Below are 72,089 nucleotides of genomic sequence, written 5' to 3'. Positions count from 1 at the left end.
ACTAAATGGTGGGTAGATTGTATGCAGGTCCTCTGCACACAGGTGAATTTCACTTATAATGAGACATGAACTACAAAAGTTTTTCTTCTCCTTTTGTAAGAATCTGGGAGAGATGAATAGTGAAAAAAAAAGTGAAAGAAGTAATTATGCAGGATACTTCTACTAGGCACGCTACAATGGCATGATTTTACAGCCTGATATGAAAGCACACTGAAGTCAACAGAAGTCAGTCTTCCCATTGACTTCACTGGGCTTTGGATCAGACCTGTAATGCGGAAAAAGACAGACCAGAAAAGTAGCACATTTTAACATATTGTAGATGCCAGATATTGTGCCCCATTTTAACAAACTTTTATTTAAAAAGTGAAACAAACCTTTAGAAGCTTTACTTTTTATTTGAGACTAGGAACTGTTTTACGTAACCAGTCTTTCTTCAGAAATACAGAAATTCTGCAGTTAGTCAATATCTTTTCTTTCTGTAACATAGTTGTATGCTTATCCTGTGAAAATTACAGAAGACTTACTTGAGTCTTTTTATAATACCTGTCCTCCTATAGCCACCTGATAGATCACTTAACCATAACCCTTCCCACGCATGTAATACAATGGCAGTGCGAGAGGTCATATATGGCTGTTGGAAATGTCAGCACATAATTCCTAGAATTCATATTTATTGTTTTGTCAAAAGCAAGGAGCTTTTTGTGGTGGATCTCTAACAGTTGTTTCACATGAAGAAAAAAGTCGTGATTCTGAACTCACTTACACTAGTTTTATCCCACTGTAAGTCCCTAGTGACTTAAATATAATTCTGATTTACACTGGTATGAGATCTGAATCAGGCTAAAAGACACTAGTCTACTTATTCATCTTCACAGATACAGTACTTCAACTATATTTGTTTTCATAATGCTATAATTAGAGTTGCAAAATTCAGATCTGGATTTAATTTTCCCCAAAGCTTTTTGAGTGGGGAGAAGGAGTTGAAACCTAGTCTTGATTTGAGCTCATCTATAATTTGAAATATTTCTTTTTGCTCTTGCCTCGTATAACATTAAATATGTATCTCTTTTATAAAGTACATCTTATTTATAGATATTAAAGTTTTTTACAAAAAAAGGTAAGTATTATTATTCACATTTACACTTGGAGAAATGGGGGCACAAGGATTAAGTTACTTGCCTAAGGTCACACAGAAGTCAGCAGCAGAGCCAAAAAGAGACCCCAGCTCTTTTGGAATTAAAGTGGGCCCAAGCCTGGAAATTTGGATTCAGATTTTGAAAGCGTCCCCAACTTTCCAAGTGTTCCAATCTATGGTTTTGTTTCAGCCCATTACAAAATTAGAGGCTGTTTGCAGACTTTGTGTGTTTATGGTTTTGATTCAGGCACATCTCTAACCAAAATATTTTTTTATGGTTATGAAGTTATATGTACTGTACTAACCTGTTTCCCCTGACTGTGAGTTACTGTAAACTGAAAGTGCTATATTGAACCCCACATGCACTGCTCTCAGCAATTTACCCTGTTTGATGATTTTTTTTAAAAAAAGTCGTCTCCTTGGAGAGTTATCAAATTAAGGGGCATAGATGCAGTTTATATAACTCAAGCTTTCATTATGAATTCCCATCCGCAGTCTCCAAAGCTATCCTCATTTACTCTTCTAAGTGTTTCTAAATCCTCTAAAAATGATTGTTTCCCTAGTCGCTAACAATGCTCCCTGCAATGTTTCTTTGACTGCCAGTATTGCTGATTGATTTATTTTGTTTGGAAACCTTCCTTCTTGTACCAATTTTATTTCACTATAGTAATTTTGGTGAAAAATAATATTTTGTTTACTATTGGCATTTTAAGCCACCAAACACTTCAGGCTGCAGTTAGTTTTAAAGGAAAATAGATCCCTCTCTTTTTCTCTCATGCATTGAGGTTTTGCCTAGAGGAGAAATCCTCTGTGTTCTTGAGTCTTTTGTTATTATGTAAAGTACTTACCATCCTGATTTTACAGAGGTGATTCTTTTACCTTTTCTTTAATTAAAATTCTTCTTTTAAGAACCTGATTGATTTTTCATTGTTCTTAAGATGGAAAGGGTCTGTGTTCACCTGTAGCAATTGGTGAGGATGTTATTCTTAAGCCTCCCCAGGAAAGGGGGTGTAAGGGCTTGAGGGGATATTTGGGGAAGGTAGGGCTCCAAGTGGCCCTCCCTGAATGTTTGTTTAAATCACTTGGTGGTGGTAGCATACTGTTCAAGGTGGAAGTTGTGCCTTGGGAAAGTTTTTAATCTAAGCTGGTAAAAATAAGCTTAGGGGAACTTTCATGCGGGTCCCCACATCTGTACCCCAGAGTTCAGAGTGGGGAAGGAAACCCGACATGCATGCTGTCTCAAGTTTCATTTTGTTACACAAATGTGTTTTATGAACCCAAGTTGTTATAAAATCAGTTGATTTTTGTTGTATTGGGCTACACTGTTGCACGCTAAATCCTTAAGTGATCTTACAGGAAACGGTATAGTACAGGGAAGGCACTTGCAGGGGAAATAAGGGAACATGAATAAGCAAGAGATGTAAAGCAAGAACAGCACCATCATGAGACAGCTCTTTAATAAATAGCATAAAGGCATTGTCTGTGTTAGTAAAAGTGCTCCTTTACTATGCAGTCATTGTCTGGCTATGCTAAAAGAAAGACAGCGGACATATTGACATGGGTTTAATCAGGCCGCAACTTTATTATTAGATGTCTGGGACTACCCAGCAGATAACCGTTTACAACGCAGGTAACCCCTGTTTGTTTTATTCTGTAATTGCCCTGGAGGCTTTTACCGGCTCCCCCTCCTTTTTCCATTCAGGTCCCCGCAGCAAATCTATTGCCAGGACCTTACCATCCACCCCACCCCCCTCGTAGGAGGTTTAAGATGGGCTATAAGCATGTGGGTTTGGCTCTCTGCTGTACCAATCATAGGAGTCCCCAACTGCCCCCGGCCCCATTCATTCCTTTAGTGAACACCTCTTTTTAAGTCCTTTTCCAAGCCATTTATTCGGTCACTGTATACCTTCCCTATGGGGTATCTGCACTGGACATCCGCCCTACACTTAAGTAATGAGTTGCGACATTTGGCATACTGCCCATCATGCCATGCATTATCAGAGCCCTTTCTGAAACCCGCTATGGGAAGACAAAATAACCCCAACTGCCCCCAAGCCAATATGGTGATAACCGAAAAATTCCTTCCCAGCCCCGCTAAGAAAAGGGAAGCTAGCGTAATGCCCACAGCAGGTCTTGACCAAACCTGGTATATCACCACCTAAAATGGAGCGAGGGTGGGTCCTGCTCTGTGTAAAAGGAAGGCTTCAGGGGCGGAGCTGTCCCTTTTAAACCCTGCATTCCCAGGGGATGAGTCAGTGACCATGGTGACCCCTTTTTGCAGCAGTTTACATCTTCCTCCCTTCCCCCCACCAGCCATAAAGCATTGCTCCCTTCACTCGGCCAGCCAGCCAAACTCCCCTTCCCCCACCCACTTAAAGGTGCAGGGAGGTCAGTGTCCAGCTATGCCGAAAGATGGATAGGAGACATTTGACATGGGTTTATTCAGGCCACAACGTTATTATCCAGACTACCCGGAAGATAACAGTGTACAGTGCAGGTAACCCCATTTTTATTCCTTAATTACCCAGGGGGCTTTTACCAGCTCCCCCTCTTTCTCCATCCAGGGTCCCTCTAACAAATCCATTGCTGGGACCTTACCACCACCACCACCCCCCTTGTAGGGTTGAGGTGGGCTATAAGAATGGGAGGTTGGCTCTCTGCTGTACCAATAATAGGAGTCCCCAGTCACGCGCCCCCATTTGTTCCTTTAATGAACACCTCTTTTAAGTCCTTTTCCAAGCCATTTATCCGGTCACTGTATATCTTTCCTATGGGGTACCTGCACTGGACATCCGCCACAAGGAGGCACCAGCAATTAGCTTGGCTGTCTCCTCGCCACATCCAGTTGGGTTCCACCTCCCTTGCCTTGTCCACCCGGTGTGGGGTAGGGTGGGGGTTCATGGGTCCTCACCGGACCCTGTGCTGAAGCATGTTTTACCAAACAATGCTAACTCCTGGGAAAAGTTAAAGGATCTGCACTGAGTCCCTCCTTTCTCTGAGGATTAGTTCCACCCCTTTAAGCATTCCCAAATCATTTTCCCCCCAAAATGCACCACAATTGTATCTGGTGGCTGCTGGCCAGCCCACACAATATACAGCAGCGGTATTGGTTGATCCAATAACATGCCCCTCCTTGCATGCACTGCCAAAGTCCAGCCGCAAACCCTCAGGCAACCTGGACATGTGGAGCTGCCCCTTTTAAACCCTGCATTCCCAGGGGATGTCTCAGTGACCATACTGACCCTTTTTTGCAGCAATGTTACCTCTCCTACCCCCACCCCCACCAGCCATAAAGCACTGTTCCCTTCACTCGGCCAGCCAGCCTACCCCTTTCCCCACAGACACACACTTAAAGGTGTAGGGCAGTCATTAGGGGTGACAGTGTTGCTTCAAAATCTCTGTAAAAGAGGGCGGTAACGTAAATCTGTACAAAAATCTATACAGAATCTGTATAACAATTTTGCCATCTCAGTGCTGACTGAGATTAACACTAAAACCAAATGGAAAAAAAACTGAATTTCCCTCACTTGAAATATTGATGAACAATGGAGGGAGTTAAAACAATAATTTAAGATTTACAACCTTACAGCCTTTAAAATTCCTATTCTGCGGGAAAAATATATCTGTTTTTACTGGAACTCATTGTTATTTCATGGAATTGACTTTCCAGGACAGGACAGCTGGAGCTTTGAAACTCCAAGGCAATATATTAATGGGTACGTATATAGAGGAAAATCCATGGAAATTTCAATTCTCCGTTGTTCCTGAATGTATCTGGGGGGGAGGTGGGAGTGGTGCAGTACAGGAGATTTTTAAACACATTAACCATTACAAATGTTTTTGAAAAAAAATACTCTGAGGGTTTTACAGAAATGTGAGGTAATACTGTGTGTATACACGTACACACAAAGAATAACGTGTCTAGGAACAAGATGAGATAATACATCAATATTTAATGACACTTAAACTTAAGTTTGAAAAGCATCTATACATGCACTTAAAATGTACATCCAAAGCTCTCACTTGAACATGTTTGGCTAGATTCTGGTCCTGAAGTGGGTACTTTGTGCCAGTCCACTAGCACAATGCCAGTTTAGCAGGCTACCTGAAGAATCCCCAACCGAGGGTTGTGTTTAGATGATGTAGAGCTCATGTAGCTGGCCCACAGCGCCACCACCTTGGCCAGCTTGGTCTAGGGAATGTAGAGAATGTAGGGTTGATGTGTAAAATGTTATGAATAGATGACCTCGCTATTAAGACATTCATAAGAAAAAAATTAAAAGAGAAGGACTTACAGTAGTTGTAATGTGTACAGCTTGTGTGTGTGACCATCAAATATATTGCACTATGGATTCATGATTACTAGCTCTGTGTTATATACCCCCTGAAATTAGGCATCTGGACTTCCAGCTACATTATTAAACCTCAGTATTATTATTAATTGGAAAGGCAATATCTATTTGAAGCATCTAAAATGATCAGTTTAGAGCCATGGTGTGATGAAGTGGTGGATGTGGTTTACTTACTGTGTTTTCACAATGGGTCATATTTACCTGTAATTTGAAAAGATTTGCAAGTTAGACTGAAAATCAGGTTCTAGTTAAACCTTTTTCCCCATCTGTGGTTTTCAAGGTACAGAAATCATATCTAATCTTGCAACAAGCTACCTCAGGGTACATAGGGTATTGGATTTCCTGGCAGGCCAGGCAGTGTTGGTAATGAACTATCAGCAGCACCCTTCCTAGCTGATGGAGAAAGTGGCTTTGAGTCCTTACATTTGTTTCCTGCTGCAGAACCCTATATTAAGTGACACTTGTTTTTTTCATGGTCCTTAAATGATTGATAGTCTGGCATTTTAAAACACTCAGAGGAGTTCCTAACTATAGCTTTTCAAGTCTGTTTATATGTGCTACAACTTCGCTTGTAAAAAGAACTTAAAAAAAAAGTTGGGGGTATTATAAAAACTGAAATTGATATAATTGCACTCGTGACATATCAGAATATTTTGAGCCTGATGCAGCACATAATTTACTCCAATTCTATGTTGGTTATCTTTCCACTCCCACTTTGGGGACCACTGGATTGGAAGGGAGCATATTGTATCTTTGTTCCCCAATGTCTCTCTCTCACTCACCCACTTACTCAATCCTTGCAGAAAAGATAATACAGTTTTAGGCTGATTTTCCTGTCTTACCAAGCCCCTGGGTTTCAAAGCCCAAGCCAGAATGCTTACATGCCTATTTTTAGTACCATAGCATAAGACCAAGTCTTGCTGTTGTGGGTTACTTTTTTTGCTATGTAGCCATATCCTTTGTATTTGGGCAGTTGCCGATGAAACCTTTACCTGTATATAAATCCAGTGACGTTTTACCATATTTAGTGCAAAAAAATTGTTTAAAGGAGAAGTTATTGGTTTAAAGATGTTTCGTATCTAATTTCTTAATGGTAAATGTGACCCTTTTCTAAATCAAAGGCATAAAGCTCCAGGAAATTTGGAATAACCAGAGGTATCTTGATAGCAAGCAAATGAATGTGACACAGGTATTTAAAAGATAAATATTTAACAGGATTGGAGAGTACATAGAAGAATCCTTTTATGAAACTGTGCCAACATTTAATCAGTTTAATACATTTGCCATTAATTAACTGAATAGTTATTAAAATTGTTTAAAAAGTAATTCATTATTAATTTTATAATTTTTTTAGTATAACAGGTGAGAAGAAGAGACTCAGATATCAGATACTGGGTTGCATGCAAGCACCTTATGAAGGATTATCTTTAAGCCACCTTTGCATCACCTCCTGAAACTGGTCAGTTTTGCTTTGGTGTTGACCCCAGTGTAAAGTACAACACCCCTCAGGGTAGCTTTAATTTAAGATGTCCGACAATAACTGCTAAGAACTGTTTGAGCAGCTGGGAATTGCTGAGGCACAGGGATACCCTAACCCCCATCTATTTCCCCCAGCCAGGATGGGAAGGATGGTGATATGTTCCAGTTGCTATGGTGGGTCTACTATCAGGGAGAAATTTCCTACCTTAGGGGAGTCCTCAGCTGTCTGCATCCACTAGATTGAGGATCAACTTGTGCCTGTTAACTGGCACAAAGTGACTAAGAATTACTCAAGAGAAAATAATGTTCAAGATCCTGCAGTGTAGAAGCTCTGAAATGAAATGATAGTCCAAAGACTCTCATAAAGAACTGATGGTATTTTGGGCTACAATGCTTATACAGCCTGGCACTGAATATTTGGGTTCATGAAGGAGTAAGTTTATAGCTCAGTTTTCTACATGATTTATAATACACCTCTACCCCGATATAATGTGACCTGCTATAACATGGGTTCGCATACAACACAGTAAAGCTCTGACACGCTGCTCTGAGCAGCGTGTTAAGGGTGTCGGGCCAGGCCGGGGTTGAGGGGTTTGATAAGGGGCAGAGGGTCTCGAGGGTGGTCAGTGGCTCCCCCCTAGGGTCTGGGGGGCAGGAGCTGTGGGAGGGCACTTTTGGAGGCCCTGCAGTCCCAGAGTGGCCTGGGGGATTAGCAGGGGGCTGGGAGCAGCCCACTCTGCTTCTCTCGTCCCAGCCCCAGCCATGTTGCTCGGGGGTGGGGGTTTGGGGGGGAGGGATCCCCCCCACACTCACCAGCAGTGGCGGAAGCGGAGCAGCCCGATCCACTCCACCAGCTCCCAGCCGTGGCACTCTGCTTCCCGTCGCAGGTGAGTGCAAGACCTTTCTCCAGCCGCCCCCTAGCGACACGACTGGGGCTGGGGCAAGGAAAGTGGAGCAGGCTGGGGCTGCGTCGCTCCACTTCCTGCCGCAGGTGAGTGCGGGGGCATCCTTTCCCCAAGCTCCCCGCCCTCACCGGCGGTGGGAAGCGGAGCGCTGCAGCTGGGAGCTGGAGGAGTGGAGCAGACTGGGGCCAGGCTGCTCTGCTTCCCGCCGCTGCCAGTGAGTGTCTGTCAGGGGGCAGGGAGGGATGGATAGGAGTTGGAGCAGTCAGGGGGGTTGGGTAGGGGGTGGGATCCTGGGGGTGATTAGGGATGGAGGTCTCTGGAGGGGGTGGTCAGGGAACAAGGAACTGGGGGGGCAAAGCAAGTTTGATATAACACGGTGAGATTTTTTGTCTCCCGAGAACTGCATTATATCGAGGTAGAGGTGTATATGGAGATACACCTATCTCATAGAGCTGGAAGGGACCCTAAAAAGTCATCAAGTCCAGCCCCCTGCCTTCAGTAGCAGGACCAAGTACTGATTTTGCCCCAGAGCCCTCAGTGGCTCCCTCAAGGACTAAACTCACAACCCTGGGTTTAGCAGGTCAATGCTCAAACCACTGAGCTATCCCTCCCCACCTTAATGGGAGGGATAAAAAATAATAAAATGTGAAGCTCAAGACGCTTAGTCCCTAAAGTGTAGGGGGATCTATGGAATCAGCTGAGAATGGAGAAACATTATTGACTCTGTTTTATGGATGGAGAAAACAAGGCATAAAAGGTTTAACTGATGTGTCCATCATCACAGGGGAAATTTGTGGCAGAGCTGGCAATAAAACTTGTGCTTTAGCACAACAACCTGCTCTCTGCTACCTGTTCTTGTGAGACTTTTTTTTTTAAAATTGGAGATATACCTATCTCCTAGAACTGGAAGGGATTTTGAAAGGTCATTGAGTCCAGCCCCCTGCCTTCACTAGCAGGACCAATTTTTGCCCCAGATCCCTAGGTGGCCCCCCTCAAGGATTGAACTCACAACCCTGGATTTAGCAAGCCAATGCTCAAACCACTGAGCTATCCCTCCCCCCAAATCTGCTGATGAAATTTGGAAGCTTATATAGTAACCAAAAAAAACCCCTATCAGAGAGGTTTGAGTTGCTACTACTACTTCATCTTTCTACTATCTCCAGTGATGATGCACTAAACAGTGAAACTTCATTTACTACATTGCTAAAAAGTGGAAGTTACGGTGTAACTCCAGTAATTTGAGGCCTGGTCACACCTACCCAGGTTGACACAAAGCAGCTTATGTCAACCTAACTGTGAATGTGTCTTAACGTAAATTTGGCTTCCACCAACATAAGTGCTCGCTATGCTGACATATAAACACCTCCTTGCCGAGCAGTGTAGAGTCATGGTTGATGTAGCTCGGTCGATGCAGTGATAGTGTAGACAATGCATTACTTTCACTGACTGTTACTGGCCTCCAGGAACTATCTTCCATTGACCCACACTGATTGCTCTGATCACAATTGTGAACTCCGCTGCACAAGGGACAGGTAGACAGGAAGCTGACCCTCCCATTTAAAGCCCTGTGAATTTTTAAAATTCCTTTTCTTGGTTGCCTGGCTTGGTGAGCACACCTAGCAGCTTTCCATTGTTGAGTGTAACTGCCTAGCTGACCATGCAGTCTAAACGCTGCAGATGTGCTCCTGCCTGGAGTACACAGGCGGTGTTGGCTCTCCTGGGTCTGTGGGGAGAAGAGGCTGCACAGGCACAGCTCCAGCCCACCAATAGAAATGTGGATGTCTATGAGCAGATTGCTCAGGGGAGTCAGGAGAAGGGCTACAATAGGGACCAGCAGCAGTGCTGCGTGAAAGCCCAGGAACTGTGTCAAGAAGACCAGGGACATCACCCCACCACAGTTCAGGAAGCTCATTGCTGCAAAACCATCTGCTATTTCCCACACATTGCCCAGAGTCACAATCCTGTGTAGCATGGCAACAACCCCCGCAGTTGATTTCTTGACTCCAAATTGATTCCCAACTGAAATTGCAAGTTTCCACATGCAATCACCACTCGCTGCTCACGTCTCAGTGAGGCTCCCATCTTGTTGTCCCTGAGCTGGAGGCAGGGGTGAGCTGCAGACGGTTCGCAGCGGTTCGCGCGAACCGTTTGCTAAAATTAGACGCCGGACAGAGAACCGGATGCTAAAGTTCTCTGTCTGGCATCTAATTTTAGCAAACGGTTTGGGCGAACCGTTGCGAATTCTGCCTCCACCTCCTGCCATGAAGCTCCTCCTTGCTTCTCCTCCCCCAGGGCTTCCCACGAATCAGCTGTTCGCACGGGAAGCCTGGGACGGCTGAGAAGCAAGCAGGCTTCCCCGGCCCAGGAAGACGACCCTAAGGTAGGAAACTAGGGGGGCGTGTGCTCCGGCCGGTCCCTGGCCGCGGCCCTGCCTGGCCCCGCGTCCCCGACTCCCCCCGAACGCCGCCCCGGCCGCCCGGCTCCAGCCGCAACCCCCCCGGCCCTGCCGTGCCCCCACCTACCGTCCCCGGGTCCCCGCCCGACCCTCCCTGGCCGCGTCTCCCCCCCCCGCGTTCCCGGCCCCGTGTTCCCGGCCCCGACCCTGCCCGCCCCCCCCCCGGCCCCGGGTCCACGCCCAACCCTCACCGGCCTCCCTGGCCGCATCCCCCCCGCGTTCCCGGCCGCGACCCGGCCCGGCCACCCGCCCCCCCGTCCCCGGGTCCCCGCCCGACCCTCCCTGGCCGCGTCCCCCCCCCCGTGTTCCCGGCCGGGACCCTGCCCGGCCACCAGCCCCCCCCATCCCCGGGTCCCCGCCCGACCCTCCCTGGCCGCATCCCCCCCCCGCGGCCCTGCCCGGCCCCCCCCCGTCCCCGGGTCCCCGCCCGACCCTCTCTGGCCGCGTCCCCCCCCCGCGTTCCCGGCCGGGACCCTGCCCGGCCACCTGGCCCCCCCCGGCTCCGGGTCCCCGCCCGACCCTCCCTGGCCGCGTCCCCCCCCCACGCGTTCCCGGCCCCGCGTTCCCGGCCCTGCCCGGCCCCCCCCCGGGTCCCTGCCCGACCCTCACCGGCTGCGGCACGGCCCCGCGTCCCCGACCCCCCCCCGAAACCCTCCCCGGCCGCCCGGCTCCGGCCGCACCCCCCCCGGCCCTGCCGTGCCCCCACCTACCGGGATGCTCAGCTCTGGACACGGCCCCCCACCTCCAGCCCAGCCTGGCCCCGTGGCTCCAGCCGCCCCTGCTGTTTTGCCAGGGGGCCGGGCTCCGGCAGCGCGGGTCTGGGCGTGGCGGCGGCCCCGGCTGCCCAGCTCCAGCTCTGGCCGCAGCCCTCCCTGGCTCCACCCGGCCAGCCACCTGGCTCCGGCCGCAATCTCCGGTTCCGGCCGCGCGACTCCTGTCCTGGCCCAGCCACGTCCAGGCAGCGTGGTAAGGGGGCAGGGAGGGGGTGTTGGAGAGAGGGTAGGGGAGTTTGGGGGTGGGGGGGTTAGAGGGCAGGGAACAGGGGGATTGAATGGGGGCAAGGGTCCGGGGGAGCAGTCAGGAAAGAGCAGGGTTGGATGAGGTGGTGGGGGCACTCAGGGACAGAGAGAAGGGGTAGTTGTATGGGGTAGGGGTTCTGGGGGGCCATTGAGAATGAGAGGAGGGGTTGGGTGGGGCGGCAAGGGGCAGTCAGGGGACAGGGAAGGGGGGGATGGGTCAGGGGTCTCGGAGTGTGTGTGTCAAGGAACATGAGGGGTTGGATGGGGCACGGCCCCCCCCCGGAGGGGGGGGGGAAGGAGGGAACCCGTTGTTAAAATTTTGGAGGGAGGAGGGAACCCGTTGTTAAAAATTTGGCAGCTCATCACTGGCTGGAGGGTTGGGGCAAGTTTGATGCAGGATCCAGAAATGTGGCCTTGTGCATCTGAAAGTTCTGCAGCCGCTGCTATTTTTCCTAAACCTGCATGACAGTGCAATCCCACCATTCAGTGCTTGTTTCTTGGGTTCAGAACTGGTGCTCCACCATGTCCAGCGGCTCCATGAATGCCACCAACAACTTTTTGAATTGTTTCTTTCTGTGTCCCACAGCAATCCGTCCTCCAAGGACTCATCCTGTTCCCTGCAGCTCCTATTGCAGTTCTGCAAATACTGCACGATCATGCACCCTGTGATTGCAATGCTCATTACAAAAGTGCAAATTGTGCTGCAGATGAAATTATGGGATGGAGAGCACTGCATTGTGGGAATTTGACTCCAGGCTCGGTCACACCTGTGGTTCATTTCAGCCCCATTAGGCATTGCAAAAACTACCCCAAACACTCTGTTCTAGATGGTGCACTGCATTCTGCATCAATACAAGTGCTCGTAGTGAGGATGCTAACACAAGGAGCAAAGCGTGCATACGCACAAGCGATGTAATAACTGCAGCAGCTGTATACTGATATAACTTATTTTGACATAATTTTGTAGCATAGACATGGCCTTAGTAGAGGACACTGTTTTCCTAAACATCTCTGAATATGTACTATCAGCCATGTATATGATTTCCCAGTTCAATTGCTTTTGTAATTTAGGTTTGACAATTTGATCTGTTTTCTTGTTCAACTAGTTTTTTTTACAAAGTTCTTTTTAGTAAAGGGCCTTTTTTGGTTACCATTTCATCAAATTCTCTTCATAAACCATCATTTTATGTTATGTACAATGATTGGCTCTGCTTTAGTACCTTTTAAAATAAGAGTTAAACACAAGTCATAGAACTTAAACTATTTCAAATAAAAACGAGTACATTTTTCTGTATCACAGAGCATGATTGAACATGTCTGCAATAACTCTTGATACATACAAAGCTCCTTCTGTAGTTTGTCATCTTTGTGATCTCCTTTAAAATGGAAAAAACCCTGTCTGTGCAGATGGCTTTTTCCATTAGCCTCTTAGTGATCTGACTCTAATAATACTTTTCTGGAGTATAAATTGTACATGCTATAGATAAAAGCTGACACTCTTGTAAAGTCTAACAGTTATATTTCAGTAACGGCATTAATGCAATTTTAGCTTTCATTTAACAAAGTTTTTTTTTTCTTGATAGTAATATTTAGTGTTAATAGCACAGCATATTTTAACCAGCTGATCATATACTATGGTTACGGCTTTGTTCTCTAAATGATATTGAACAAAAATAATTTCAAACTTGGGAAAGTCTGATTTTGTAGGGTGATTTAAGAGTGAATAAAAAAATCTGTTTTTCTCATTCTACAAAATTGCAACAATAAACATGTCTCGGTACTGTACAAAGTCATTTATGTGCTTCTTAAAATGAGGAAAAAAAGGGACTAGCTGGATGTCTGATAAGATGGGTACCTCTAGATGGCTAGTTTAAATCCATTCTAATTTAGTATGATTGGATGTTCACGCTCTCATCAATTGTCACTGACATCCAGCACCGTGTTACCAATATCTTGATGTTTTGTTGTTTTTCTTAAAGCCCCAGTTTCTGGGGTAAGGTGATTACATGAGTGTCTCAGGGCTTGTTGTTTTCTTTTGAAAGTAAGTTTCTAGTTTTCATGGGTGTGGAGAAAAGTTTGAAAATGTGAATCCTAAAGACTCAAACACCACAAGGCAAATAAAAGGAACACAAAATGTATTATTTTTCAGTTATTATGATTCCAAGCTAATCTCATAATTTTAAAATTCATGGAGTTGGCAAAACAGAGTGTATATAAAATGAGTTGGTAGGTCTCTCCACTGGTAACTGGATGATTATACATCACAAAACCCAGCACCACACTAAGTTATAATTGTCACCTGTTACAGGGTGATGGCCTCTGTAAATGAAGCATGTCCAGCTCCTGTGAGCCAGAACAGGTGTGTCTAGTTTGGCCAATTAAGAGTGCAGAGCAGCATCTGTGGCCATAAAGAATCAGACAGAATCTAAGGGTATGTCTACACTACAAACCTAAATCACCCTATATTAGGTCAATTTACAGCCATTGCACCAGGAGTGCTTCCAGTAACCTAAGAGGGGCGGTGTGGGGAACTGAGATCCCGGGGTCTCAGCTCTGCTGGCAGCTCCCTGCCAGGAGCTTGGTTGTCTCACAGGCGCCCGGGTTCAGGAAAGCCTTCCCTCCTGCTCTCTGTTCTCCCCTGGCTGTGGGGAGAAGCCACCCGGGGCTTCTCAGTCCCCACTCCCGACCAGTCTCCTCAGGGAGCTCAGCAGCCTAGCCAATTTCACAGCTCTTTGAGCTGTGAAATTGACAAGGCTGATTGGCTCCTGGGTGGGGGTCCCGTGGGCTTCTTGTCCAGCTGGGACCAGTATCCAAAGCTACCCTGGCTTTTCACCCCAGCTCCCAACTGGGATCGGGGTCCAAAGCAGCTCCAGGCTTCTCGTCCCAGCTCCCAACTGGGATTGAGTTCCAGCCACCCAGCTCTCCTGGGGAGCAGGGACTTTCTTATCAATTTCATAATTGCTCTAACTATAGTGGCATAAGCCTTATGCCTCTCCTGGACATAGGAGTTATGATTTTGATGTAGTAGGACATGCACATGAGTGGGAGGAAGGCTGTAGTGTAGACACTGACATAATTAGGTCAATGTAAACTGACTCCCAGGCATACATAAAAATCGCTAGCTTGAGTTAAGTGGTGTTTTAAACTTAAGATAGCTGGTCTTTGAGCAGATATGGATTGAAGTTCAGGTTCTACCGATGCTCGATCTAGTATTGCTGTGGGGACTCAGCTACTCTGTGTTGCTAATATATATCTCTGTGCAGCTCAGCTAACTCGTGTATACAACTTGAGCTAACATTACATTTAAGATAAGCCCTGAGTTTTTAGGCATTTTGACTATTTATAATAAATATTTCTATGCATTTAATTAACTCAATAATGCTTTTGACATTAGTTAAATAGATTTCAGGTAGCTGTTTGCAATGGTGTTCTAGCTGTGTTGGTCCCAGGATATCAGAGAAAGGATGGGTGAGGTAATGGCTTTTATTGGAGCCACTTCTGTTGTTGAAAGGGACAAGCTTTCAAACTATTCAAAGCTCTTCTTTTTCTGGGCTGAAGAGGAGCTCTCTATAGCTTGAAAGATTGTCTCTTTCACCAACAGACATTGGGTCCAATAAAAGATATTACCTCACCCACCTTGTTTCTCAGATTTCAAATCGGCATTTTCAAACACTTGGTTCAGTTTTGGAAATATTCAGGGAGCCAGTGCATACTTTGCTCAGCTGATGCACAAGAAGTCATAACCCTGGTTGAACCAGCTTTCTAGCATTCCCCCCAACCTTTCACATTTGAACTGAGGCAGAGACATCTGGAACAGATCAGATTAATTTTTTGGCACAGACCTATTTAACATTTGCCTTGAACAAAACACTTCAGTGATCTGGTTGGCAGTCTTTCCAATAATAACTGGTTACTCTAAAACTAGGCTTGGAAGGATTAGATCTTTTTGGGTAAATGTCAGTAAACCTCAACTTTGCTGTGTACACAAACTGATGAAAAAATATCGCTATTGGGGATTGAAATTTACAGATAAGCAAAATAACACAACAAAAACTGCTGCCTGAGATCTTATTAGTGTTTGATTTAAGGATATTTACTTTGTATATTTTGACATGTGATTTTGTCAATTGGTGTTTTAATAAATATAAAGCTTTATGAATCTCAATCTCTACTGTCATTTAATAATTGTCTGACTTTCCACCTCTATTGTCTGACCCACATAGTTTCCTGCTGCTGTGAAAATAAATTAAAAATATGCTTAAAGATAAACAATATTGTACATCCAAATTATTAAAAATATAGAATTCTACCAAGCCTATCTAAAAGCAATGCAAATTAAATGTTGTCTACCATGTTTCTCTTCTACAATTTAAATCTTTGTTCTCCATTACATATATATCTGCTGTTTTTGATCTCCCACACATTGGGACCTCAGGTGTTGACTGTAGAATTTAGCAGCAAGCACACAGGAAATGTGTGTACTGCTGTGGTTAGAGAAGACACTTCCTGGGGTGGAATTATGTTGATCAATTAGAATTGGAAATCCCTTAGGATACATTAGAGGGTTTTTTTCTGAGATTTTTTTAGTTAAATGTGAAAATCTATATCACTGTTTTGCTGTATTCCAATCAAATGCACTTTCTTGGGTTTAACTGTGCAACTTGTGTTTGGGAAAAAAATCCATTGTAGTCATAATTTGACCAAACGGTAGGTAGTTTCTTGGATTTTATTCTCTATGATGGCTAGTGCATAGAAATTTTTGTCTCTCAGAAAATATTTTATCCCTATTTTGATATTTTTCTTTTCTTCATTTTCTCTTTGAAATGATGCCACGTGAACTAGCTGTTCATTTTGTACTATGTCACTTAAAGCACACATCTACATTTCATTAATTTCACTGCCTTTAAAAATGTCAATGACTTGAAGGTTAAAACATGTTTTCTGCAGTAGTCTGCACTTCACAGGTTCACTTTGGACTCCAAATTTGAGTCTCTCTTTTACTAAAGGAGTGACATGGTTACCCAAAGTCACACATTTGAGCTCTCACTCATACATCTGCTTTTTTGTAATGCTCTTGATTTATGAATAAAAACATCAAAGTCTCAAAATGGGCTTTTGGGGTTACCATGCCTCTTAGATAATTTATCATAGCCGATGATTAAATTTGTCTTCTCTTTCATCCTATATAAAATAATCAAATATCTTCAACTATTCTGCATCTCTGTGGAGAAATTTGAGAGCTAGCCCTTTAGATGCTTTCTCTACAGCCCTATGATTAAAAAAATTAAAATAATTGCTTATGTTGATGCTAATCTTTTGCAAGGAAGTAATTGCTCAAACTTTGGTTCAGTAGAACTTGACATTTTTTGATTTTTAACAAGCACTCAAAAGTTAGGTTTTTCAGAAAAGAAAACAACATTTATGTTAAACGCATGAGAATTCAGCTTTGTCTGAGTCTCCTCAAGCCTTTGGGAACAACCAACTCTTTTCTAAAAACACTGACCCTATTCAGAGGCTTAAGCCAGGCATTAGCATATTCATTTCTATGAGCTTGTCTTCACTACAGGAAGATTGACGCTGCAGCAGGAGTCGATATAGTGGGTCTAGTGAAGACCTGCTAAATCGATAGCAGAACGCTCTCTGGTCGATCACTTATGAGTTTGTCTATTTTTCAAAAGTGACTTAGTCACTTAGACTTCCCAAGTCTTTCAGCTCTTAAGTCACATAGATGCTTTTGAAAATATTACCCTAAGCCTCATTGAAAATCAACAGGACTTAAGATCCTATATGTCTTTTGAAAATGAGACCTAGGTACTTTTGAAATTCTTAACTTCAGACTTCTCCAACTATAATCTGAATTTAAAAAATATACAAAATTCATTAAGCTAATATTAAATTGATTTAAAACTGGCAACTTGATAGATCTCAAAGTAATAGTAACAGTGACTAGTCATCAAAATGAGGCACTTTAATAGTGTCCCACAGATAGCGGATCTTGGCTAAGTGATATTCACTATCTTTAGCAATTGTGTGTGTGTGTGTATATATATATATATTATGATGGGGCAAGGCCAGATGGCTTTAGAAAAGTAGTGAGAAACAGGTATGTTAGCCCCAGCCTAAACAAATCCCTGTTACCATGGTACCCAAATAGCAGTTGCTCCAGGTTAATCAAGATACCTGGGGCCAATTAAGATCCTTTCAGAAAGCTAGGTTCATTGGGACACCTGAAGCCAATCGGGGCTGGCTGAAACTAGTTAGAAACCTCCCAGTTAGTCACGGGGGCGCATGTCAGGAGCTATGGGAGCAAGTTGCACTGTTGGAGAGACTGAGCAGTACACACCATATCAGGCACAAGGAAGTAGGCCCTGAGGTAAGAGTGAAATGGAGCTTGAGGAAGTGGGGGCTGCTGTGGGGAAGTAGCCCAGGGAATTGTACATGTCCTATTTCTAAAAGGTCAGGTACCATAGCTGATACTATTAGGGTCCCTGGGCTGGAGCCCGGAGTAGAGGGTGGGCCTAGGCTCCCCTCTTGCCCCCTCCCCCCGGCTAATCACTGAGACTGGGAGACAACAGAGTCTGTGCAAGGTGGATAGTATCAGAGGAGTAGCCGAGTTAGTCTGGATCTGTAAAAAGCAACAAAGAATCCTGTGGCACCTTAAAGACTAACAGATGTATTGCAGCATAAACTTTCATAGGTGAATACCCACTTCGTCAGACGCATGCTGTCATAGGTTTCACGCCCAGTCTGAACCTTAGGGTACAGATGTGGGGACTTGCATGAGAACCCCTAAGCTTAATTACCAGCTTAGATCTGGTTGCTGCCACCACCAAATGGTTTAAAGACATGTTCATTTGGAAACTTTTCCTTTCCCCTCCCCACCAATTCCCTGGTGAACACAATCCAAAATCCTTGGATCTTAAACCAAGGAGAAATTGCTCATCCCCCCCTTTCCTGGCAGGATTGGAATTTAATTTCCCTTTCCCCCACCAGTTCCTAGTGAGTCCAGATCCAAACCCCTTGGATCTTGAAACAAGGAAAAATCAATCAGGTTCTTAAAAAGAAGAATTTTAATTAAAGAAAAAGGGTAAAAGAAATACCTCTGAGAGATTAGCATGCAAGCTACTCTCACAGACAACAGATTCAAAACACAGAGTAATGTTCCCCTGTGCAAAAACCTTAGTTACACAAAAGAAAACCCAATTTGATTATCCCTCTAATGCAAAAAGACAAGTCACAAACGAAAATAAACATAAGCTAATTCATTCCTTCTCTAATACTCACTACCCTGGTTGATTCGTGGATCTTTTCACTCCAGCACAGAACTTAATGAATAGAACAAAGGAAAAACTTCCCTCCTTCCTCTTGAAAAATCTTGTCCCCCCATTGGTTCCTCTGGTCAGGTGTCAGCTAGGTTAGGTGAACTTCTTAACCCTTTACTGTCTGTTTATGACACATGCATCTGATGAAGTGGGTATCACCCACGAAAGCTCATGCTCCAATACATCTGTTAGTCTTTAAGGTGCCACAGGACACAAGGGAGGATAGATTTTCCTCACCTTCCTTGCTGGCTTATGATGAAAATGGCTCAGCAGGCTGTGACCCTTGCCTCTAGACAGAGAGAGGCTACATGGAGGGCCACAGTGAGCCTCTGAGGCTAGCGAAATCTGCCAGGAAATGCGGGACCCATGGAGACAAGGACAGAGCTTTGTCACAACTGTTGTTAGTGGTGGGATTATCGTTCACAGCGTGGGGGAAGGAGGTTAAAAAAAAGTGCACTGGTGTTTGAGATTTTGTTTTGTTTTTTTGCTTTGTATCACAATGGAGGAGGTAGTAAGAGCTCTGGTACAAGCCACAGCAGCCCAGTAGGAGGCCACCTGGGTTCAGGCAATGGCACAACAGGAGTCTATGTGGCTATTGCAGGAAACCAATCAATTATCGATGGGCCAGGCAACCCAAGATCATGCCCCCTTGTGACAGGTTGTGGACCAGCTGAAGATCCTCACCACCCAGGCCCGGGGGTCCAATGGGATGTGAACCCTGAAGGCCACTGGTTGTCTGCCAAAGATAACACTGGAAGATGATGTAGAGGCATATCTCCTCTCATTTGAGAGGACTGCTTAGCATGAGGCGTGGCCCCAGGAGCAGTACGCCAGCATTCTCACCCCTTTTTTGTGTGAAGAGGCCCAGAAGGCCTACTTTGACTTGCCTGCCCCAGATGCCACTGACTATACCCAGCTGAAGGCAGAGATCCTAGCACGATCAGGGGTGACGGCAGCAGTATGGACCCAGAGGTTCAATGAGTGGAAATACCAGGGGAACAAACCCCCGAGGTCCCAGCTATTCGACCTCATAAACCTCGCACGGAAGTGGTTACAGCCTGATTTGTGGAGCCCAGAGGAGATTTTGGAGATGCTGGTCATGGACCATTACACGCAAGGATCTTTGCAAATGGGTAGGCCAGAATGATCCATCCACCTATGACAAGATGATCACACTGGTAGAAAGACACATAACAGCCAGGGAATTGACCCAACTACCCAAGGAAGGCCCCTTTCGAAGCAAGCACTTGACCCCAACCCTGGAAGATTGGGCAGCCAAACACTTGGCGAGTCCTCGGTGGAAGAAGAGGTCGGGCTGAAAACCAGTGGGGACCCCAGAAGGAAGGGATTGGCCTGAGTGGGGGGAACCCTGCGACTAAACCCCCTAACCTCCATGATAGGGGAATGATTAGAAGCAATTATAGATGTTATGCATGTAGGGAGTGGGGACACTTAGCAGCACAGTGTCCTAGCACTGAGGAGCCTATGCAACGTAACTTGGGGGATTGGGAGGTCCCATGCTCCCTTATCCACCTTGTGGGTGTCGCATTCGCCCCACATAACTACATCAGGCTGGTGAAGATAAATGGAACAGAGACTACAGTGCTTGTGGATTCTGGGAGTGCTATCACCCTTATATCGGGTAAGCTGGTAAAAAGTAACCAGCTGCTACAAGCCAAACGCATAGCAGTACATGCGTGCACGGGGCCATACCGGTGGAGATAGAAGTTCAAGGGAACCCCATTGAGGTGACAGTGGGCGTAGTTCCTAAACTCGCATATCCTGTAGTCATTGGGAGGGACTATCCAGGGTTTGATAATTTACTCCCCCTGGAGAGGCTGGGGGGAGGTGGGGACAATTAGGGCAGCAACTCGTCACCAGGGGAATATCAACCCCTGATGTTCGCTGAGATTTCTCAGGATCTGTTCTCAGTCCTCCAAAAGACCCAGAAGACAAAAAAAGAGAGGAAGGCTGCAAAAGCTTTGGGAACCCAGATCCTGACCCAGGGCCAAAAGACTGCCCTAGTAGGCAAATGGACACAAGCAGCCATCAGAGAAACTACCACCATGGAAGGCTGGCCCCAGCTGTGATGGCGGTGAGCCATTGGAAGAAGCAAAAGCCAGCCCCTGGGAGCTCGGGCAGGTTAGTCCTGGGAGAGAGACTTTCAGGCGGGACAAGGCAGAGGACCCTAGATATGATAATGCCAGGAAAGAGGTGGCTGAGATAGATGGAATACCCGTGGATGGGAAGGTCTGGAGTCCAGGACCTTACTTTATAGTGAAGAAAGATCTACTGTACCGCGTGGTGCAAATGCAGGAGCAAGGGATACATCAACTTCTGGTGCCACGAAAACATAAAAAACCCATATTGAGCCTCACCCACAGCCACCTATTTGGAGGACACCTAGGGGTAGAGAAAACCCAGGCACAGATCCTGTGGAGGTTCTTCTGGCCAGGAGTACATGAAGATGTCCGGCGATACTGCACCTCTTGTCCGGAGTGTCAGCTACATAGCCCTCATGCACACTTGCAGGCCCCTTTGATACCTCTTCCAATAATAGAGGTACCATTTTAATGCATAGCCATGGATCTGGTTGGGCCCCTAGAGAAGACAGCTTGGGGCAACCAACATGTGCTGGTTGTACTAGACTATGCAACCTGATACCCGGAAGCCATCCCACAATGCAACCCAGCTTCCAAGACAATAGCTAAGGAGCTAGTACAGATCTTTGCCCAGGTTGGGCTACCCAAGGAGATATTGACTGATCAAGGGACACTTTTTGTGTCCAAGTTGATGAAAGATCTCTGTTCGTTGCTCCACGTACAAGCCCTATGGACCTCTGTATACCACCAACAAACAGATGGACTTGTGAAAAGATTCAATAGGACCCTCAAGGCGATGATCAGGAAAGTGGTCATCCGGGATGGGAAAGATTGGGATACCCTATTGCCTTACCTCATGTTTGCTATCCATGAGGTTCCGCAAGCCTCCATGGGTTTCTCTCTGGTCAAACTACTATACAGGCGCCAACCCAGGGCATATTCGATATAACCAGAGAAGCATGGGAAGAGGAGCCAAATCCCAGAAGGAACATAGTCGAGCATGTACTGCAGATGAGGGATTGGATAGCCTGAGTTACGCCCATTGTACGAGAACACTTGGAGAAAGCACAGGAGACCCAACGAACCTATTATAATCATCAAGCAAAGCTTCAGCAGTTCCAACCAGGGGATCCAGTGATGATCCTGGTGCCCACTGCAGAAACTAAACTGTTGGCCCAGTGGTAGGGACCCTACGAAGTGATCGAAGCCATGGGAGAGGTGAACTATAAGGTGTGGCAGCCAGCAGGAAACCAGAGCAAATTTACCGCATCAATCTTCTAAAACCTTTGCACAATCGAGAGGCATGCTTAGTCATGCAGGAGACCCTTCCCCAGGAGGAAAACTTACACATGCGAGGATATCACCCGACTTGACACTGATCCAAAAGATTGAGGCAACCGACATGATTAATTGCAACCAAGATGTGTTCTTTACAAAACCGAGGTGGACGACTGAGACCTATCATTATATACGCACGATCCCCGGATCCAAGGTAACATTGAGACCCTACTGAATCCCAGCAGCCAAAAGAGAAGAAATCAAGGACAAAGTAAAGAAAAATGTTAGAATTAGGGGTTATTGAAGAATCTTACAGTCAGTGGTCCAGTCCAATTGTTCTAGTGCCTAAACCTGATGGTACCACGAGATTCTGTAATGACTTTTGCCGACTGAATGAAATATCCCAGTTCGATGCATACCCCATAGCACGCATCAACTAACTGGTTGATCGACTGAGTATTGCCTGCTTCTTGACTTCACTGGATCTGACAAAAGGATATTGGCAGAGTACCTTGACTAAAGAAGCTAAAGGAAAGACAGCATTCTCCACCCCGGACAGGCTATTCCAGTACACTGTCCTCCCTTTCGGGTTACATGGGGCCCTGGCCATATTCCAGCACCTCATGGATAAACTGCTGCGCCCCCATACTAGTTATGCAGCTGCGTACCTAGATGATGTCATAATCCATATGCCAGACTGGGGAACCCACTTGGAGAAAGTTGAGGCAGTACTGCACACCTTAAAATGGGCTGGCCTCACTGCTAATCCCGCTAAATGCCCGATAGGGCTAGCAGAGCCTAGGTACCTGGAGTATATTGTAGGAAGGGAAATAAGCTAATAAATGAATAAACTAGAGACAATTCAAAACAGGCCCTGGCCAACCTGAAAGAAGCAGGTCCATGTGTTCCTAGGTGTGGTAGGCTATTACCAATGTTTTATTCCCCACTTCGCCATGAGTGCAAGTCCCCTAATGGATTTGGTAAAGGCCCGAGGTCCAAAAATGATGAAGTGGACCGACGCAGCAGACGGGGCGTTCACAGATCTTTGGACAATCCTTTGTAATGAATCATAGTCCCAGACTTTAACAAGGAATTTATTTTACAAACAGATGCTTCCAAGGTGCGGTTGGAGTGGTTCTGTTGCAAATGGTGGGAGAAGAGGAACACCCGATCCTCTACCTAAGAAGAAAGCTGCTCTCAAGAGAACAGAAATACGCAGTAGTCAAGAGAGAATGCCTTGTTGTCAAATGGGCCATGGAGACATTGCGTTATTACTTCTTAGGCTGACGATTTACTCTTGTGACGGACCATGCACCCCTCCAGTGGATGCAGCGGAATAAGGAAAAAAAATGCAAGGGTCACCAGGTGGTTCTTATCCCTCCAGCCATTCCAGTTCCGCATACGGTGCAGAGCTGGATGCAACACTGATGGTCTGTCACGAGCACACTGCCTGGCGTCCCAAGTTGCCCAACTCTATGGTGTTGAGCAGATGGTGGGATATGTGATGGGGCAAGGCCAGTAAAAAGGAAAGTAAAACAGGTATGTTAGCCCCAGACTAAACAAATCCCTGTTACCATGGTAACCAAACAGCAGTTGCTCCAGGTTAATCAAGACACCTAGGGCCAATTAAGATCCTTCCAGAAAGCAGTGGAGACAACAGCTAGGTTGACTGGGATACCTGAAGCCAATCAGGGGGTGGCTGAAACTAGTTAGAAACCTCCCAGTTAGTCAGGTGGGCACATAACAGGAGCTGTGGGAGCAAGCTGCACTGTTGGAGAGACTGAGCAGTACACACCATATCAGGCACAAGGAAGGAGGCCCTGAGGTAAGGGTGAAGCAGAGCTTCAGGAAGTGGGGGCTGCTGTGGGAAAGTAGCCCAGGGAATTGTATGTGTCCTGTTTCTAAAAGGGCAGGTACCATAGCTGATTCTATTAGGGTCCCTGGACTGGAGCCCAGAGTAGAGGGCGGGCCCGGGCTCCCCACTTTGCCCCCCTTGACTAATCACTGAGACTGGGAGACAAAAGAGACTGTGCAAGGGAGAATAGTTTCTCCTCATCTCCCTCACTGGCTTATGATGAAAATGGCTCAGTAGGCTATGAGCCTTGCCTCTAGAGAGAGAAGGGCTACATAGAGGGTCACAGTGAGCCTCTGAGGCTAGTGAAATCCACCAGGAAATGTGGAATCCACAGAGACAAGGAGAGAGCTTTGTCACTCTCTATATATAAAATTTAAAAAAAATTATTGGTGATGAAGTTGTCCAGGGATGGAGAGGATGGGACTATAAGTTTTCAGATGACACGAGAATTGGTAGAGTTGTAAATAATGAAAACAGGTCGGTTGCACAGAGTGTTGTTTCAATTTTAATAATTAATAATAATTCACACTGTCAGATAACTGGCTCAATTGGAATGTATCAAAGAATACTCGTCAAAAATGTACACAGCACAAGACTGACATAAAGGTTACACATACCAAACCAATCTGGGCAGCAGCTAGAAGCACTGGATTCTTCCAGCTAGTCACCAGAATCACAACCCTTTATATACTATGCATGTTTACAGAAAAGAGACACAGAAAATGGCCTCTTGACCCATGGAGCAATTTTTGTGGTATCTGGTTTACAAAACTGATGAGTATGTTGAAATCTTCATTGTTTAAAGTTTCTGGTTCTTCCATTACATCCATCGCCATGATATCTGAGCACTTTGGAAGACTTTGTTCAAAAGAAGGGGGAGGGATAGCTCAGTGGTTTGAGCATTGGCCTGCTAAACCCAGAGTTATAAATTCAATCCTTGAGGTGGCCATTTGGGGCAAAAATGTGTCAGGGGATTGGTCCTGCTTTGAGCAGGGGGTTGGACTAGATGATTTTCTGAGGTCTCTTCCAACCCTGATATTCTGTGATAGCAAAGAGGGGCTCTATAAAGAGGCATTAAGCTTACAAAAACAATGGAACAAGTTTTTGAATACTCTTGATCAATTTATGGCCTGCTCATCTACTGTTGTGATTTCAGTGGTAATCTGGTTTGATTTAATTCACAATAAAGAAATGGAATTATATAAAGAGAAAACTGAAAAAAAATGATTCAGAGAAGCTATGCAACCTATCCATTTCCTAGCAAACATGACTGATTCCAAATGAAGAAATGAGAGGTTAAATCAAGAACAAGGTAGTTACAGTTAATGCAATATATTTATTTATTCTTCCTGTCTTTTATAACATTCAGAATTAGATTTCTACCCCAAAAGTTTGCAAAGGAAGTTGTACCACAGTTTGCTGCATTAAAATGGTGAGAAATAGTGTAAGTTAAGTCATAGAAGACTGGACAGTTGAATTCAGAGTTTTGTCAGTTTTTAAAAGACCTGCATTGCAGTCTAGTCACTTCAGCCATCAGTTATATTTTAGTACATTTAGATTGGCCTGGTGAGAATTTCATCATATACTAGATACTGAAAAAGCAGTTAAACTGGTTAGAGTAGCTTACCATTCATTTACATCTAAGGGTAGATACAGAAGAATAGCAAGCCTAACTTTTTAATAGACTGTCAAGTTGATTATTTTTTTCTTGTGTTTTACTTTCAACATTACAAGCATTCATTCTGAAGAATATCTTTTTGTGTGAGGTATGAAGAAGCTTACAAAATTAATCACATAGTTCAACATCTGTTTTGTATTTCTTAATTTTTTTTTTTTAGTGGAATTTTTTTTCACAAAAAAAGTGAGACATTAGCTTGGGGAGAATCACAATGATCCTCTGAGCCTCAGTCTTGTGGATTACATGATGCAATCAAAATCCTCTGGAATATTTTTGTATATTTCTGTACAGTCCTCTAGCTCATATTTATACATATGTATATTTGTGTCAATTTTACACAATCTGTATATTGTAATATCTCCTATTTCTCCTAGCAGATCTATATTTTTAATGGCAGGAAAGGTGGGAGTCATTTTGGTGACCACTAAGAGTAATATATTTTTTAAATTAAGTGTACACACAAGAAAAAAAACTGGAGCTACACAGAATTCACAGCATCACTGAGTGGCTAACATAGAAGGGGGAAGAATTTTATTTTTAATCTAAAAAGTAGAAAGTCTATCATGCTAGCATTAGTGGATTTAGATTCAGATAATAAACCAATCCCCTCACTTTACTTTATTTGCACTTACAGCTATAATTCCCCCATTAGAGAACACAGACCTATTATGCCTCTCATTTCTTTGATGTGTTCTGACTCCATTGTACATTACAGATGTACTGACCTTGTTTTGCTTACATCCCAAATGTGTTGCTGAGTGGCAGAGATATTACCAGTATTTGCTAAATGATACTTCCACTTTATACTTCAGGATGAACAACTATTAGTCAAACTTCTAGTGACCACTTACTGTCATTATTTTTAAATTGTATTACTCAACATCACACTTTTTTAGGGAAAAAAAACCCCTCATCTGCTGAAGAAAGTGGCCTGAATGTCAGTATACTTGCTTAATGCTCCAGAAAGCACCTCAATTTCTCTCCATTTTCAAAGCACTTGGAAGTCATTTGCATGTCATACTTTTTCATTAGAATGAAATCTTTTATGTTTTAAAATCATTTGGCAAACCTTCAGGACATTTCTCCTTTAATATTAGAAGTTGTGTGGAATGTTGAGGGCTGATTTCAATCAATTTCATTGGCTAATTTTCCGGGTATTAATTCTGTAAATGCCCTCTGCATACTGACTGTAAGTGCATCACCCAGAAGAAAAAAAATCCATATGCTTGTTTCTCATTAATTTTCAGTTTATATTAGCAGTAGATGCCTTGGCACAGGGTATTATGTGTCTCAGGCAACCAGCTTCCACAAGCCAGTTATTAATTCCCAAGGAATTATCTGGTCTTTGATCATTATTGCTTAATTAAAAGAGAAATATCTTTATTGTTTTTCCTACTGAATTATTCTCTTTTAAATCTGTGAACATCTTATATTTTTATAATACCGGTATATCTTTAAAATTTGTATCAAGAACTCTGGATGTCAAAATGACCATTCTTGCTACAAGCACATTAATGGCTGCTTGAACCACTTCATACTTTCATTTCTTATGAAAGATAAATCAAACGCTGAAGTACATTTGTTTTTGATTTTCAATTAAAGTGAAAATTTATATGAAAAAGTTTGTAGAGCCCTTGCAAAACTGAGGGGAAAACATTTACCACTGAACTGTAAAGGATGGGGAAAAAAGACTGAAATAGTGTTTCCAATATAAACTTAAAATCATATCCTAGTAAATAAGAATGACAACAATTTAGTCTCAGCCCACAGCAGAACAGCCAGCATCAGATAAAACAAATACAGTGCACACTGGATTGGACAGATTCATATATTGGAGGCTTTCCTATTCACCTATTCAATATGAATATGCACAGAAAGATAATGTCAAGACATATTACAGCACTGGAAAAAAGTATAGCCATATGCAGTATGGTATATATTAGGGAAAAGAGCATACAATTCTGTAATATTTGCTTATAGCAATCAAAGGATTTATTGGAATGCTGCAAATGACAACTCCAGCAAACATAGGCAGGATTTAACTTCCTTCTAGTGTCCCCTAACCAACACAACAACAACATATCAAAACAAGACAATAATGGTATCACTAAGATAAAAATACAGCACCATCTATAGATAGAGGTGTTGTCTGCACTGATTATAAAAAAATACTTACATGAACACAGTCTTTAACCTATCATGTAAGGTGCTGAGCAGGATTGATTGTTCATTAGGAGCTAGCAGAACTACACCCCACCAATAAAGCCTAATCACTATCTGTACTGTTGCTACTGTAATTTAGGGTGCAGTAATACCTTGGAGGGGCTGAAGCTGTTACAGTGCTACCAGGACTCTCTGCAGCATGTAGCTGGGGGAGAAGCTGCAGAGCTGTGATTCCAGACCAATACTGGACTAATTTAAAATAGCAGGAGGGGATGGAGCATCTCAAACTTTTCCTCCTGCTTGCAGCCAAGGTATCTCCTAGCTTCTTCAGGCTCAGCAACAGGGGGCTCAAAATTGGAGGGGGTAGGGTACTTGGATGAGAAAGATCTGGTGGAAGTTTTTCAAGATCAAGTAAGTTAGATGGGAGGAGGAAAGGTTATGAGCCTGATCGGGAGCTGGAAAGTGGGGGATCAGGAATGGGCGAGATTTTGAGCTAGGGCAAAGGGTTTCTGAACTTTGGGTATGAAAAATGTGTGGACAGAGTGGGGGTTTCTCATCCTGGAGTGCATTTATGAGCTAAGAAATGTTGAGGGTTCTAGTAATTTTATGAGGAAGCAGAGTGTCTCTCTTGTGGTTTATATTTTTGTAATGGCAAGCCATTTACTGTGGGTGTTTTCTGAGAACCCAAAGTCTGTAAATCTGCATGTGCAAATGTCTTTGGTCTATCTCAGTTTTATTTCAAAAGTTCAACAATTTATGCAATGTATGGGTGCCCACTCAGAGTATTCTTTATTCACTATTTTCTGAACTCCTTAGTGTAGATCCTGCTGACTCAGAATGTAGTCATAAAGTCAAGCAAAATTTTCTATGAAATTAATAGCAGTTATGGCTTAGTAAATATTGTAACACTAGGCCCTGAATCAGCAGGAACTGAATAAACTACTTTCAAGAATCAAGTATCATGAGTCTTAAACATAATACATTAGCTAACTAGAGTCCTGTGAATACAAATAACAGACCAGGACAATAGTATAATTGATTTTTAGTCTCTGTCTGACCAAGGCCTGCCCACGATCTTCATTTAGTGTAACATAGTCACTTGGTATGACAGAACTAAGACAAGTTGATTACATTGCTTTAATTCTTTACAGAAGGAAGAAAATGTAATGAATTTTGTACAGTCCTCAACATTTGAGCTGTTTTTACAACAACACATCTTAAAACAAGCTGATGCTGTTTTCCCCTAACCATTCCCACCTTTTCTTTTTCATAGCTGCTAATAAGTAGAATGGACATTAGAGAAATTATAGTAGAGCTGACTTCAAGAAGCAGAACAAAAACAATACTCCCATAGACTCATAGAAATGTGAGGCTGGAAGGGCCCTCAAGAGGTCATCTAGTCCCATGTTGAATTTACTGGGGACAGACACAGCTGAAAATGTTTAGTTAATGGAATTGAGTAAAATAGCATATAATCAGAAGATTCATTCATTTGTGAATGCCCTAGAAATAAATAATTATGCCAGTCGCAAGTTAATTCTAGAATGATTATTTTCACAAAATAATCTTTGACAATGCACCCAAAGACACTGAACAGTTGTATTATGATATTGAGTAGTGTATTAGAACAGTAATCCTACCGACAGTTGTTCATTATTGCTATAGTGCATCTATTTGGCTTTGATTACCTAAGATACATTCCCGACCCTCTTCATTCATTATTCACAATATTAACCATTCCTTGATTGATAAGTAGAATAAGTTTATTCTACCTAGGTTTTGTATGTGCGCTGGAATGCTGGGGATAGCTGGAGATGCATTTCAAAGCGTGGATAATGTTTCACTATCAGTTCTATTACGTCTCTGACACGTCCGTATTGATTTAATCATTAGACTCATGATGACCTCTAAAAGTCAATTTCCCTCTTGAGCAAAGAAAGGTTATTTCAATAAAAAATGAGGGTTTTTTTTCTTTTCATGAGAAATATTATTTTTTTCCAGTATTTTTTATTTTGATCACCATGGAAATGATTTATGCCATAGTTTCTATACATGTTCATGTTGGATATGTGGACCATTGGTGTTAGGCAGCTAAATATAATGCCAGTGTATCAAGAATGGAAAATCTAGATTTCTTTCTGCTTTCTCCTTCTTATATGAAACATTGAGTAGTTGCACAAGTGACTAATGAGCAGACACTAGCAAGTGTGCTGAAAAAGTTTTTTCTATTTGTTCAAACAATTTTAATTTTGATTGTGAGCATTTTGCAGCACTGTTTCTGTCACCATAATTTCCAAGGAGCATACAATCAGGTGAATTAAGAAATAATCTGAACCTTTACTTAAAGCTTAAACTAATCACTTCTGCAGTCCACGAAAGTTCATTAATAAAACCACTGCTTTTCATTACTCTTCTGTAAGATCATGCTAGTAGTCACTGCTATAGATATTGATGGAGGACATTTTAACTTTCTCTTTTCACATGCACATAACTGTCTGAAACTTAATTATTCATTTGTATTGCAGCTAAGATTGAGGCCCCACAAAGCTGAGTACTGTGCAGAGTAAGAGACAGTCCCTGCTCTGATGAGCTTACAGTTTAAATAGACAAGACAGATGGAAGGTGTGAGAGAGCGAGTATTAGTAGCCTCATTGTACTGATGGAGAACTGAGGCACAGAGATTGAGACGTGCCCAAGGTCACACAGGAAATCTTTGACAGAGCTGAAAATTGAAACCAGATCTTAAAAGACCAAGCTTCCTTGTTAACTTTCACCTTTTAGGCTGAAACCTTTCACACTTGTGCTCTGCCTCCAGGTAAGCAAAATCTCTTTAGAAGTTTTGGTGTAATGGGCAGTGGGGAATCACTATTCCCATTGTGTAAAATAAAACAAATACCACCAACAATATTTTCTTTTACCAGGATTACAGCAAATATGATTTGGGCATGAAAACTGGCATAAATATTGTCTTCACTTTAAGGCAGTAGAGATAAGTATTTTCATTTAGTTTGGAGGCAAAAGTCTGTTTTACTAAAGACATGACCATCTGAAAATTACATACTGAAGACAGATAACAAAATATTCTCTGAAATATGCAGATGTGAAAATAAACAAAGATGCACATGCCATGTATGTAGCTAGTACAGAGGCAAATTTTGTATGGGTTCTCAAGGTCTGAAAATCAATGCAAAGAACATGATTCCACTATGCTGAAAGAAAGTCTGTGCAGAGGCTGCACAAGGAGGTCCACAGACCCTGTGTAGCACAGCTCATTGCTTCCCTTATTCCTGATCATTCGATGACTTGTTTTGTGGACCTGGAATAATCATATGCCCCAGCCTGTTGGAGATATTAAAAAAGGGAGTATTATCAGACCATGTTTGAAATGATTAGCCAAGAAAGAGAAGCTATCTTTCAGTCATGCCCAAGGTGAGGTATGAACATAATTTTCAGCTTGAGGTATGAACATAATTATTTCACAAAGGTCAAGGGGCTGCAGCTGAGGTTTAGAACATGCTCTTTGCCTGTTCCACTACTTTGTACCACCCAGGAGTCCCCAGTCAGCATAGCCCTCTTCTACACTCTCTTCCCCACAGTCTTCTCATGAGCATGTGGAGGGCTGGCTACTCAAAGAAGTTACACAACCCTCATCACTATAGTATCCAAGTATTTTAAAAATAGAACTAACCTTAACAACTTCCTCTTCATTTCCAGCCTATAGGGAAAATGCTTGATTAGGGTTTAGTTTTGTGTTGATGGGCATGTGAAAAGTGTACTGAGGTGAGGCTAACTTGAAGAGACTAATTTTGCATTGTGTGTGTGTTCATCCTTATTTTCCAGGGTTTCATCCTAGCCATTCAAATATTCTACTAATATCTATTTGTTCAGGAGCTTGACCCTTATCTAGTACTCTGTGCTTCGCCCACTGCCTACAGATGGATGGTAGTTGGAGATTTTACTGTTCAGAACCTGATTTCTATACATCTCTTTCCCTCTTTGGAAACCTGTAGATCATGGAGAAATAGGAAAAAGCAAGCTTTAAAATCCATGTGTGAAAGAGCCATTGATAGACATACTAGTATTTCACTGTTAGATATATGAATTCTAGAAATGCTGGCTTTTACATGTGGCCTGATACTTCTAATTGTAAATGAAATACTGTCATAATATGGGGCCATTTACTAGTTCCAAAAAGATCAGATGGCATGTGTGTACTGGTGTCAGTGGGTATGCAGGGCTGCAGCAGTAGTTTATAACAAATTAGAATCAGTCCCTTCCTTACAACATCTCTCTCTGACAACACCAGTTTTGTTTACAGCAGTTGAAGAGTCTAGCACATTGGCACCTAGTTATAAAATCAGCCACCTAATTAGATGGGGATCCCTTTCTGTGTGAACTCTTACAAAGAAGGAACTCTCCTTTTCAGTGGGTGGCTAGAATGGTTATTTTCATTCCAAGCCATTTTTTATTTCACCTGACTTGATGTCCAGGAAAGATACAAGCATATATAAAAATAGCAGCACAGAACTACATTCAAAGCTTGTCAGTTTAACACACAGCACTAAAGGAACAAATAATGGGTTTAACTTATCTGGGCAATTGGATTTGCTCTTGGTGTGTAATATTCACCGCCCATGAAGACCATCAGCAGCACTGCTCATTGCTATGCCAATAAACATTTTCCTGTTAATGATACTTAGTTTGGACTTCCCTTTGATTTGGATAGTGGTCTTTTTTCTATTGATTGTTAGAAAACTAAAAGGAAAATCTGGGATTGCACTAGCAGAGATAAAGCTATCTGATGGCAACAAGTGTGAAGATTCTGTTTGGTTTGAGATTTGTATGATGTTTTTCTATGAGGATTTTGAGAAAATCCTGACGTTAAAAGAACATCAGCTGCTTCTGGACAAAGGCTGAAGCTGACTGAAGAAGCAATATCTTGTAGTATTCAAGTATTATATCAACCAGCAGGCTTGGTTGATTTAGAATGGTGAAAATTCCTTCGTAGTCAGAGGATATATCTTAGCATGGAGATGATAGAAGTCTATTTCATGTAGTTTCAAATACATTAAGCTAACTATGAAAACAATTTAGCTGTGAGTTTTAGTAGTCTATACATGCAGCAATTCCACTCCCTTCTCCCCCATGACCACCACAATATCTCTATATTATGTACATAGAGCTAGATCTTCAGCTGGTGTAAATGGACATAGCTTCACTGAAGTCAGCAGAGGTAAACCAGTTTACATCAGTTGACACTCAAAGTAGCATATTGGGTAAGTATTGCTTACTGTGTACTTATACTGTAATTAATTTTGTTGGACTCAGTTTATCTGGCTTATACAGAGTAATGCCTAGTATTATAAGATATTATACTTGTTTAAGGTTGTAGAAAAAAATTATATTTTGTTTTAGAAAAAATGCACCATGATGTAATTAAAGACTATATCAGACTATATATGCAGAGGAGGAAGGCACCATTAAGGTTCTGCATGCAGCATTACAGATTATCTGAACGGTGTTTTTTAAAATTCAGGCTTGCACTCTTTTTTTATTTCTCTCTGATGTATAAAGAAATCCTTAATAATTCAGGTTCATTTATTTACTTGTGATTTATCTTAGAAATGTAAGGTATGTCAAGTCCATTTTTCACTTCTTTTGCTGGAAAACTTCTCTGTATTTCTAGCTCTAGTCTTAATTATAGGGGCAGGGGTGTTGAATCTTTAATAAACACCATAGTTAATCAACTGTTTTACTGATTATCTGTATCGCCTTTCTTAGTGTTTTCTTAATTTTGATTGCTTAACTAAAGAAAAACCTTGAGGGATTAAATTATGTTTGGTTTTTTTTCTTAGAGATTATTACATATCCTTATCAATAGCAATTATTAGTACAGGATATAAGAAGTCAAAATAGTACTGGATTATGATTTGTCTAAATAAATTAGAATATTTTTTGACATAACGATTCAGGTTTTCAGAATTAAATTACACAACCACAATAGAAAATAACACACACTCAATCACAATCTTGGGAAGGGGACTTGGTCTAGATTTTTGACTGACGTAAGTTATACCAAAGCTATTGGTACAACCATCTTGGGACATACCTGGAACACCGACTGCTTTGCTCTGCTTAGCACCTTACCTCCACGAGTCACTTTTCTCTGGACCCCTTTGTGGATCATTCCTTGGCCAGTTGCAGTTATTCTTGCTGAAGTTGCAGTTTCCCCACTGTTGGTTGCTGGAATGTCCAGCTTAAAATAATATACAAAGTCTCTCCATATTGTTTGATGCACTTTAAACTTATTTTAACAGTCCATTATACAATGCAAAGTCATTTCAAGAACTACTGTTATCCAGCTGGCTGGAACAGTGATGTAATCTTCCATTTCTGTTCTCTTTGTTTTAACAATGGTGGAATCTTGGTGTGTATGGCTGAGACGAGTCTGTGCATTATTCATCAAACAGTTACGTTATTGATTATTTTACTCTGGGGTCAAGTATCCATATAAATACATTATTTGGTTTTGGTTCCTTTTATTTACTGCCTCTGTCAGCACTTGTGCATTTCACTAACTTGATAGCATAAATATGCTTCTTTGCAAATACTAGCCGCCGCCTTCATTTAAACGAAAAGAAAGCTATATGAACACAACCCTTTCTTTCCTAATAGAATTGCCCATGAGTTACACCTTGTCATTAAAGCTGACAATATTTTGCCCAAAGCTCTATCACTTAAAGCTGACTTCCTTTTTATATACATTTTAAGGATAATATTACTTTCCATAAAGTTCCCCATTGTACTATTGTATCTGGCACATCATATAATATCAATGTTTGATATTAATTCAATGTGTTTTTTAATTAATTCATTTAGAGAAAAGGGGAAAATCTCTTTAGTTGTACCAGTGGTGCACTCTTGTGAAAGCATCTCTGAGTTTCCTCAGACTATTAAAGAAATCTAGCCATTAGATCTTAAGTTTTTATTCTCTTAGACTTCGGTCATACCTTTTCTAAAATATTCTTGATGCCTGGGCAATTCTGAGCTAGTAATAACTCATAATTTTTGGGCGTTAGTTATTTTACTTGCATTTCAGTTTCTTGTGTCTTTTGATGTCGTGATTTCACAGGTTTCCTAGTGGTAATAGATATTTCAGGGTAGATGAACCCTAATTTCCAATTTAAAATGCAAGCAAAATTTTTATATAATATATATATATATATTCAGGTCTTTTTTTATACACAATGGGGACACGTGAAACGTTGATTAGACCAATGAAAAAATCTAGTCCAGTGTCCTGTCTCTGACAACGATCAATACCAGTTATTTCAGAGGCAGATTCAAGAAGGCTATATTACACAATTACAGAATCATTTGGTCATAGATGTAGTTTCTTTCTAACCACTATCAATGAGTAGTCAGCTTATGAAGAATGAGTTTATATCCCTTCTTTAAAAAATGTACTCTATCTATTGTAATTATGAATATTCTCATTAATCATGTAACTGTTTAATTCTTTTTTTAATCCTGATATTTTATGACAATTAGTTTCACAGGTAAATTATAACTTGTGTATATTAATTTTTTTACCAGTTTTAAATTTGGTGCCTTTTATTCACTATCTTATTATTTTTTTATTATGGAAAAAAGTAAATAGAAGTACACAATTTACCTTTTCTATGTCCCTCATTATTTATATCCCTCTACCATAGTCCTTCTTATTCATCTCCTTTCCCAATGAGACAGTCTCATCTTTTGCCTACAGCAGTCTCCTCATGACTGAGCACTCTCATCTTTTATCAGAGAACCAATTCTCTTTCTCCTGTTTATAGAAAAACAAGGGCATAGCCCTTTCCCTCATTGTAAGTCACCTTTAATTGTGATATTTCCTAACTCTTGAGTGCTGAACTGTGCAATCTTTATGATCTCTTAACATAGTTTTTGCATGGCATTTCCTAATGTTTTGAAGAAAAAATGGGGCAAGGAACCCTCTACCCCCTTTAAAAAGGAACTTTTCTTGGTAGGACTTCGAAGCTCTGCAGGCTTCAAACAATTTGACAGTAGCATGTGCAAATACCATAATCTGAAATGGTTTGGATACACACACACACACACACAGACTACACTCTGTGATGTAGCCATTTCAGATGTATTGAAATAAAAATTCACAAGAATTCTTTTTGTAATGTAACTGTATATTTTTATTACCCACTTTGCACTCATTCTAAAGAAAAGCTCGCTTCCAGGCAGATACCACACTTAGAAGATATTCAGATCTATAGGTAACAGTTTCAAAATGTAGTGACTGAAAATAGGGGGTTAGGATGGACACTGGTTATATAACCTTAACTATGGAATTAAGTGCCAGACCTGCCATCATAAAATGAAAGAAAAGGGGGGTGTGTTTGAGCTGTTGCAGAATTCATAAGAATTCATTAATCTACAGTTTCATTATATGGTGTACTTTAATTCTTTATTTTGCAAATTTCATTGGGAATTTGTGAACTTTTGCTCTTGGTTACACCAGAGTACCTCCATTAATGTTCATGGAGTTACGCTGGAAGAAATCCAGAGAAACTGAGAGCAAAATTTGGGCCAATGGTAACTTTTTTTTTAATGTTGTATTTGTGTAGTATTCAGGCAGCCACTCTAACTGCCCAGGAAATATTACATTATATAGTGCAGTAAAACAGCTGCATATAATACCTCTTATCTTTTCTTGTTCCAAATTGCCATGTCAAGTTATATTAATTATACGTACATAATACTATCTCATATATAAATTTTTAAATAAGAACAAAGTGTATGAAGTTGAAGTAAATGCTTCCCCCTACCACACTTAAAACATTAATGGGTTTCATTTTCACACCATATCTGTCAACCTGTCACATTCAAAAGCTGCATTTACAGCATAATTTACTGTACACCATATTGCTGGTGAAAGGTTTATTGCTTGATGAAACTAATTGCTGTGGATGATGCAATGCTGTACAGCTTTTTGTGGAATTCAGCAAATGTACATAACGATAAAAATCAGTATTTTATTATTTAATTAAATAGTGTCTTTGGCTGATTCCTTATAGGTGATGGCACATTTGTGGAGTGGGGGAGTTAAACTGCCTTTTTGAACCTTCGTCACTTAAAGTTGAACTGAGACATCACAGGTAGCAAATCTTAACTATTCTAGTGATTTATAGAAAGACAATAAAACAACAGACAAGAGAATGGGTTTATAAAGCTTTTTTTTTCTGTGCCATCTATGCTTTAGCAAAAAGAGCATTTTGAAACATAAATCCACTCTGCTTGTTCGCTTATATGCAAACATAAATGGCAAGAGCTGTCAAAAGTTTGTCATCAGAAATCATACCTTAGAATCCCCCCACACCCCAAACTCTTCACAAGGAGACAGGCTAGGCCTGTGGCAGGTTCAGGAATGGAGGGATTCTTTCCCTCCTGCCCCACTCCCAGGGCTTGAAGTAGCTTCCATGGTCTGTTATGCCACATCCCTGCATAAGGGGAGAGAAGGGGAAGATCTACACAGTGTGAGGGATCTTACGTCTTTAGCCTGCCTATGCCCTTTCCCTCCATCCCTGGTATGTTGCTGCATAGAACTTCACAAAGAGCAGTTAAGCTCCACTCCACACACAGGACATGTAATTCCTGGTGGTCCAGTTCCTTCTACAGTAGAATTCCATTAGAGCAGTTCTGGTCCTTTAATTTGGCAAGGAAGGGGATTCTCCTTTGGCAGGGTTACACAAATACCATTGGGTTCCATTGTTTTCAGGATAGCATAAACAAACACAACAGTGTCTCCCCTGGTGACCCTCCATGCTTAGCTCCAGCTTCCACTGAACTGTGGGACAGTGGCTCTTTTCTCCAGACTGCTACTCCCTTAATTCTCTTGATTGATGATCCCACCATGCCAATTTCTATCAGAAGTGGCTTTCCTTATCCAGATGCTGCTGTATTAACCTAACCTTTGCTTGATCTGCTCTGCCTTCCACCATTCTCTTTCTTCCTCTTTATTCCATAATTTTTCAATACTCCACTAGGACGTTGTGGTTTCCCCGCACCCACCTTTGTCCGCTATGGGAGAATTCATCTCTCATTGCCACAGTCTTCAGTGTCAGGTTTCCCCTGTATTTTGCTGTTCTCCCTCTCACACTAGAGGGTCTCTGTGACTTGCATGTCACAGTGGTCATCTTTTAGCTATTAGGACTGTTAAGTCTTCTTTACTGCAGCACCATGGAGAGCTCTCAGAATCCCTTAACCCCTTTTCCTAGCCTAGACCAATGTGACTGCTGCCACAGCTTCAGGCGGTTCAGTCTCCTTTATGTTCTCATTCGTTTTCACACAGTCCCTTCTTTTATAAGGCTGCTTGTTCCTGCCTCTGGGCTTGATCCAATGTCTAAGTGCCCCATTTTATGAACCACCAGGGGGACCTGCTTTAGCTTGCTGGGGAGAAAATGATCCTTCAGGATGACTGCTTCATAGAATGTTATGTATAATTTCCCTGAGGAAAGTCTCAGATCTGAACAAGCTTCCTGTTCAGCACTCTTGGGACCCTAGTCTCAGGGTGGAACTTCTGTAATTAGAATCTGAGGTACATGTTCTTGGGAGAGCCCCTGATCATAGCAATGTGGCTTTGGCAGCCCAGAATTTTAGTTCAAAATTGGGGCCACTTTTCAGACATCTTGTCTCTAATGCCAAATCTTTAGCGAGGAACTTGTCATCCCTGAGGAGTTATTAAATTGGAGTTCTTACTCAGGCTAGCTGGAGGGTGGGGGTGGAAAGCTAAATAAAAGCACTGATCTTCCAAAACAGATGTTGTCATATAAGTTGCGCTTTGGATGCACCCACTACATTGATCTCTCCATCAACAGGCTGCCACTTCAATGTTTCCAATTAAAGTGTGGCTTATTTTAGCTGGAACAGGCAAGATCAGTGAGAGCCCAGATCAATGGCACATGCAGGCTGAAATTATTGTGGTTTTGGTAGTGATGAACCTGAGCAGTGTAGACAGAACACTATTATAACTAATAGAGTTAACATTTAGAATGGAGTAGAAGAAGGAAGAGAGTAAATGGATTTTGCTTTAGCTTCATAATCCCAAATTTAAACTGGACAGCCTGGGGGAAAGATTAGAAAACAAGTTACAATCGTAACACCTTTCCTTCTCTTCTGCTTTATCTATTTTTTTCCCCTTCTGGTCTACTTACCTTTGTGGAAGCAAGTTCAAACTTGGAAGTAGGATAAGGGGAAAAGGGAAAAGAAGCCAAACTGCATGATATGAAGCTCAAGAGACTTAAAGTTAAGTGAAAGAAGCTGCAGCTGTAGTTTTAGGTGGACTGGATCTTTTCTGTCATATCTGCATTTGGGCTGTTGCTCTGCTTGGCTGTATTTAAATTCTATTGAAGTGACTAACAATACTAAGCCTTGCACATTAAGATCACTATTTCAGCAGTTCTGAAAAGCATATCAAAGACATTCCTCACAAGAGGGCCACCCAGAGGATTCAGGGGGCCTGGGGCAAAGCAATTTCAAGGGCCCCTTCCATAAGAAAAAGTTGCAATACTATAGAATACTATATTCTCGGGGGGGCCCCTGCAGGGTCCAGGGCAAATTGCCTCACATGCTCCCCCCAGGGCGGCCCTGCCTCACAAAATGAATCATTTACTTCTGGCAAAAGACGCTACAACTGAGTAAAAAGAGTTAACGAAGGAAAGGAACTGGGGATTCTTGTTTTCCCAGTTTGCTTAGGAAGCAAGGTTTGTCTTTTGAAAAAAAATTAGTGCACAGCTGCAGCCAGTCCTAGTTATCTCTAGAAAGATTTTTTTGAATTCAGCCAATTTTTGTTTTCTAGTTTTTCAGTCAGTTTTTGTATGATTCAGGTATTCATCAGAGTCAGGCTAAAATCATGATGGGTTTTATGCTCTATAAAGAAAAAAATACTTAATGTAGTTCAGCATTTTAAATAAAAACCTCATTTGGGTAATTTGTATGTAACTTGTATCCAGTGTCTTTTAGAAACAGCTGTGATGTTAACCTGTGGTGCATTACCAAGGTGACATTATTCATTTTGGAGGAGGCCCAGAATTCTTTGTAGCTGGTCTCATTGCTGAACATGGTGTCTGCTGTAAAGTTACAACTGGCCATAAAAATGCTATAAATTGAAAATGATTAGATGCTCCAAATTGACCAGCAACAAATAGGATAGGTTATTCCTTGCTACAGACTAGCCCAAACCAGAAACAACAGTCTGAGCATTGCAATTTTTTCCCCCTAAATCAGGACTCATACTCAAATCTGAGCTTTGTGACTTTCATAGCCTGATTTTTAGGGCTGCTGAGCAGTTGCAGCTTGTATTAACTTCAGCTGAACTTGTGGACTCTCATCACCACTGAAAAGCAAGCCCTAGGGATATTCTACATAAACTCCAGACCAGAATTTTTGGAACTGAAGTAGAGACTGACACTAAAGAATTCATGCCAGATTTTACATTCCGGCTAGTGCTTGCTGTGACTCGATTCTGGGATTTCAGTGAGTGAGTGCAACGTGAGCCATAGAGCTCATAGGGCCAGATTACCCCCTTCTCTATGTAAAGAATGGTTGGAGGGGGGCAAAAGGGAGAGGGAACATCACAGATTATTACCAGAACCTATGAATTTTGAGAGATCTGCTGGAAGCCAAGTCCACTTGGAATGGACCCTCTTTGCCTCTGCACCACCTCCAGGGATCCCTGCCTACTCTCCTGCTCCTTGGCAGCATGAGTCTAAGCCTCAAAGCAGCATTAACTCCTCAGCATGAAGTTGGTGGAGGAGAATGTTAATTGTCCTCTCTGCAGCCTCCTTCTCTACCCTCTGAACTCAGTGCCCTCCTCCTGCATACGTGGATTCTTTAACCCTTCAGACTGCTCTCCCCATGGGCTGTAGCAGTGCTGGCTCCAGGGTGGGGAGAATTATCCCTGATCCAGGCAGTGGGGAAGCTGCATACAGAGGGAACATGATTTGGGCCCTAATTATGCACTTGAGTATCATCTCAGCTATCAGAAATACAACCTGGCCCAGGCCTATCTTTATTCCTTAGTTATAAGGACTCCTTGTTAAAATATATGCCTTAAACAACTAGCAATGTCTCAGGAGGCTTTGATATCAGCAGATATGGGGTGGAGAAGAGTGGCTGCCTGCAAATTTGCAGAACCGGTGAGTTTGCTTAATTTGAGAGGATTTCACCTTGGCAGATTGTGTGATGTAACATACACAACACAGGTGATATAAATTATGTGCCTCTACACTGGACCTTGCCCTTCCCACCCAAAGTGTTTATTGCACAGGCTCCATAAGACCATTTCAGCAGTAGAGAATGTGCATATCCACTGAATCTTGCTCCCCTTGCTCAGCCTGGTTTAGTGGAGTTCTAATGTGTTTTCATCCCCTGCTCTGACTGTACTTTAGGCTAAAAAGTAGTTGCCTTTCCTCTGCCTAAGGGATAGTTATGGAGAACTATCCCACTGGACTCCCTCTAGACTTGGATATGAAGGCAGCAAAATAAATACTACTTTATGGCCTTTTCACATTGGAAATGTGTGAAAGGACTGCTCCTCTTGTGTCAAGTATCAGAGGGGTAGCCGTGTTAGTCTGGTTCTGTAGAAGCAGCAAAGAATCCTGTGGCACCTTATAGACTAACAGACGTTTTGCAGCATGAGCTTTCGTGGGTGAATACCCACTTCTTCGGATGCAAGTCATCTTGCATCCGAAGAAGTGGGTATTCACCCACGAAAGCTCATGCTGCAAAACGTCTGTTAGTCTATAAGGTGCCATAGGATTCTTTGCTGCTCCTCTTGTGGGGAAGGAAATGCTTCCTAGTTTCCTCCTCTCAGGGTAGAGGAAATCTCACCTGGCCTCTCCTCTGCTTTCACTAAAAAGTAGGAGTAGAAAAAAGAATCTCATTTTCTTCTCTTCCCTCTCTGCCTCCCCTCCCCCCCGGGTTTAAAGGAAGAGGGAAGAGGAGGAGGAAAACAGAGAGTAACAAATTATCAGTCTCCTGTGCTTAAACAAGACTCTAATCATTATAGAAGAGATTGAAGAGTCCAGGGATTGTGGGGGTTGGAAATGCTGGATTAGCACATGCTAAATGCGTGATGTGTGTCTGCAAACCTCCAACCCAACTAAACACATTAGGCTTTTTATTATGCAAAATAACATGCTCCTAGAAATTGGGGGAAAGGAGATATTTTCCTGAGGAAAGGGAAGGAACTTTCCCAGTATATGTAAGAAACTCATGGCTTTATTTCTTATCCACGCATACAGGATTTCTTATTTATTGTATAATATTTTCCCAGTGTATTAGGTGATCTCTCACAAGTCTTCCTTATATATTATTATTTTTTTATTATGAGTGATGTTTCCAACATGGTTCGTAAATTGTGATTACGTATTTTTGTTTGAGCCTTTTGCTATTTTTCCTTTACATTAGCAAACTTCTGCAGCATCCTCTACACTTGTATTCAGGCACTAAATATATTAGCTTAAAACATATCATATAAGTTTTATCTATATTTATTATATCTTTTATAAAATATAAAGTATATATTTTAAAACAAAGTTAAATGCAAAATAAAGCTTTTGTTAGACTATTATTCTTTAGTGACATCTAGTGGCTAGTAGAGCAACTCTAACTAAGGCTATGATTTAGTCACAGGCATTTTTAGTAAAAGTCAGGGCCGTCTCTAGTCATTTGGGTGCCCTAGGCCTCCCCCCAGGGTCTGGGAGGCAGGAGCTGTGGGGGGCCACTTTTGGGGGCCTCACAGGCCCGGAGTGAGCTGGGGGATTAGCGGGGGGCCAGGAGCAGCCTGCTTCACTCTCTTGCCCTGGCCCCAGCCATGTCGCTCAGGAGAAGGGGCTTGGGGGAAGGGATCCCCCACTCACCAGCAGCAGCAGGCAGCAGAGCAGCCCGGCTTCAACCCACTCTACTCCGCCAGCTCCCAGCTGTGGCGCTCCGCTTCTCGCCACCGGTGAGCAGGGCCGGCGCAACACATTAGGCGACCTAGGCGGTCGCCTAGGGAGCTAACATTTGGGGGGTGGCAACCGCGGTGGCTGGATCTTCGGCTTCCCCGCTCGGGGGTGGCATTTTGGGGGCGGGACCTTCCACTGCCTTTGTTGGGGGCGGCATTTCAGGGGCGGGGACTTCCGCCGCCTAGGGTGGCAAAAAAGCTGGCGGCGCTCCTGCCGGTGAGAGCCGGTGAGAGTCCTTTCCCAACCTGAGTGACATGGCTGGGGCCGGGGCAAGGGAAGTGGAGAAGGCTGGGGCTGCGTCTCTCTGCTTCTCGCCACTGGTGAGTGAGGGGGGGGAGATCCTTTCCCCACACTCACCAGTGGTGGGAAGCGGAGCGCCGCGGCTGGGAGCTGGTGGAGTAGAGCGGGCTGGGGCTGGGTTGCTCTGCTTCCCGCCATTGACGCTGAGTGCGGGGTCGCTGGGGGAAGAGGTGGAATGGGGGAGGGCTGGGGGCAGAGCAGGGGGGAAGGGTAAGAGGCAGGGTGGAGGGATTGTCTGGGGACCCACACCCCCGCTGGGGGAAGAGGTGGAATGGGGAGGGCCGGACGAGGGATAGGGCTGGTCACCAGGGCTGGTGCTGCTGTGTATGCAGCACGCAGCTGCCTAGGGTACCATGAAATTTGGGGGTCGCTTCAGAGGGTGTGTGTGTGGGCATCTGGAGGGGCCGCTGCTTAGAGGGGGGGGGCACTGCTGGGAGGTGGTAACACCTGAGAGCTGCTGGTGGGGGTGGGACCAGCTGTGGCGGCCTGCTGGGGAAGCAGCTACTCTGGCCGCCCGCATGGGGACCTCCACCGGAGGCTGCTGGTAGCGGCTTCACTGGCCACCCATACCATGCCATCCTTACTTCTTTGCTGCTGCAGGTGGTGGCTCTGTCTTTAGAGCTGGGCTCCCAGCCAGCAGCTGCCACTCTGCAGCTGCCTAGTTCTGAAGGCAGTGCCGCTGCCAGCAGCAGCACAGAAGTAAGGGTAGCAGTATCGCAATTTCCCCTATAATAACCTTGTGACACCCACTCCCCCACACCCCCAACTCCTTTTAGGGTCGGGATCCCTACAATTATAACACACTGAAATTTCAGATTTAAATAGCTGAAATCATGAAATTCGCAATTTTTAAAATCCCATGACTGTGAAGTTGACCAAAATGGACCATGAATTTGGTAGCGCCCTATTAATCGCTCCTTCTTTTCAGTGTTTCTAAGTTTGCTGAGAACGTTAGTAGCAGGGACGCTGCAGTGTAGTCAGTGTTCAGAGTCAGAGGCACAGCTCAATATCTCCATCTCATCTTCTCTGGCTGGAGTAGTATAAATGATTACCCACTCTCTGTATGAGATTGGCAGCTGAATGCAGGTGAGGTGATTGAAGATAAGTCCAGACAAAATAGAGTGGTGTTGGCTTGGGGGAAAGTGCCCCGAAAAGGATTGCATTGGCACATCTGATTGCAACATTAATTCACAGCCTTTGTGTGGCATTAGTTTGTATACGTCTCCTAGAAATATCTGTGGCTAAGAATTTTTTTTTCTATTCGCAGATAGCATGGCAACAGAGTCCTTTCCAGCTCCCCTTGCAGACATAACCCTTGCAACAGGTTGAAAAATTAGGGGGGAAAATTGCAAAAAACTTCTCCCTTTTCTTTGAAAAAAATCTAATTTTAAAGTGTTTTGACCAGCTCTGATTACAAGAGTTATCTATGTCTTTGCTGCCTTGAGATGAGATTCCATAGTATCCTGTACATGGGGCTACACTTCTAAGCCACTCAGCAAACAAAACTAATGCATTATGTGGCTGTCTGCTTATTAACCATGGCATTACACAGACAATATATTACACTGGGGCTCAGGAATTTCCACTGGCTGGCAATAAGTTTCTTGTTGGAGTTTAAGGTTATAAATTTATAAATTATTTGTAATAAGATATTGCCTTCCCCCTGTCAGGTTCATCATAACTAAGGCTATGATTTAATCATGAATATTTATAGTCAAAGTCCTGGACAGGTCATGGGCAAAAAACAAAAAATCACTGTCCATGACCTGTCCAGGACTTTGACTATAAATAGTCGTGATTGAATCTTGGGGGAGGGGGGACACTGTGGGAGAGGAACTCCAGGGAGCCCGACAGTGCTCTGACACTGCCGAAAGGGGAGTCCTGGGGGCCCGCCACGGGGGGGGAGGGAGTCCTGGGAGCGGAAGCCCCAGGGGGCCCACTGCCGCTCTGGCCAGGTGTGGGGGAGCCCTGAGATCATACACATTGGCTGCTGCTTGGGTGGTCCCCGTGGCCAGCTGCCCAGGGCTGCCAGAGCATTGGCCAGTGCAGCTGGCTGCAGAGCCACTCCAGCAGTGTCCGATGTGGCTGTCCCCAGGGCTGCCTGAGCATATCTATCTTTTTCCCCAGCTTAGTGTCATCTGTGAACTTGCTGAGGGTGCAAGGCCGGGCCTTAAAACCTATAGGGATGGAGATTCCACCACCTCCCTAGGTAACTCATTCCAGTGCTTCACCACCCTCCTAGTGACATAGTGTTTCCTAATATCCAACCTAGACCTCCCCCGCTGAAATTTGAGACCATTGCTTCTTGTTCTGTCATCTGGTACCACTGAGAACAGACTAGATCCATCCTCTTTGGAACCCCCTTTCAGGTAGTTGAAGGCTGCTATCAAATTCCCTCCTCACTCTTCTGTTCTGCAGACTAAATAACCCCAGTTCCCTGAGCCTCTCCTCGTAAGACATGTGCCCCAGCCCACTAATCGTTTTTGTTGCCCTCCACTGGGCTCTCTCCAATTTTTCCACATCCCTTCTGTGAGTGGGGGGACCAAAACTGGACACAATATTCTAGGTATGGCCTCACCAGCGCTGAATAGAGGGGATGCTCCTACTAATACTGCCCAATATGCCATTCGCCTTCTTGGAAACAAGGGCACACTGTTGACTCATATCCAGCTTCTCATCCACTGTAATCCCCATGTCCTTTTCTGCAGAATTTCTGCTTAGCAGTCAGTCTCCAGTCTGTAGCAGTGCATGGGATTCTTCCTTCCTAAGTGCAGGACTCTGCACTTGTCCTTGTTGAATCTCACCAGACTTCTTTTGGCCCAATCCTCCAATTTGTCTAAGTCACTCTGGACCTTATCCCTACCCTCCAGCATATCTATCTTTTCCCCCAGCTTAGTGTCATCTGTGAACTTGCTGAGGGTGCAATTCATCCCATCATCCAGATCATTAATAAAGATGTTGAACAAAACCAGCCCCAGGACTGACCCCGGGGGCACTCCGCTTGATATTGGCTGCCAATTAGACATTGAGCCATTGATCACTACCTGTTGAGCTTGACAATCTAGCCAGCTTTCTATCCACCTTATAGTTCATTCATCCAGCCCATACTACTTTAACTTGCTGGCAAGAATACTGTGGGAGACCGTATCAAAAGCTTTGCTAAAGTCAAGATTTATCACAGACACTGTGTTCCTTATATCCAAAGAGCCAGTTATCTCATCATAGAAGGCAATTAGGTTGGTTGGGCATGACTTGCCCTTGGTGAAACCATGCTGACTGTACCTGATAACCTTCCTCTCCTCCAAGTGCTTCAAAATGGATTCCTTGAGGACTTGCTCCATGATTTTGCCAGGGGACTGAAGTGAGGCTGACCGGTCTGTAGTTCCCTGGGTTCTCTTTCTTAAACAGGGCACTATATTTGCCTTTTTCCAATCATCTGGGACCTCCCCGATCGCCACAAATTTTCAAATATATGTCATGAAATATGTCATGTCTCTTGATAAATGAACATTGTGGTGAATGTTTATTAATATTATAATCTGTTAAATCTGTGAAATATCTTAATGTTCTTCTATGAAATGCTGGATTTGCTTCGTGTAAATTGCACAGAGTTTAGGATGGGTATAAAAAAAGGGGGGGGTGTGGGGGGCAGGAAGAACACAAACTCCCAACTCTAACCGACAGTTTAGCTCCAGTTTTCCAACCAGTCACAAAAAGAGCAGCTCTACTCTCACCAGTGAAAAAGAAATTAACTGGGACACATTACTGTTTTCTGAGAACCTGTGAAGATTATTAAAATGACAACAAACATCCAAGTGCACTGGGCTTAATTGTACTGGGATCATGACTACCCCAGCCATCTTTACAGCCACACAGAATTTTTTGTTCCCTGAATCTCACACTGCTAAGCAGGGCCTGCAGAACAGCCAGTCTCCAGGCAACCTAATGAGCATAGCTGGCCTGTAGTACGCTGCCTGATTGGCTATACTACCTGGCAAGTGGGAAGAGGCAGCAGACTCTTCAGCTGCTCAGAGTTAAAGCATTTGTCCATGTCTGTGATAGTTCCTGGGCCTGCTTCTTCCCAGCATTGTTTCTGCCTGGGATCCAAACTTGCTTCACTCCAGGTAACCCTGCTCTGACCCTTGGCTCTGGCTTCTGACTCCAGTTCTAACCCACAGCTCTGGCACCTGGGCTGCTGTCCCTGGCTTCTGATTCCTGCTCTAACCACAGGCCTGGCCCTTGCTGTAATCACAGGCCATGACTGCCCAGGCCCCACTGTCTGACTCACATCTGAATAAAGGATTGTCTCAATGACTTAAAATTTAGGCAAAACATATTCTGAAGGATACAGGCCCCACATGCCAAAAAATGGAAGTGGAGAGTATGTTTAGAAAGGGACTCCAAAATTGGGCTTGGAATAGCAGGTAACTTTCAATCTCATCTATTGAGAGTCCATAATCACTACATCTACACAACAAGCCACTGGCAGCAGCATGTAGTATATGTGTAGTTACATGTTGTGGTGAAAAGTCTGCTGTGTCTTCACTGTGGTGTGTAGCTACTTGTATCAGTGTTAGGCTATGGCAGAGGGGAGACCGCAGGCAAAAGCATCAGCAGCTCCCTGCTGCTCAAGTCTTTCTCTGCAGTAAGGAAAGGCTCTGGCAAGGAAGGGTTCCAGCTGTGGGGAGCTGGCAGAGTTTTTCTTCCCTGCCAGAGTCTTTCCCTGCAGTAGGGAAGTGCTCCAGCAGTGGGGAGCTGCCCAAACCTTTCCCTGATGCCTCTCTACTGCCAGAACCCTTCCCTGCTAGGGGAGTCTTTTCCTGTGGAGGGGAAAGGTTTTAGCACTGGGGCACCACATTGCTAAACATAGCAGTGTAGAAAGGAGGCACAACTTGGGTAAATAGAGTGTGCATTGGGTATGCACTTGCATATATATCACAATATTCAGCATGGGCAGTGGGTGAAGCAGCCATTGAGGGAGACTAGCCCCTGTCCTCTCCACTTCTACCTCCTCTCCACTGCAGAGCCCACAGCACCCCCAACACAGCTGCCAGGCCCCCAGTCCTGGGCTGCCCGAGCATCCCCAGCTCTGGAGCGCCAGGCAAAGGGTTTGCCCCCCCCCGACCCCAGAGCGCCAGACAAGTGGTTCAGCCCAGTCAACCTGGGCCACAGACGAGCGGCAACAATTGTAGGAGGGGCCTGGGAGTGGAATGTGGTGGGGGGGCTTAGCCCCCCCCAGCCTATGATATCCACCACCTATAAGCTTCAGGCATGTCTTTACTCACCTAAGCTGTGCCTCCTTGGCTATACTGCTGTCTATACCCATGCTAGTGTGGCTGCATAGGTATGTACTCTACCACCCCCTCATTAGCATAACCTCAGGGGGTTCGGTTTATAAGTGGTCTGTTTTCTACTTGATTCTGCGTGTGCCCCCGCCCCCCCCCAGCTCTCTGGAGTAGATAGGTGAAGATATGTTTTTAAAGCAAACGAAAAAGTGCAGTTGGGGGGAGGAGGGCGAAGTTAGGAGAAAAAGAGGGATACAGTGGGGGCACTCTCTGGTTCAGCATTGCCAACTTAAGTGCAAGAGTGTAATAAGAAAAGCCAAAGAGGAGTTTGAAGAACGGCTAGCCAAAAACTCCAAAGATAATAACAAAATGTTTTTTAAGTACATCAGAAGCAGGAAGCCTGCTAAACAACCAGTCGGGCCCCTTGATGATCAAAATACAAAAGGAGCGCTTAAAGACGATAAAGTCATTGCGGAGAAACTAAATGGATTCTTTGCTTCAGTCTTCACGGCTGAGGATGTTAGGGAGATTCCCAAACCTGAGCTGGCTTTTGTAGGTGACAAATCTGAGGAACTGTCACAGATTGAAGTGTCACTAGAGGAGGTTTTGGAATTAATTGATAAAATCAACATTAACAAGTCACCGGGACCAGATGGCATTCACCCAAGAGTTCTGAAAGAACTCAAATGTGAAATTGCGGAACTATTAACTAAGGTTTGTAACCTGTCCTTTAAATCTGCTTCGGTACCCAGTGACTGGAAGTTAGCTAATGTGACGCCAATATTTAAAAAGGGCTCCAGGGGTGATCCCGGCAATTACAGACCGGTAAGTCTAACGTCGGTACCGGGCAAATTAGCTGAAACAATAGTAAAGAATAAAATTGTCAGACACATAGAAAAACATAAACTCTTGAGCGATAGTCAACATGGTTTCTGTAAAGGGAAATCGTGTCTTACTAATCTATTAGAGTTCTTTGAAGGGGTCAACAAACATGTGGACAAGGGGGATCCGGTGGACATAGTGTACTTAGACTTCCAGAAAGCCTTTGACAAGGTCCCTCACCAAAGGCGCTTACGTAAATTAAGCTGTCATGGGATAAAAGGGAAGGTCCTTTCATGGATTGAGAACTGGTTAAAGGACAGGGAACAAAGGTTAGGAATTAATGGTAAATTCTCAGAATGGAGAGGGGTAACTAGTGGTGTTCCCCAAGGGTCAGTCCTCAGACCAATCCTATTCAATTTATTCATAAATGATCTGGAGAAAGGGGTAAACAGTGAGGTGGCAAAGTTTGCAGATGACACTAAACTACTCAAGATAGTTAAGACCAAAGCAGATTGTGAAGAACTTCAAAAAGATCTCATAAAACTAAGTGATTGGGCAACAAAATGGCAAATGAAATTTAATGTGGATAAATGTAAAGTAATGCACATTGGAAAAAATAACCCCAACTATACATACAACATGATGGGGGCTAATTTAGCTACAACGAGTCAGGAAAAAGATCTTGGCGTCATCGTGGATAGTTCTCTGAAGATGTCCACGCAGTGTGCAGAAGCGGTCAAAAAAGCAAACAGGATGTTAGGAATCATTAAAAAGGGGATAGAGAATAGGACTGAGAATATATTATTGCCCTTATATAAATCCATGGTACGCCCACATCTTGAATAATGTGTACAGATGTGGTCTCCTCACCTCAAAAAAGATATTCTAGCACTAGAAAAGGTTCAGAAAAGGGCAACTAAAATGATTAGGGGTTTGGAGAGGGTCCCATACGAGGAAAAATTAAAGAGGCTAGGACTCTTCATCTTAGAAAAGAGAAGACTAAGGGGGGACATGATAGAGGTATATAAAATCATGAGTGATGTTGAGAAAGTGGATAAGGAAAAGTTATTTACTTATTCCCATAATACAAGAACTAGGGGTCACCAAATGAAATTAATAGGCAGCAGGTTTAAAACAAATAAAAGGAAGTTCTTCTTCACGCAGCGCACAGTCAACTTGTGGAACTCCTTCCCTGAGGAGGTTGTGAAGGCTAGGACTATAACAATGTTTAAAAGGGGACAGGATAAATTCATGGTGGCTAAGTCCATAAATGGCTATTAGCCAGGATGGGTAAGAATGGTGTCCCTAGCCTCTGTTCATCAGAGGATGGAGATGGATGGCAGGAGAGAGATCACTTGATCATTGCCTGTTAGGTTCACTCTCTCTGGGGCACCTGGCATTGGCCACTGTCGGTAGACAGATACTGGGCTAGATGGACCTTTGGTCTGACCCAGTACGGCCTTTCTTATGTTTATGTTTAGCATGCCATCTCTCATATTAGAAAATAAGGGAGGGGAAATAAACCTTTTCTCAAGGCTAATCCAATAGCGTTGTTTCAAATTATGGGGGTCGGTTAAGGTTTCTTAGTTTCTGTGTAGCTTTTATTCTTTAATTCAAACCAACAGATTTTTTGTTAGTGTAACTTCACTATGAAAACAACTTTTCTAAAAAACTAAATCAAATACATAGTATTTCATCACATTTTCTTGTTACTTTGCATGCATGTAGGTCTTGATAAGAACAAAACCTTTTATTCTATCCTCTTTGGCCCTTTTACAATTTGTCTTGTTTATAGTGAAGTAAATTGAAAGTCCCAGATTGTGGCTATCAGTAGATACTCACATAGAACAGCTTATTGAAACCTAACCCAAAGTGGTTTAACTAAAACAATGTACCATATAGTATGAAAATTGCAATTTTGGCTGTATTGAACCTCCACTAGTTAAGGTGTGAGGGAATTCCTAAGACTTTCATTCTATTTACGTATTTTATTGTTTACTTGAAAATCTCCATATTTTTCGAATGCAATCAGGGGACAGCAAGGGAGTTCTTTGATCACATTTACCACATGCAATTTTCCATAGATGTTATCTAAAGACTGAGTAGCTTGGTGGATAAATGTTTCTGCTTCATATTTATCAGTTGAATTTAAATCCTCTGGCTTACAAATCATGGATTTGAATTGTTGAGTCAGGACTCCAATTTTGTCTTATTTAACCTGACCATTTTAACCCCTAACATTTTTCTAATATGGCTATTTTGAATACTATACTATCTTCCTGTGGCTGAGCTATTCTTTCTGACTTTGCTTTTGTTATAGGTGAAATGCAATCAATCAGATAAAGAAATAAAGATTGGCATGCTATTGGAAAGGGGGAAAGGTAAGTTTGAGATGTCTCTATACTATGAATTTTCCCATTGTGTTAGAACTGAGGAAAAACCTGTGCTAAAGAACTTTGTGCTGATCTACTGAGAAAATAGCTACATTTAGCTAATTACTAAATGTTTCATATTCTCACGGGAATATACTGACAAAGTGGTTTCCAGGGTGTCTAATGTGTTTGGAGGAGGCAGTTACTGTATAAAATTCAAAGGCCAGATTTATAACATGAATAATGGATTTATGTCCATGAATAAATGACAATGCTAATGGTTAAACAAGTATTTAATGGTTATTCAACAAGTATTTCTGGGACTACCTATTAATTGTTTTTTATATACTAGCTGGAGGAAAACTGGACCTAATTATAATATTTTATATTAGTTTTATTTAAAATCTGATTGTGCCACTTAATGACACCCAGGTGCCTAGAATGCTACATAAGCTATGTTATGTGTACCAATATACAGTGCCTTATATCTCAAGTGCTTTGAGATCTTTTTGCAAACTCCACTGTCTTAAACACAAATGATCCCCAATAATCATTTTTTTTCCACTACTGTAATTTCTTGCCATTTCTTGTGTGAAATGTGGCAATCACCTTACAGCACAATGGATTAGATACTGTGGTGACTAATACTCTCTATATACTTTGGCTCAGTGCTGCCAAACCCATTCTGTGGAAGGGGCTGTATTCCACTTTTAATTATGGTCCGTGGCTGAGGTCTAAATGTAAGACCACATTCTCCCCTCACTCCACAGTTGATTTACCTCTGTCTGCAGAAGGTTTGCTCAGAGCCAGAACCTGGCCTTTGTGTAGTAGTTAGTCTTTGGTTTGTATGCCTTATTTAGAAGTACACATGAATGCCCAAAGTTTTATTAAAGAGGGTAAGTCTTTGGAGTGTTACTAAATGTGGAATAAAAAAAAAATTACAAAGGAAGACCTGAACCTGAAATGGCAGCAAAATATTTCAGTAACTCTACTGTAAATATTTGTTGTTCTGAGCAGAATGCTGTTAGTATTTAAATAAACCTATAAAAGAGAGATTTACCTCTGTGTCACACGCAACCCACAAAGGACTATATTAAACTCTTAATATTCACAGTGGAGACACTAGGGAAATCCCAATTTACACATAATGCTTGTGGTAAACTACTAATAAATTAATCAACAGACCAAATAATACTTCAACAACAGACATTTAAATTCCTAAGGGCGAGTATATCTATTTCTTTGGAGTTATATTAAAAGTGATATTGGTCTTCAATGAATATTAACATTTATTCATGAGACATATCTAATATGTTTGCTACTATTTTTTCTTTACTACATATTGCTCCTGGAATGATTCCATAACACAATTAGGGGGAAAGAGCAAGTAATCGGTAGACTGAGACAAGTATATAAAATGTATCTAAGGAAAAAAGGGATAACACTATCCTGAAATTATTGTGTCACTTTGTCTGTGGCTGTGACAGACGTTTCTGAATGCTTCATTTTAGATGGAATGTTAGGTGATATGGATTTAATATGGAGAAATTTGGTATTGTAGTGGATAATGGAAACTACAGATAATTTCTTTAAAACGTTAGCCTTATAAGTAGGACCCTGCCAAATTCATGGTCGTGAAAACTGCATCATGGACTGTGAAATCTGGTCCCCCACCACCCCTCGAAATCTGGTCTTTTGTGTATTTTTATCCTATGCTATACAGTTTTCAGGAGGGAGACCAGATTTCATAGTCCCAAGAGACCCAAAAGAATGCCATGGGCTGTCAAAGGGTTTACCTGTCTGTAGTTCAAGGGGACAAGCCCCAAAAATGAACAGTTGGCTAGAGTTCCCTGGAAATCTTGATTCCCAACTCTGGATCCTTGGACAAATGCGTAGTGCTACTCTATTTCTGCACTCATCTCCAACCTCTTCATTCTTACCCGTGGCAATATAGCCAAGCTAGTAGTCTTAGCTCCTATTGCCTGTGAAGCTCTATTTGCATTTTCTTATCCCTACATAGTAGAACAGGGAGAATACATTGGGAGTTAGCACTAATATACCCGGTAATCAATATTAACGTTTTTAAGTATGTATCAGCCTGGAGAATCCCTCTCTAGGTGCGTGTGTGCCCCATGCACACAAGATTGGAGCCTTTTGAATAGCAGTGTCCATCAGGGCCACATATGTGCCCTGTGTATACTTATTCTTCCATAAAGGGCATCAAAGGCACAAGACCCATGACCTTTTACTGCTCATTGGCAGTAAGGTAGAATCTAGTGAGTGTCTGACTTGCTAGGCTTTAGCTTCAGCTAAAACTTTCTAGAGTACTTCAAAACTCTTCTTCTTTACCTATGGAAATCTGCAGTGATTGAACTTGATCTTTTTTGGACAGATTTCTGATGATGCATCTGTATATCATCCCAGTACAGGGTACTTTATCATGGAAGACTATGGGCTAATCCCTTAAAGGAAGGCATCAGAGAAATGTTATGTACCAGATAGATGCTCTGCATGCTCATCATTCTCTTTGTGGACTTGGAAGTTGTGAGACTCTTGACTGAAGCCTCACTTGCTAGAAAAATCAATAAAGATCTCTTCAGACCCAAATGAGTCAGGTACCAGGCCCAAGAATATTTCTGAGTGCTCCATCCAATAGACAATGATCAACACCAGTGTGGAAAAGACTCCAGTACTGAACAAAGGCCCAGTGCCAAAGCAGATACCACTGGCACTGCAGCCAGCATCTAATACCAAAGTCTGGCACCAATAGATGCTGTCTGGAGGATAAAGAAAGAGGCTCATGACAGAGCTCAGTGTCTACCCATCAGAAAAGACTTTACAAGGACTCTAGGGAGAGAGCCATTGAGGTCCAAATGGAATTAAGGGCTAATGACTTCTCCACCAGTACCCATATTTATTACCATCATCTCATTGATGATGATTTCAGTGGAGTGTCTGATCCCACAGGATGTGTCTCTGGAGGAATCTAGAATGACTTTGGTACTAAGACAGTTATGGTACCATTGTTGCTCTTAGAGGATATTTACTGATCTTGTCCATCACTGCATTACACATTCTTGTCTTCTTTGAGCGGAGAACCCTCTCTCCTGAGATCCATGGGTGAGACTAGAAAGAGCAGGGGCTATCCATACAAGGCTCAGTCACAACAGCACCAGGAATGACATTGGACAGGCCGATATCAGACAAGCTGGCTGTATTCTTATGGTATGTCAGTTGGATTAACTGGGGTCTGTCTTCACACAGTTCCAGGACCTGATCTCCGGCCCATTCCAGGGAGCAGAAGAGATTGCACTTCCCCATGGCATCCCTGTCCAGCCCACCAACACCAGACATGGAAAAATGCCTAGAACTGCCAGATATGGGACCAGAGGAGCAACAACACTGTCCTACCTTGCCACCTTTTCATCTTGGTTACCTGATGAAATGGTGACACTGGTGTGACATGCTATGGACACATGGAATATTCAAATGATATTGTACAAACTTTATAAATGTTATATGCATCTTTATGGGATAATACTCCTGACTCAGTGGGATAGCTAAATGGTTTCCTGCAGGAACTATAATTTCTGGTGCTTAATTAATGCAAATCCCTAAGGCACATAATACGTCTGAAGAAGTTTCATCACCTGGGAAAATTGAAAGCACTGGTTTGAGCTGCTTTAAAAAGCCTGACAAACACAGAAATGAAAACTGTATAAAATGACCACCCAGACACAGGAAGAGAGGTCACTTTCATACTCAATCCAAGAACTGATAAGGAAACTGCGGCCAAGAGACATTGCTTGTGGAAAGGGCCTGAAATTCTTTATTCTGATCAGTCTCTGTGAAATGAGTGTCACCTGGTAAGCAAGGCATGCAAATAACCCATTTGTTTTCAAATTCTCTCTCTACTTTTGTTCTGAGTAAATAGTACTTTTCTTTAAGTAGGTTGGCTAGTCACTGGTTAATTCTATCATTGCCCCTGATAAAATGGGACTGCAGGTGCTGAACTAAAGTCAGATCTGCTGAGGTCATCACAGTAGATTGCAGAAATCTTCAGCCTAAATTCCCATTCTGGAGGGAGAGGATCCTGGGATCCTGCCCTGAGAATGTTGATGGCTAAAGGCCTGACATGTAAATAGGCTTCCCTCATGGAGTCAATGAAAGATCAAAGGTACAGTCACCTCAGAAACTGTGACAACCAGTACTGGCACCAGATGTCTTGAAGTCATTTCGAGAACTATTTGTGAGAATTGCAGACTAGAAACAGAGGGAGAGAGGTCTGTCATGCAAGAAGAAACTTGTAAGTTGTTCAACGTATTGACAACTTCAAGCCTAGCCAGAATCACCCTTCCAGTAAATGGACTACCTGACTTTGCTAAGGCCCTGTGGCAAGCACCTGCTCTGACATTTTCCATTGGTAAAAAGGTAGACAAATGGTACCAAAACCCATCCATATATATAATATATAATGATTCTAGTAATTCTATACCCATCCCAACATGTCTTTCTTGGCCATCTCAGTGGAGAAGGAGAAATCCAACTCCAAAAAGAGCAGTCTAACCGACAAGGATTCAAAGCAAACTTCACCTGTCTGGGAGGAAATCCTACTTTGCAGTCTCCCTTCAAGCACGGGTGGCAAATAACCATGCACTTCAGGCTAAATATAATTTTCTGACCAGAGAGAGAGAACACCTCTTCCTGTCAAAGTTCCAACATGAGAAAATGAGGACAAGTTCAAAGGAGAGCCAGTTAGTTGTCATAAAGGCCCTTTAAATGACAGTGAACACTTCCAACACTGCAACAAAATCTGTGGTTACTAAAATGATTATTTGAGGGGCTTCCCGGCTTCAGGCACTCCTAGAGGAGTGCAGGCCACAATCAAAGACTTGCCCTTTGAAGGGATGGAATTGTTTAGTGGACATATAGATGCCACTCTACGGTCCAAGACTCTAAGCCTACCCTGTGCTCCTTAGGGATCTACAGTCTGGCCCTGTAACATAAGCCATGTCCTTATCAATCCAGATGAGGCAGAGGAAACCATCTCACCATGTCAAAAAGCTCAATTATTCTTCGAAAAACAGGCACAGGTACAACAGGGGTTGCCAGTCTTCTTCCTCCTCCTCCTCAGCAAGGCAACCCACATCTGTGCCATGTCAGCAGATTTGACAGGACCGTCGTGAACCATAACATAGTCAGTTTGGAGCACTTAACCTTTGGAAGCTGCTTTGCCCCATTTTGTTGGCGTGGTCAGCCATAATGTTGGACAGATGGTTATCCATGGTTACACCATCCAGTTTTACTCCCTATCCTCTACCCACCCTTCCTTCTTCATCCCTAAAGCTCAAGACTGGTTTTTGACTCTGGAATTGCAAGAGGCATACTTCCTTATGGTAATCCATCCGGCACACAGAAAATACCTAAGATGCAGTGTGGGGGCCAATCATTACCAAGACCAGGTCCTGCTATTCAGACTCTCCACAGCACTAACAGTAATAATGAAATGCCTGGTAGTGGTAGCAGTACTTGTAAGGAGAAAGTGCATTCACAACTTTCAGTGACAGGCAGGTCAGAGACAGGTCCTCGCAGGAGACTGCAACAGCTATTGAGTATGTGGTCTCCTTGTTCTCCCAGCTAGGATTCCTTGTAAACTGAGATGTGATCTTACCTCATCACAGATGATAGAGCTGACAAGAGCCAATAATGACAGTATGTACTTGTCTGGGGCTACTTGGTCACATTTACATATGTGACACCACTTACTAGACTACAACCATAGCCCCTGTATCTATGGCTATGGTCTATGTACTCTTCATCCTAGCATCACAAGAGCAGGAATAACATCCCAGCCCCAAGTCCTGTCAGAACTCAGGTGGCAACTGGATCCAGAGAATGTGCAAACAAGAGGTTCTGTTCTTGGCCTCCTCCCTGACAATTACATTGGATCATGGATATCTAAGGGGCAGGCCAGCCCATGTGAACCACCTGCAGATGCAGAGGACCTAGGCCAAGGATGACTTAAAACCTTTATTAATGTTCTGGAGCTCATGCAGGCCCATCTGATGCTCTAGCATTCTTACCTGATCTGTGGAACTCCATTGTGCAGATCTTGAAAGACAACACATCCACAATGAGTTACATAAACAGTCCTCTCTGCCAGGAAGCCACTGGGCTATGGATATGGACTCATCTCCATGGGCTAAGTCCTTTGACTCTGCACCTCCCAGGAGCCAGCAACAACTTGGCAGTCTTCTTAAGTAGACATGCAGTAAAAACTGTGAGTGGTTGCGTTGTGCCAGTCCATCATTGACCTAATATTCCATCAACTGGGAACTACCTCTATAGATCTTAGCATAGAGGACAGCACCAAATGTCCAAACTTCAGACAGGCAAGGTCATGCTGATCCTGATAGTTCTTTATTGGCTGAGGCAATTCTGGCTGTTGGACTTTATTGCAAATGTCCAGTTACCCTCAGATCCATCTCCTAGTCTTCCCATACATAACTCAGAACAATGGTCAGGTGCTGCACCCAGACCCAAAGTCATTACACTTAAAGTTATGGATATTGGCTGGTTGAGCATTACTGTCAGAAGAAACTACTCCCAAGAAATTCAAGACATTCTCATACAGAGCAGAAAGCCATCTACTATGAAGACATACTCCTCAAAATGCGAAAAGTTCCCCATATGGGTAGTTCGGTACAATCTGGAATAAGTAGCGGTCCCAATAGCAACAGTCCCGTATGCTGCACTTGAAACATGTTGGATTGGCATTTAGTTCTCTCAAGGTCCACCTAATAGTAGTATTAGCTGGCAGGCAGCATAGGTGTCCTGGGTCTTTTCACACTAGGTGGCATCAGAGTTCCTCAACGGCCTCCTGCATACTTGTTCACCTGTTAAAGACATGACTCAAATTTGGGACCTACATATTGTTCTTCTAAAGCTCATGGAGCTTCCTTTTCAGCCACTGTCATTTTCTCAGTAAATTATCTTAACCTCAAGATGTGTGGGCTTTTTTCTTCTCTAAGTTTAATAGTTCAGTGTGGATGGTCAGTGAGCTCCAAGTCCTCATTGACTGACCTCCACAACCTTTCACAGGGACAAGGTTGTGCTGAGGCAAGACCCTACGGTCATCTCTAAGGTGGTGTTGAAATTTAACTTAAATTGATCAATTAACCTATCAGTCTTCTGCCCAAAGCCACCCTCAACACTGGGAGAGAAGATTTGAATTTTGGACATTTCCAGAGCCTTGCTCTATTAGTTTAACAGGACAGAGTCTTTTAGAGTATGTCTACAGTCCCCATAGTGTCCTCAAGTGCAGAAGTCTACACAGCAAAGAAAAAGTCCCACAGCCCGAACCCAAGTCGCCTGGCATAGGCCAGCCACGGGTTTTTCTTTGCTGTGTAGAAATACCCAGAGACTGTCTCCTTGACGCTGTTACTGTATCCAGCCTATCAAAAGGCCAAGCCATTTTTGTCACAGAGAATAGATCTTAAATAGATCACACAGTGTATTTCAACCTGCTGTCAAAGAGAAGGTGAGCCTCTCCCGCAGAATGGCAAGGTATACTCCAACAGGGCAGAGGTAGCATTGTCAGCCTGCTTCAAAAACATGCTAATATCTGATATCTACCAGGCAGCAATGTGGTGCAATCCACTCATCTTTGACAAACATCACGCCCTTGATATGTCAGCAAGGTATGATGCCAAGTTCAGGAGAGCAGTGCTTCAATCGTTATTTGACTAAAGCAGCTGATGAAACTCTTCATTCCCACCCTCCAGAGAAGGTACTGCTTCCCAGTCACCTAGAGTGGAATCCATGCTGAGACATACTCGAAGAATGAATGGTTACTTACCCTACAGTAACTGTAGTTCTTCCAGATTTTATAACATCTTCAAGAATCTCAGTTACCATAGGATAAGTAACTGTTCTTTTCTGCATACTTCACTGTGAATCATTTCCTAAGGGGAGCATGCTGCTTACAGTTGCGCCTTCACCCTACTCTGCCTGTTGTTACACACACAAATGGATTTTTTTTTTCAAAATGGTGAAAAGTAGTAGGCAGATATGGAGATTCCAGCACTGGTAGTTGCCATGATGTGAATTATGTATAACCATTATTATGATTGAGAGATCAAGGAGAAAAATATTTGTTATTTTCTTGAGGTTGCCCCTGTTTTTTCCTCAAGACTATTGGAATCTAACACACCTGTATTTCAAGCATTGTGTTCAGTGAGGGCCTTTTACTTTTATTTCAAATGGGATTTGCTTTTACTCTTGCATAAATATCAATTATGCAAATACACAATCTAATCTGTCTGAGCTGTTCAGTTTTCTTCTGGGATATGTTGTTTCTAGGTAGAAGGAATGCTGAACTCATATAATGTTTTAACCATTCCAAAATTAGTCAAATCATTAATTGATTCTTTAAGAATATATCATCACATGAAACACTTTACCCCGTGATTCCTGAGTTGTCTTGTTAAATGCAAGTTCTGCACTTCATCAGCTGCTGTCAAACTCTCACAGTTAGCATTACGAGGATATCAGTCATATGATCCAATGCCTCCTTCATGACTATCTATATTCCAGCTTTTCATGTGTTTGCTTTAGGAAGTATGTAGTAGTTATCTATACTGGGGAAGTTATTTATAACTTGTAACTTGGGTGTCCCCTCATCTAAATGTAGTTTTAAAAGTAACATTCACAGCTATGTAAATTCCTGCCTGGCTGCATTCAAGTTCCCCTACTGGTCTGAGGGAAGCCCTGACTGAAATAGTGCTAAAAGATTAACAGCACAGCAGTCTTTTTCACACAAATATCACCAGTAGCAATTGTATTAAACTGATGGGACTGCACACCTTGCACAGTACCTTTAATCTGATAAATGCCTTTAATCTGAGGAATTTGCTCTTGCTGCGCTTTGAACCTTGCTCTCTTGGTTTCAAATGCAGCTGCCCTCCACTCAACATCAATCTTGTATCCTTTACAAAAGTATATGTCCAGTATCTTCATTCTTATTTTAGGAATAAAAAATTACATAGGAAAAAATAAACTTTGTGCCTGTTACGTTATTGGTTGGCCATGTTTTTCCCCAAACTTGAGACTGATTCTCCTCTGACACCAGTTCTACAGGGTTGTAGCTATCTGCACTTTAATGGAGTAGCTCCTGATTCACACTAGTATAAGTGAGATCAGAATCAGGACACTTGTGTTAGATTTGACGGAATTACACCCCACGGTTTTTAAACAATGAAACATTCTTATATGGTTAGAGAAGCCAGGCTGTCAAATTTATTTCTATTTTTTTATAATGCATTTAGAAAATATAGGTAATACTTTTAGTTTATATCTTGTTTATGGTTTATATACTTTTATGTACTATTTTTATTTGAAAGCATTCTAATAAAAATTACTACTTTAAAATAGCCCAGGAAGTCTTTATGACCTAAGAGAAAATATATAAATAACTAACTCATTCAGTACATCTCCATCTTCTAGCTCATCACTCATCAGCCACAAACTGTAAGGCTGAGACACTTTAAATCATTCAAATGTATACATATACAGCATTTTATAAGGGCTTTCATAGTTAACCTAGCTTCCCTGAATGAGTTCTGAACTTCAGCTCTCCTTCTCCCCGACTTCAATTTTCCATGTCAAAAATGAACATAATCCATTAGTTTGATTAGTAGCAAACTGTTCTCTGAAACCTCCCTGTCCCATGTGCAAATATAGAATTTACCTACTATGCTTTTGATGTCAATAGTGCACCTTCTCATAACTCTGAAGTCCCATGACTATGGCTAGCATAGGAAGTAATCATGCATCTTTGAGTGAGAAAAATCAGAAGCAGTTTTGTGTATTTGAAGAACAGTACATAAGTATGTATTAAAGTGCTCTCTAATTATATTTTAATAATTAATGCCAGAATAACTTAAATTAAAATATAGAATAAGAAATGCAGATACACTTAGTCACAAACAAAAGCGTAGGCCCCCATTGTGCAGTTGTTCCAGCCAGGTAGACCCTTGAGGCTGGTGGGGCTCTGCCTGGGCAGCTGCCCACATACAATTCCAAGATGGGGCCTTCGTAGAAAAGGTTGAACTTCAAGTTATTTTAATGGAACCCAGCTGTCACTTTCTAAGCACTTACATTATCTTTACAAAAATTATATCTTTAAAAGGCAAAACCCCCAATTGTCAGCCTGAAAATAAACAATTAAAGCAGCAGTTTGAGATGCTTTTTGAGCTGAGCCTCTGCTTTGAGTTACTATTTTTGGTTGCGCCCACCCCAACCCAGACTTAATATAGACACATGCAAAAGTATGCTTGATAGCCTACTCATAAACCTAACAGAGACCATAACACAACTTGAATTAAATTACCTACACCTGTAAGTTTCAAATATACAGATACTTACCAATGACACAGCCAAGCTTTCCTCATCAGTGGTCTGCTTCTACCTTGCAGCCATGAAGCACTGCTAGGGCAGAACCAGTACCTGCCCTTCTGTCCCTCCCACTTCAAGTTTTCAGGGTGGGGGAAGGCATGTGTGATGGTCTCTGAGGATGGAGCCAGCCCTGGGAATGGAGGCTGCCAAGAGCAGGAATTGGCATGGTCACATCAGATGGTGACACTGACCCACAGGTTGGTTGGCCCACTGAGGTGATTCAGGGTGGAGGTGACATTTCTTTCCTGACCTCAGTGCAGGCTGGCACAAGCTGCCTGATATCACAAGTCTTGCCTCCCCACCCAAAAAATCAATGTTCCTTAGTACACCGCCTGGGAGGGCGTACCTCCCCTCCCTAATTTGAAAGTCTCTGAATTAAAGGATCCTTTCAGTAACCAACTGGCATACTTCACCACTCTCTATCTCCCTACCCAGTTTATAGTGCCCATAACATGTGAAGTTTCAGAGAAATTAGTATTTTAGGGGATAAATATGGTGGTGATGGGGTTTGAAAATGCCTCTTACAACAATGAAGTCTTAACAATGAAGTGGCAATAGTTGTATTAAATTAGAATATTTGTGTACTGTACAGCAAATATGAAAAGTAATAAAACAATCTCCAGTAAGGTCCATTTAAGTAGCGTTCAGTACCTTTTCATGTCACTCACAGCATATGTATTATTAATGGTTCAGTAAATTCTGTTTTTAATAAAGCTTTTCTTTAAAAAAGATACTTTCTTTAAAAAGAACACTTGCTGATCATAACTAGAGTGGCGGTGACTACTATAATTAATTTTTTTTAAGGAAGTGATTCCATTCCAACCTTTTGTTTTTAGTCACTTTCTGAAATATTCAGTTTCATGTTGAAATTTTTAACTTGATGTCTGCCCCAAGGTGAAAATGTCTTTAAAAGAGTAACAGAAATGGTTTGACCTTTTTTCAGTTGCAAGGATGGGGGTGAGGGGGTGGGAAGGAACACACTTTCTGCTCCTATTTATTTAACAGCCTGGGCCAATCGCTTTCTCTCTGCTTGGACTCACTAGTCAGAGTGACCAATCATTGGCTTCATTTGAACCAAACTATTTTCTTTCATTTATTCTTCCCAAAGTTCTGGTAGCTCACAAAAGTTGATCTATGGTCTCTCATTGTAGAAAGGGAAATTGCATATTTCAGACAGAAGTGCTGTAATAAGATACTTTATTGGTTCTGACTGCTGGTTACAAGAAAGACATGCATAACCTGGAAAAACTAACTAAGGATCTGATTTTTGCAAACATTTAATGTAAAGTCACTCATGTGAGTAAGTTGTACTCCCATTGAAGTTAACGGGACTACTCATGTACATAAGTGTTTGCATGAATGGGTCATAAATGAACTTTAAACAGAGTCTGAAATGGACTATACACAAAATGTTGTCTAATCTACAAAGTAAACAGTCTGAAAAATAATTGTTCTGCAATCTTTTGGAGTTACTATAAATCTCAGGTGCTGTTTGTGAAAAAAGATTTTTTTAAAAAAGAAGGCTTGTGATATTTAAATTGACAGTATTCCTTAAATAGAACCTAATTCCCACTGGCAGCTAGGGATCCCATTTCTTCTAAAATCTTGTTCTTATTTCTTGCATATTAGAAGTATTTACTCTGTATTTCAGCATTTGCCTGAGAGCAGTCCTGGATGTGCCCATAGTCTCCCTACTTTTATGTGACTGGTTATGGACCTACTGTTACATGTCTATTATTCGCTTCCTTTCTTTAATAATTGTTCAGCCTACGTCTTTAGACTACTTCATTTTCTTTGACAATTCCAGTGGACCAGAGCCGCAGCTGGTGTGCATGGGCATAGCTCCATTGGCTTCAATGAGGGTATGCTGATGTACACTATTTGAGGATCCAGACCGCTATCCTTGGGGAGTGGATTAGCACAAACATCTTCTGCCCAACTACTTTCACCTGTGAAGATGACTGGTGATACCATGTTCTTAATGTTGATGCCTTTTTATGTTCAAATAAATTTAGCTAAGGAAAATGTCTCCTCTTTACCATATGCCATATGTTCTATAAACCAGAAATAAAATGAAATGGTTACCAGAAGTGACAGATTTATATGACACATGATGTGTTTAAATGCAAGAAAGCTTCTCTATCGGGAGATAGATCTCAGCCTTTTACTGAGCATGTCTAAGATCAGTTTACACAGCTGGGCCTGTGCAGGTAGATGGGGCACAGGTTCAAGCCATGTAGTGTTTCCTTACGCCAATGAAAAGATGTTCATGCAGTGTTACACTTTTACAGAGGATCAGAAAAAATATTTTAAAAATCTTTTATACTATTTCTTATTGTAAGCTCATTGTCAAAGTCTATTTGGAGAAAATGACAAATTCAGCTCTGGAAATAGTACTATTGATTCGGCATTGATAATTATAGATCCAAAACAAAAGCATTGTGTATAATCCATGAATAATATGGCATGGATATAGTAGTGAATTTGAAGATTTAGCTTAAATGGATTTTTTTTAAAAAAAAAAAGTTAGCTTGAATGCTTCACATTAACTGCACCAAATGCATCAGAAATTATTTCCATGATATAGTACAGAAAGTATAATACTTCATATGATATGAGTACTAAAAAATAAATTACAGAGCATTCATAAAGACTCTTCAGAAGCCAGAATTCCACAGAGAGCTCTTAAAGGCTCTAAACTGATTGTATTTGTCTCTTAGTTAGAAATAACTATTTAGAGTAAGACTTCTAGAAACTATACTAATTGACATATACGTTACCTGTACTGATAAAAGCTTTAAGATATCTGTGGATGAAACCTGCTAGTAATCTATTGCATTGCTTTTTGTAATGATATACTGCATTTTTATGCTACTATAATACAGCTCTTGGAAATAGTTAAATGTTGACAATGAATGAATTTTTGTTCAAAGGCTTGCAGTGTACTATCAATTCTGAAGAAAATAAACTTAAATTAAAACACTGAAATCCATAATATAGCACATACACCAATTGTAGTATGTTCATATATCTTGTTCTAAAGATTAACAAGACAATCAATTTCTCATGTAGTAGATGGTCCATGGTCTGGCATTTATATAATTTTTAAAGTTTTTGGAAGTAATCATTCTATCCAAGTTGACAATTTCAGAATGAGATTACCTAATGATTCATGATCACATTACATTTTTTTCTGAAAAACCACATAAATACTGTCCCATTCCCATTAAAACTCTATTTACAGCTGGGCAATATTTTGCTCTTTGCACTGGTGTTCAGGTATCCTTTTGATAATGGACAAATGTTCATGTTTTATTTTTGCCAGTTAGCAGCTCTGTTGCACCTAAGAAAGCCATCGTGCAGCATCCTTCCTTTCTGTAGCTTCAATTATTGTATTACTCCAAACCACCCCAATTATGAGTTAACTATAAAAATGAGAAAGGGGGAAATAGACCATCTATACTGGGTTATCTGGTCTGTTCCTTTGTCGGTGTAGGATGTATTCCTTGCAGTATGTTCTCCATTTGATTAAGCCAGTTTTATATAAAAAGAGACTGTGCTGTAGTCCATTCTGTGAGCAAAGAGGCTAACCTTCAAAATAAAAGATGGTGATTGCTTTCAGCAGGTCTTTTGCATATTCCACTTCAGAAGTAAAGTTATTAGGTTGGTTAATTCAGTAAGTAAAATCCTCTTATTCCTATTTGAATATTGACAACGTAGCAGAATTTTGAGATGCCTACACAATCCATCACTAAATTTCATCACTCAGTAGCTGACCTTCTAGTGATCTGCAATACACCATCCATCCATCCCCTCACTGGTTATCCCCTTCTACAATGACCCTCTGCATTCCTTCCATAATAACTTTTTGAAGGTTATTTCCATCTCCCTGCCTAATATGACTGTGACTGATATCACTTCTGTATTCATACCCTACACATTATTGTAATAATCTTTGTGCAAACTATGCCCTGAGAGTATCATTTAAAAATGAGCACACTGATCATTAATACTTTGTGTAATGTATATACAAAATGCATATTAGGAGTTATGAATATAAGATGAAATGATGAGTAAAATGTGTTTACCAAGCCTGTTTCTCAAAGACCAAGGGCAAGCTGATACCTCTACCCAAAAGTCATCAAAACTGATTGGCAGTCACCTGTCAAGTGGCCATTCTTTGGCAACAAAGTGAGCAGGAACAGATGAATCTGCGTTTTAGCAAATAACCACGTGGAACCTATTTCACCACAAGACTTCATGTTTCCTTCCTCGCAGCTGGAATGAATTTTATCTAGGGGTATCCCCTCAGGAAAATGCATTTTAAAGAATGACTGGACTATAAAAGAGGGGCAAAACACCCCACATTCATTCTCTCTCTTTCTCTTTCTCTCTCTCTTTCTCACACACTCAGACACCCCTAAGATGAGAAAGGAACCAGCACTTTAACTCTGGGAGAAGATTACGACCTGAGAATTTGGTTAGCCATGTTGCTGGGAATCTGTGATAAGGATTTTACCTCGAATCAAGTCTAGCTTGTTAAGTTTTAGCTACTAGAAAGTGTTTAATCTTTATTTTTCTTGTAACCATTTCTGATTTTAATACTTGTATTTACCTAAAACCTATATCTTTATAGTTAAATAAACTTGTGTTGTTTTTAATCTAAACTAATCAAGCGTTTTGTGTTTAAACTGAACTGTTGGGTAACTCCAATTAAAGTAGCAAACTGTTTGAATATTGACCCTTTACAGGGCCAATGGACCTTTAAATATCTGAACTGTCACAGAAAGGGCTGGACAGTACAGAACACATGTTTTAGGGAAAATTTGGGACCCAGGAGTGTGTTGGAGTCACCCTGCAAGTAGTAATGAAGGCTGGTGGAAGCTGGAGTGTTGCTGACAGGCTGCTGGGGTCAGAGTTGCTGGACCAGGGCTGAAGCTATACACAGGGTATGTCTACACTACGGGACTATTCCGAATTTGCATAAACCGGTTTTGTAAAACAGATTTTATAAAATCGATTGCGCGCGGCCACACTAAGCACATTAATTCGGTGGTGTGCGTCCGCGGTCCGAGGCTAGCGTCGGCTTCTGGAGCGTTGCACTGTGGGTAGCTATTCCCTAGCTATCCCATAGTTCCCGCAGCCTCCCCCGCCCCTTGGAACTTCCGGGTTGAGATCCCAGTGCCTGATGGGGCAAAAATCATTGTCGCGGGTGGTTCTGGGTAAATGTCGTTAGTCACTCCTTCCTCTGGGAAAGCAACGGCAGACAAGCATTTCGCACCTTTTTCCCCTGGATTGCCCTGGCAGATGCCATAGCATGGCAATCATGGAGCTTGTTTTGCCTTTTGTGACTCTCACCGTATGTGTACTAGATGCCGCTCACAGAGGCGATTCAGCAGCGCTACACAGAAGCATGCTTTTGCTTTTGCATGACAGCAGAGATGGTTACCAGCCATATTGCACCATCCAAACCCTTCCATAAATTGGAACTAAGATGATCATGGCTACCAGTCCTTTTGTACCATTTGCTGCTGTCATAAGTGCCCCTGGCTGCTCTTAGCCAGGGGCGCAAAAGCCAAAATTGGGAATGACTCCCTGAGTCAATCCCTCCTTTTTGGTATCTAAAAATAGAATCAGTCCTGCCTAGAATATAGGCAAGTGTACTAGATAACCACTGTATCATAGAACCAGAGAGCACAGCTGCTCTGTGTCAGATCCTGCAGAAATTATGATCTGTATGCTATTCACAGGGGGTGCTCCTGTAACAACACCACCTGTTCATTCCGTTCTTACCCCAGCCTTCCTGGGCTACCATACCATTGTCCCCCCACTTGTGTGATGAAGTAATAAAGAATGCAGGAATAAGACATGGTGACTTGTTAGTGAGAAATGAGTGGAAGGCAGCCTCCAGCTGCTATGATAGTCCAGACAGGACATTAAGCAGTGTGTAGGAGAGAAGCCCAGCATCCCTCTGCTAGTCCAGGGGCAACTGAATCTTTTCTTTACACATGAAGGGTGGGGGCTGATGGAGCTCAGCCCCCTGTTGCTATGATGACGATGGTTACCAGCCATATTGCACCATCCACCACCAGAAAAAATTAGGGCCAGGCGCCCTTGATCGACCTGACGGATGCTAGTCAGCATGGTTACTGCCCCATGTGCCAATAGGCTGATGACGAGGACGGTTACCAGTCCTTTTGTACCATCAGCCACCCATGGCAGGGGGGGAGTGATGATGTTGGTGTTGACGGCTGCAGCATCGTGTCTATCTGCAGCATTCAGTAAAGATAGGGTGACATGTAAAAGAGTCAGAGGATTGTTTTCCCTTTTGCTTCTGGGGGTGTGTGGGGGGGGTGAGTAGATTGCCAAGCTATGCCCTGACCCACCGCGGACACTGTGTTTGACCCTAGAAGCATTTGGAGCTCAGCCAAGAATGCAAATACTTTTCGGAGGCTGCAGGAACTGTGGGATAGCTTCAGTCCTCCAGTCCATGAGCGTCCATTTGATTCTTTGGCTTTCTGTTACGCTTGTCACGCTGCAGTGCGCTGAGTCCCTGCTATGGCGTCTGTCTGGAGATTTTTAAAAAAGGATTCTGAATTTCATCTTCTGTAACGGAGCACTGATAGAACGGATTTGCCTGCCCTTACAGCGATCACATCCGCATGGTCCGTGCTGGAGCTCTTTTTTTATTTTGATTTCGGACTGCATCGCCACCCGTGCTGATCGGAGTTCCACGCTGGGCAAACAGGAAATATTCAAAAGTTCGCGGGGCTTTTCCTGTCTACCTGACCACTGCATCCGAGTTCAGATTGCGGTCCAGAGCGGTCACTGGTGCACTGTGGGATAGCTCCCGGAGGCCAATGCCGTCGATCAGCGTCCACACTAACCCTAATCCGATATGTTAATACCGATACTAGCGTTACTCCTCTCGTTAGGGAGGAGTACAGAAACCGGTTTAAAGAGCCATTAAAATCGATATAAGGTGCCTCCTAGTGTGGACGGTTGTGGCGTTAAATCGGTTTTACGCTCCTAAAACCGGTTTAAACGCCTAGTGTAGACCAGGCTACAGACACTCAGGGTGTGACCTGTATGCTAGTAGGCTTTTTGTTGGAAGCTACAACACCAAATCATTTTGAGGCACCCCAGGTTGCAGGGCAGGTGGTGACACCACCCCTCACTGGTCTGGATTGAACCCCAGAATGTGACAATGACCAAAGCGCATAAGTTTGAGTCTGTTGTTTCCTGACTCCAGGGTCTGCTTCTCTCAACAATATTTCTAACAAGACATTTGGGTTTTTTTCTGTCCAGTAGATATGCAGGAGTCTTTACCAAAAGCAAACTTCAAAACCTTCAGTTTTCTTTTTGTCAGCAGCATTAACTTTCCACAATTCACATCCATAAATTGCTTGGATTTTAACTTATTTCATAAACAACATGCTAAGTTGTTGACTAACAGAGGTTTATTTTATTTTTGTTTGTTTTAGAATGTTCTGGTTCAAACATGTTCAACCAGAAATTTTCTTGGTACACACACTTTTAAAATGAGCTATATATATTTCACTTTTGGAGCATGGACTACACATTTTTTCTCTCACATATTACAGTGCCTAAACTTATTACTATTAGTCCAAACTCATTTCACACTTTCAGAAATAATCTCACTGATTATGCTTTTTGCAGGGCTGTCTTCCTTATAGTACCTATTGCCAGAAAGTATCAATGAAAAGGAAGAATCACCTAAGCCTTATTTTGTGTGTGATCAAGCATTTAATGCAAATTCTATCTACTTTTGCAGTTTCTTGACACTGTTCTCAGGGAGTCAGGTGCTAGTCTTTTAATCCTAATTCACCTTGCAAAAGTTAGATGTTCTTCTCCTCCCTTATCCCCATCTCAAAGATTTGAGCAGGGTAATTTAGGATTAGTAATTACAGCTCTAGAGAATGTTTTGTAATGCTGCTGATAGTTTAACACAGGGATCGGCAACCTTTGACACATGGCCCGGCAGGGTACTTACCCTGGTGGGCCGGGCCAGTTTGTTTACCTGCCGCGTCTGCAGTTTTGGCCAATCGAGGATCCCTCTGCCCGCGGTTCACCACTCCAGGCCAATGGAGGCAGCGCATCCCTCGGCCTGCGCCACTTCCCGCAGCCCCCATTGGCCTGGAGTGGCAAACCGCAGCCAGTGGGAGCCACGATTGGCTGAACCTACAGATGTGGGCCACGTGCCAAAGGTTGCCAATCCCTGGTTTAATACTTTGATCACCAGCAAACTAGTTTTACATTAGAGCTCTGTGGAGAAAGGTAAATCTATGTTGTGAAGGTTTTCAATATTGCAAAATTTGGTTTGTCGTTTTGTTTTGTTTTGTTTTGTTTTTTCAGCTTTCAAATGAAAAGCAAAACATTTGAATTTTCCTGTGAAAGGAAACAGAGCCATGGCCCCTGGAAGCTTAATCTGCTGAGGAACCATTACCCTGGAGCTTGAGAGACAGGGCTTCCAGGTCCCTGGCTCCCTTATATCTGGCCTAGTGGGCTGAAGGGGAGCTGCGAGCCTTTGAGTTTAGGATCCATGGCTCCCAGCTTTCCACTAATCCACTAAGCGAACTGCTTAAGAGACAGGATCTGGGAAATCCCGTCTCTCCAGCTGAAAGCAGGGAGGGTGAGCTGGCAGTAAACCAGGCAGGTTTCTGTCACAACCCTGCCTGGGTTCTGTTGCAACTTTGTCAAAACCAGTCAACGCAAAAGATTTCGATTTTGCCAAATTGGCATTCTCAGACATCTTCTGTCAGACATTTTCCAGCTAGTCTATTTAACATACCATGTGAAACTTCACTTGAAAACAGAGACATTCTGGATCTGTGTCATAGACTGTCTGGCTGGTGCTTTAAGGGGAGTTAGACTCAACTATGACAGTGAACTAAGTTATCCCTCAGGTGATCTTCATCTGGTGACCTAATTACCACTAGTGATCCCAGCCCTGAAAGAGTCAGAGGACTTCATAGCCAGTGAGAACTCAATCAGAGGTAGGAGGCGCCTGTTGGAGAGACCCTACATAAAACAAGTTAGGGTCCTGTGGGAGGCCCTGAGATATGTCTTGTGAGCAGTAAAGAGGTCCCTGGGAGAAGCTGCTGGACTGTCTTGGGAGGGGAGTTTGTGGGAAACCTGTTGGAAGGAAAAGAGTCTCCAGGGCAAAGGCTGGGAGAGGCAGTGCTCAGTTAAAAGGAGCAAAGAAGAACTCTGCAGGCCCATTAGAATATGGGCAAAGAACAGGGAGCATCAGTGAATCATAGCCTATGAGAGGGTCTCCGGGGAAGCCAGTCTGAGAGTCAGCTCTCTGCAACAGAGTCATAAGGACTTAAAGGTATCCCAGAAGGGGGCAAGAGCTGAGCCCAGAAGGCAAGCTGAAGAATAGCCTAAGAAGGGCAGAAGCAAAGTTTGTTCATTTTTTGGTGGTTTAACTGGATTTTGTTACCTTGGAAGGGGATTGGACTGAAAGATGAGCTGGCCAGAGGGCTAGCCATGGAAGATGTAGGCAAAGATGGGCCATCACAGGGACAATGAAGTGGTCAAGGAAGGGGTGCTGGAGATGAAGACTCCTGCAGTGCCACAGTGTGATGACAAAGAGTGGTGAATTAAACTGCTTATAGTCTAGTTCTGCACTGCCTTGTATCTTGCTTTCCATTCTGATTTGGTAGTGTTTTATATTCACTTCACAATCACTTTGTATAAATGCAAATGTGTAAACAAAATGCAAGTCAGTGGAGAATGAGGGCCACTGTATTTTGTACGTAATTTGCATAGGGCACTGAATGATTTAAATTAATTTTTGCCCTCGGATGTGTGGTATGACCACTTTATGCCTACTTTTGTCATCTGTAATAGCTGTGTTCTTCTTCAAGTGATGAAAAAAGTTGGTGTCTGAAGTTGGTGTCTGAACTCTAGAGTTCTGCAAGATTAACTCCCATTGCAGAAAGAAGGGGACACAAGTTAAGTCCATCTGAAATTAAAAATTCAAAAATGGTGCTGTTTTCAACAAAGCTGGGGTTCTGAGTTTAAGAGCATTTTTGTAAATTTACAGTGCCTATTTGCACATTTCAGTGG

At 42.6% G+C, this 72,089-nt stretch overlaps 1 long non-coding RNA gene across 1 annotated transcript; it reads left to right on the top strand.

Annotated features, from left to right (window-relative positions):
- The first annotated feature begins 23,461 nt into the window (after positions 1-23,461).
- LOC123365303 lies at positions 23,462-66,524 on the top strand. Its single transcript, XR_006577525.1, has 4 exons — positions 23,462-23,586; positions 36,830-36,910; positions 51,488-51,548; positions 66,409-66,524. It is a non-coding gene; the product is annotated as an uncharacterized LOC123365303 (long non-coding RNA).
- The last annotated feature ends 5,565 nt before the right edge of the window (positions 66,525-72,089 follow it).

The sequence above is a fragment of the Mauremys mutica genome, chromosome 2 (genome assembly GCF_020497125.1).
Source record: "Mauremys mutica isolate MM-2020 ecotype Southern chromosome 2, ASM2049712v1, whole genome shotgun sequence".
Taxonomy (NCBI): domain Eukaryota; kingdom Metazoa; phylum Chordata; order Testudines; family Geoemydidae; genus Mauremys; species Mauremys mutica.
Note: the sequence above shows the minus strand (reverse complement) of the source record. Positions and strands in the feature narration are given on the sequence as shown.